This window comes from Schistocerca piceifrons, chromosome 3, assembly GCF_021461385.2.
Source record: "Schistocerca piceifrons isolate TAMUIC-IGC-003096 chromosome 3, iqSchPice1.1, whole genome shotgun sequence".
Taxonomy (NCBI): domain Eukaryota; kingdom Metazoa; phylum Arthropoda; class Insecta; order Orthoptera; family Acrididae; genus Schistocerca; species Schistocerca piceifrons.
The window spans coordinates 648038477-648110565 of record NC_060140.1 but is presented as its reverse complement, the minus strand read 5'-3'; the positions used below and the strand labels follow the sequence as shown (position 1 = coordinate 648110565).

The 72089-nt window shown below is 41.8% G+C and overlaps 1 protein-coding gene across 1 annotated transcript; it reads right to left on the bottom strand.

Annotated features, from left to right (window-relative positions):
- Positions 1-21261: 21261 nt before the first annotated feature.
- Positions 21262-45147, bottom strand: LOC124788928 (trypsin-3-like). The gene is made up of 2 exons (XM_047256212.1): positions 44743-45147; positions 21262-21633 (listed from the first exon to the last, which is right to left on the bottom strand). Exons 1-2 carry the CDS (start codon positions 45145-45147, stop codon positions 21262-21264), a joined length of 777 nt encoding a protein of 258 aa, XP_047112168.1.
- Between the last annotated feature and the right edge of the window lie 26942 nt (positions 45148-72089).

The window sequence follows — 72089 nt, the reverse complement described above, 5'->3', positions numbered from 1 at the left end:
TTCAAATACAGAGATACGTAAACAGGCAGAAGACGGCACTGCGGTCAGCAACGCCCATATAAGACGACAAGTGTCTGGCGCAGTTATTAGATCGGTTACTGCTGCTACAATTGCAGTTTATCAAGATTTAAGTGAGTCTGAACGTGGTGTTATAGTCGGCGCATGAGCGCTGGGACACAGCATCTCGGAGGTAACGATGAAGTGGGGATTTTCCTGTGCGACCATTTCACGAGTGTACCGCGAATATGAGAAATACAGTAGGGGGCGTCGCTTGAAATTTTCTCACGGGGCGGCGAAATACCTGGAGACGCAGCATGTGTTACCGTGTCCTGTGCAGAATTACCTAGGGTGTGCTCGCGCAGCAAAAACACACTCTCGAATAGCTTTTCACAACGTTTCGTCTTTACAGCCTTCCACAGACTCGGCAGGAGATGTCGGTAAATATTCTCCCGCGACGTTTTTCCCCTTACGAGCATAAACGTTTAGCACCAGACAATGCCACACCCAAAAAGCACTCTCCGACACCCTCCCCGAGGATGATTTCCACTGCTTACATTGCTCCTTTCTTTCGGTGGCATTGTGGTACACGAAGCGCTCGTCCATGTCATCAAGCGGCTGAAGATAGGTTGCTCCAACACACTGCAAGAATTCCTCTGTGCCTTGGTTCGTCGTGTTTTTTTTATTTTTTACTTTTTTATTGGATCCAAGCAGTAGCGGAACCCAGCGGTTGGCGACATATATCATGTTCAAAATGTCTGTAATTTATAGGTACGTGCATGACTGATAACCTAGTCTTCGAACACCCTACTACTCTTCACAGAGCGATGGTCTGCCACTTCAGACTTGTTCGTCTACACTGGATGCGTTCGCGTCACCTAAGCAATGTGTCATATGATAGTCCACTGCTGCTGCACACTTCCATCACCTCAACATGGTGTGCTACAGCGCGGTTACTCTCCAAATGTAGAAATACTCCATTTTATCAATGGACTGTACTATTTTGCTTTGGCTCCTCTTCTGGTGCCCTCCACTACTGTGGCCCTGAGATTTCAGAGTGTACCAGGACTCCAGACATGTACCTTCGAACCAACAAAACAGTAAGTACGCAGCTTTATTTTTTCTAGGTGGTAATTAAAACGCATGACTACCGCTTGTACATCTGCGCGGATACTCAGCTAACGCCACAATGATCTCATCGAGGTTTGTAACTGTTCCCGTGGTGAATGCTTTAGGCAGGACGCGGCATAATTTCAAATAGCGTGTGAAGATAAAACTCAACATCACAGTCGGAGGTCGCTGAACAGAATAAACAACAAGTGTGCTAGGTGTTCATGCTGACTACACGTACCGGAAAAGTGGACGACAAGCAAACATCACAAAGAGTGAGAAACAAAGACGATGCACTAACGTACTGACGGCAAATACATAGAAAAGAAGCCCGAATACCAGACGGACGTGCCGCGACAGTACGGCCGTATTTATTTTGGCTGCAGCAACAAGTGTTGTCAATAGCATTCACGTGAGGAATTTTTGGTGGCGCTATCTTGGCAGCTGCAACACTCCACATGTACTGCCATCGCCTATTGGACTCTTAAGTCCTTTTCTTCCAGAGGGCATTCAGATTCGTCTGGCCTGTTATCAGAGTGAACCTCGTGGCATGCACTGTTGCTTTAAACTGTCTTCCCCCTAACGATATCACAGAAGGCCATGGTGAATCGATTCAGCCATCTGTTTTATAATAACAGTGATGTTGCATAAATCTATATTTATTTCTATACATCCACAGTAGCAAAAACATGTTTCTATTACAGTTCATTAACACGGACGGCAGTTTACAAGCTAATATTATCCAATTCCACACTTGCTTTACATGGTGGACTGGAACGGAAAAGTGAAAATAAATAATAGTCAATAATATTTATTAAAGAGCTACAAAACTTTATGCTTAACTTTTGGTAACAGTACGATGCATGCCATTTCATGTCCTAAACAGAATACAATGAAATCTAAATAAATTGTTTTTTAGAAATGCATGATATTGTCACTGTGACTGAAAGCAATTACGCAAACACTCGTTTGGGTAGCCTAGACCTTCTTAAATAGCTACTACTAAGTCGGAATGTAGTCTTCTGAACATAACTCAGGAAACTGCCGTAACTGCAGGAACTGTACTCAGCTGGCTACAGTCACTGAAATGACAACAGTGTCCGCTGCTCGTGTCGCTTTTTGTGCCTATTGCTGGAACAATCCCCACCATAGCTACGCAGCACTCTCTTTGGCGGCTGACGATACTATTGGCTGACGAATACGACGCGCTGATGGATGTCGCGTGGAAGCTGAACGTGGACCGGCCACTGTGATCGTGCGGTTCTAGGCGCTTCAGTCCGGAACCGCGCTGCTGCAGGTTCGAATCATGCCTCGGGCACGGACTGTATGATGTCCTTAGGTTAGTTAGGTTTGTGTAGTTCTAAGTCTAGGGAACTGATGACCTCAGATGTTAAGTCCCATAGTGCCCAGAGCCATTGGAACCATTTGAGCAGAACGTGGTCTGGAATAGCGAGTGCCATGTACAGGTCAGTGTTTGTGCCTGTGTAGCGGCAGCTTCTTGTGTTTTGTTTATTAGCTCTTCATCCTGGTACACAACAGTTTCAGTGAGCCCAATGACACATTCATCCATTATTATTGCAGAATGCAGATGTAGGTATGCTACGAGTCGGTTTCAAGAAACGGCGAGAAGCCGTAAGGAACGAGTGGTCAGTGGAGAAACAACCAAGTGTAATCCAAAACGGTAAATCAAAGAATGATCAGCACCGTGCAAACAAAGGCGTAGTAGCAAACGCAGAGAAAAACGAAGGACAAGTGAGTAACTGTATGAAAAAAAAACAATGTTAGTGATGAGAAAACTTCGGAAACATCAATTCAACTAGACGAGAAAAGTGTGCACACTTCCTAGATCACGCCTCAGAGGGTTGAGCCGTGGCGCGGCAGTTCAGCTTACCTTTGCACGAATATCCATTTTCCCTCATATACCGATAGTAGTCGCCTCTTTGGTTGCGACCAGAGGGTATGACGGAAGGGAGCGGATTCTCAGTAGTGTTCGCTTGGTGAGCGACCAGCAGAGAAAAATAATAGTGGATGACGTTCGATGAGACGGCGTGAGAAGTAGAGCACTCCTACTGGTAGTTACGCACTTGATACGGCCTTTAGTGGCGAAGGGATGGAGAACGCCTGTATTGCCCTGGTGTTTTTAAGCGCGTCGTGGAGAGAAGGTTCGTTGTCCTGGGAGATAGCGGACTGAAACTTCAACCGCATGCCTAGAGAGGAGTCATGGGTGTTGTTATACGGCAGTGCAATGGTGAACTCTCGCCTGGATCATGAACATCCTGTGTATCTGGATTTTTTTGTCCGCTTGTTGCGGTGACTTCCTCTTTCAACGTGAGCTCTGACAATTTTCCTAGCGAAAATGTTATTCCTCTGGGCGAACCTACCAGCCTTATCGCACTCTTCTTGTCTGCCAACACGAGGGTTTTTTTTTTTTTTTTTTTTTTTACAAAAAGGAGGAAACGAGTCCGGGATTATTTTGAGTGTAGTTATTCGGTCTGTGATAAAATTTGGCCTGATTCTTGTGAGCGTGGCCAAGTTTGGTGACTCTGATAGTCACAGTGGTTAAATAATTACCCGATTGTGTAAGACACTGATTGGAGCCGTTGCTAAATTCAAATGGAAGTTTTGAGGCGATTCCTTCGTCACACGATAGTTGCTAAAGTCAAAGTAGTTAAATTTTGTTCATTTGTGAAACTCTGAACAGGTTCATGTTAAACTGTATTCGTTCATCTGTCCTGAGCCTGTGCTTATATTTCTTTCATGTATTCCATGCAGTTTAATAACTACGCATGTAAATCCTAGAGCTTGTATGATGGCTGACAAGCGTTATGTATGTCACTGCTTAGTGGTCCGTTGTAACAGCTACGTGGAATTATTCCGTCACCTGATGCCAGTAGCTGTGCCCGCCGGTTCTGGACGTGACGCCTGAGTCTGTTATTACTGTAATTCTAGAGGCGAGACGCATCCTTATTGGTGCGTGAAACGTAATTCTTTAAGTTGCTCAGAAAGTAGTTCATTTAATAGATTGCTGTGTTTAGAATGGACGGTAGTCAGTCACATTTTAGAAGGAATCTGCCCAGAAGATACTTTTGTATTGTGTTTTTCAGAAAACTTGAAAGATTCAGATAACATGGGGTCAAATATTGAAACCGTTAGATTCAGTGACGAGAAATGTATCGATAGGCTGGATACGTGCGGGGCACTGAAGGCGTTCAAGTTCCACAACCGCGGAAGACAAGGATGGCAGGCATTGAGCAAAGACTCTGTAGGTGTAACAGATCTGTAAGTGGTAAAACGTTGCCCGCAGGTGGTATACTGAGAATTAGGCTTGGCACCTAGGGTTTTATTTGGCCTATGAAATCTATTGCCGTGAAAGAGTTGTCCATATCCGGCTTGTTAGGGTGTGATTTTTTGCAGAAGATAAGGTGCATCCTTAAAACAGGGAGAAGAGATTTTCATTTAGATTTCAGCATAGAAAATATTTAGGTTATGTAAGCGTCGGTCAACTAGGCGAATAAATAGTGTGAAGGGAGAAGAGTCATTATTCAAGATTAGGCACCTGGAGAAAGCGGAGGCGCTGTCGAAGGTGTTGGGGCAATTTCCAGGAGGTTCTAACGGACAGTTTTGGAATAACAAAATAAATTAAAATATAAAATCCAGCTGATTGATGAGGTTCCAGTACGGCACCCGCTGTGCAGGTTATCGTCGCCCAATTAAGAAAAATAATCGATCAGCAATTGACCGAAGGAGTCATTAGGCCGTCTCTTTCGCCATAAGTGTTCTCCATCTTCTTGGTTAAGATGTAAGGGTTATCGACCTGCTCTAGATTATACTAAAGGGTCGTCATGGAATCTTCTTTACATTCGCCAGGTCGAAATATTATACCATCCGGGGCCTAAATAGGGCATATCACCACCCGCTTTCGGCAGAAGAATCGAAGGCGGCAACAGTCTTCAGTACGGATTGGAATCTGTTCGAGTACAATCGGGTTCTTATCAGGTTAGCACCGGGTGCTGCAGTGCTGTCTAAATTGTTGGATTCTGTCCTGAGTGATCTGAAATTTAATCGTGTTTATGATCATTTGGACAACATTGTTATTTATAGTCATTCCTTTGACGAATATCTCGATCATATTCAATAAGTCTTGAGGCGCTTTCGTGACGCAGGCTCAAGTGTGAAACCTGCGAAAGCGGATTTGGCTCGTAGGGAGATATCCTTCCTGGGGCACATTCTTCCAGCTGAAGGTATCAAGGTAGCTGCTGAGCGTACCTGGGCAACCCCTATCTTATCGTCCCTGAGGACAAAGAGGCAATAGCAAGGCTCATCGGTATGATAAATTTCTTTAGAAAAGTCACACCTGATTTCGCCCGGATAGCTGAACCGTTGAGTTAATTAAGACGAAATGGAGTGTTATTTAAATGCACAGAGAGTCAAGAGCTGGCGTTTGAAGCGCTGAAAATCTCCCTAGCCAGTGCGTCAGTTTTGGCGGTCCCCGACTTTGAAAGGGGATTTGTTTTTGCCGACCGACGCCTCGAATTTAGGGTAGCAGTCGTATTGTTGCAGGAAAAGGAGGGCAAAAGACGATTTGTAGCTTACTCCTCGAGATCGTTGTCAGTAGCCGAGAGGAAATTATACTCTGTATATGAGCTCGGGGACGGCTTGCCTTTCTGTTTGCTCTGGGAAAGTTTAGGGTCTACTTGGAACATAAGGAGTTTAAATTAAAAATGGATAATCATGCGCTTATCTGGGTGTTTGCGCGTCCTATAAAAACAAGGAGAATCATACGATGATTGGTGAGAATTTCAAAGTTTAAATTTCAGGTAGAACATTTAAAGGCGTAGAAAATACAGTCATTGACACGCGTAGTCGCATGTTCGAAGGAGAAGAGGTATACTAAGACCCCAAGATGTTGAGTATAATAAACGTGCTAGAAGACAAACGAGTGTCTCGACGATTTTGAGAGAAATTCTGGAGCTTTTCGGGAATTTGCAAGAAAATCAGGAAAATGATTGGGGGTTGATTCAAACTAAGTGACTTATGAACTGGATATCAAATACACCAAGATAACGAGGATATGTTAGCGAGCGGAGCTCTTGCTGCCGGCGTCCCAGAATTTTCGTAGTTCCAATGTGGAGGACATTTTGGAGCACATAAGACCTTAAGCAAAATAAAGGGACGTCTGACTTGGCCCAGCTCGTATAGTAATGTCAGAAAGTTGGTCAATAGGTGTCTAGGGTGGAAGGTTGCGTAGGCAAATCAATATTTTCGCACCGAAGAAGACATCTCAAATAGTGTCGAACATCTGCTAAATAAAATTTTCATTGACTATGCCTCTGCCTCGTTCCAGATAAGGAAATGGATATGTGTTGGTTATTGTTGATGCCTTCACCAGGTTTGCTTAGCTGGTAGAGACGAGGTGTTCTACGGCTGCTGCAACCATAGAACATCTAAGTGACATATTTGCTACCTTTGGGGCTCCTAAAACTCTAGTAAGTGACAATGTGCCAGCATTTCTGTCTAGGGAGTTCAATTTTTTTTCTGTAGGGCAATCTCACATAATATCACCATACCATATACCCACCGCCGTCCTTTGCACAAAGAGTGAATCGGCTCATGCAGCCAGTCTCGATTATAGGAAACTCGCAAACGAGACGGGGTGAGACTCTTAACTGAGGCAACTATGCGTTCAGCACTGTAGTACAAGGGAGTCATGGCACAAAGCCTGCTAAATTGATGTTCATCTTTCCTGTCAGTTCACCACTATCCAATTTGTGGTCAATAAATGATCTGTCACCGGAGGATAATAAAACCGATATCATCCGAAGCAACTGGGAAAATGCGAGGAAAGACATTCGTGTGGCGCACCGTAGGGAGATAGGCCAGTACAATAAGGGCAGGCATCCGGTTACCGTGAAGATGGGCGAGGAGGTGTATATAAAAAGTTTTGACCCCAGAGTAAAGGGCAACAAAAAATAACTCTCAAAAAGTTACCCCGTTCTTGGGTACCTATGACGCGATTAAACAGTTATCCTCAGTGATCTATCTGATCCAAGACCGCACTTCCAGTAAGAAAATATGAGCTCTCTTGAGCCAGCTCAAGGTGTCACAGAATCTGGGTGATGGAAAGCTGTTGGTTGAACAGTCCCTTCGTTTTTAATCACTTTGGTTTACTTTAAGGGGAGGAGGATTGAACCGTGGTGTGGCAGTTCAATTTACCTTTGAGCAAATGTCCTCTTTGCCTCATATATCGATAGTAGTCAACTCTTTGGTTGCGAGCAGAGAGTATGATGGAGGGGAGCAGACGCTCAGTAGTGCTCGCTTGGTGAGCGACCAGCAGAGAAAAACAAGGCTAGATGACGTCCGTTGAGACGGCGTGAGCAATGGTGCACGTCTAGTGGTAGTTGTGCACTTGATACGGCCATTAGTGGCGAAGGGATGGAGAACGCCTGTTTTGCCGTGGTGTTTTTAAGCGCGTCACGTAGAAAAGTTTCGTTGGCCTGGAGGATAGCGGACTGAAACTTCTACCGCACGCCTTGGTAGGAGCCATGGCTGTTGAGATACGGCACTGCAATGGTGAATTCTCCCCTTGATCATAAACATCCTGTGTACCTGGGCTGATTTGTCGGCTTGTTGCGAAGAGTTCCTCGTTTAACGGTGAGAAACTGCTGTTCCTCTGGGAGAAACCAGCCAGCCTCATCGCACTATTCTTGTCGGTCACAGTGAGGTTTCGTTTTTCCAGAAAAGAACGTTGAGTGTAGTTATCCGGCCTGCGATAAAATTTGCCCTGGTTCTTGTGAAGTAATTAAAGAGCACTGAGCACGGCCAAGTTTGGTGATTCTGTTTGTCTCAGTGGTTAAATAATCATCTAATTGTTTAAGACACTGGTTGTGGAACTCTGAACATGTTCCTTTTAAACTGTTTCTATTCATTTGTCCTGAACCTGTGCTTCTATTTCTTTCATATGTTGCAGGTAGCTTAATGATTGTGCATGTAGATCCTAGAGCTTGGGCCGGCCGGTGTGGCCGTGCGGTTCTAGGCGCTTCAGTCTGGAACCGCGTGACCGCTATGGTCGCAGGTTCGAATCCTGCCTCGGGCATGGATGTGTGTGATGTCCTTAGGTTAGTTAGGTTTAAGTGGTACTAAGTTCTAGGGGACTGATGATCTCAGAAGTGAAGTCCCATAGTGCTCAGAGCCATTTGAACCATTTTGAACCTAGAGCTTGGGCTGATGGCTGACAAGCAATATATATGTCATTGCTTAGTGGTCCATTGTATTCGCTACGTGTAATTATACCGTTACCTGATGCCAGTAGCTATGCCCGCCGGTTCAAGGCGTGATGCCTGAGTCTTAAGCTGTATAAGCTTTTAACTAGTTTTTAACTTCGTTAGTTTCTTGCAGTTTTACTGCGGTTACTAGTAAATTTTGTCACCGTAACTACTTTATGGCTTGCAGCCGCAGTAATTTTCTACAGTTTGGAGTTAACTGATCGCTTCAAGGCTTACATGAAAAGTTGCGAGTGAGTGTTCTGTAATGTTTGTTAAAGTCCACCGTGGACATGATCAATGAAAGATGTATTTGAGGTCCTGCTTATCCTCTGGGAAATTCAATCTGTAATAAATGTGTTTCAAGGTATTATGTGTTTCTTAGCTAAGCCAGCACCTCGCCACTTCAACATTTAGCACCTGGCTACCGCCCCCTTTTTAAGGTTTTGTCAACTGACGCGAAGTCCACGTCACCTGCATTGCAGTTGTCAAACCAAAGCAGTCTGGATTGTTGAGGCTGGTGATTCCATCTCGATTTCCATGCCTGACTCCGGTGAGGTTACTAAACACCCGCTTCCTAATAGTAACAGCTCTGAAGGATCAAATTAGCGCCCTTGTATATAGTGCTTCTTCCTGTCACATGTGTTGAGGTATCATGCCAAATAGAAAAATGTTTCACAGCGCCTTTTCCAATGCATTGTGCTGCTGTTGGCACTCATTTGGTGCTGTTGACGTTGTCACCGTAGATTTTTCAGCTGCTCTTCAGCACTGGGATCTGCCAAGGAATATGTGAAATGCCCGCCAGCTTGCCGACTAGCAAGTGTCCTTCAGTCTCTGTGGGGTGCAAAGTTGTCCTCTGCTGTCAGCAGATATAGAGCGGTAGCTACCAGTGTTCAAACCTCTCCGTCTCTGTATGCATGTCCCGCACTTCTCGCGACATATTCATCCATTTGCGGAGTCATTTATCTGCAGGATGTGTTGTCTTCACAGTGTTACTCGGGACGAAACATGTATTATGTTGCCTAATACGTGAACCTAAACTGCATTCCTTTTAATGATACCATATAAATACCTCGAATGCGACCAATTTAAAACAAATATAACATACTGGCTGTTTATAAGTCACTTATACAAAATTAACCTTTAACTGTGATATGGCACTGAATGCAGAATATTTTCAAGTTTTATTTACAAATGTTCAATGTGGCTTTCCTTTCCTAACGCAACAAATGTCCCATCTGTAATCAATTTCCCCAAATCCTATAAAGCAAGTCTTGATGTACGGTAGCAAATGTTTGAGTTTTCTGCCGTCGGAGCTCGTCCACGTTTCCCAGATGCGGAGCAACAAACACTCTGTCTTTAATGTAATCCCAAACGCAGGTGTCGATTGGGGTCAAATCAGGTGATCGTGGTGTCCACGATATTGTTCCACCACGTCCAATCCAAGTCGGCACATTCCTACGGAGATACGTGACAACTTCGCGATGATAATTTGGTGGCACGTCATCTTGCTGCAAAATAAATTCTGTGCCCATATCCTGTTATAATTGAGACATTGGATAATGTTCAATATGTCCAGATACAACATTCCAGTTGCAGTGTACCCGAAAGAAAAGAAAGGACCGCAAATCTCGTTACAGCTTACAGTGCAAAAAACATTTACCTTAGGTGAGTCCTGTACACGTTCATTTATATGAGGGGTGGCTTGTGATATTCAATCCTGAATTGTCTCTGAACTGTAGTAGCAGATTTGGATTCATGAGATCATAAACAACACCGTGCACACTGCACCTTTATACAACTCCATGATGACTGTTGGAATAAGTCGTTAGCACATGCCACCTAGCGGCAACGTCGGGAATTAACAGCTCTACTCGGGAGTAAAATTTAAAGATATACTGCATTCAGTGCCGTATCAAACATTTCTGTAAGTTATCCACATTTTTCACAATTAAAAGTTACTTTTGTACAACTAATTTATAACTATCATGTGTATCAACAGGAGTGACAGTTAAATTTTGGTGTCAGTTTGAACGTGTAGTGTATTCCATGATATGCTTACTAGTCAGTATGTTGAGAATGCAAAGAAACCGAATCTGCAACTGAGATGCACCATTCAGAAGTGAAGATATGAAAAACTGTGATCTGTAATTGATTCTTTTCACAACATATACACCCACCCATCACTGCCAGCATTGCCCATATGGTTGTGATCTTCAAATGGCACCTCATCAAACACTATGACCTTAGAGTCTTTACCTCGCCTCCGAACTGTGTCCTTTACCAGCTGCTCGTGGTCTAGTGGTTATCGTTGCAGCTCTTGGTCCTGGGCCTCGAGTTCGATATCCGGCTGAGTTGGATATTTTCTCTGTTGTTATCGTCATTTCATCTCATCATCAACGACGCACAAGTCGACAAAATGGCGTTTAATAGAAAGACTTACACCAGCTGCCAAAATGCGATATGATCATTTCACTTTTACCACCTGTTTCTACACAATTGTAAGTCATTTATATGGCAGTATTTTGAAGTTCACAAACTTTTGAAAACTTCAGAGGTTGTCTGTTTCATATCACAGTTGGTGACGTTATAACACTACGGGGAATTCAACGTGAAGCTGACTATAGTGTTCCAAAACCTTCTTTTCAGACGATCCTGTAGGATGCGTTATGGCACTGAATGACATTAAATGTTTAGTTCCTTATTTACATACGATGAGTCTCGTTTGACAGTTCGCCTTTTGAAGTATACCGGCAATAAATTTTATACACTTTTTTGTATAAAATTATGAGGTATAACTTAGATGATTTACATCTATTTTCGTAGATCTTTACTTTATGTGTCCCAATACAATTTTTTGGAGTGTCTGTAGCTACATACAAATATCATATTAGTCTATGCTTCTATACACTGTGCAAATATATAATTTGTGTTGAGAATTCTTCTGTTTTTTTATTTATTACCTGGCATTGTGAGGTGCAGAAAATTATCCTTTCTCTCTTAGGAAGTCAATAGAATTTTCTAAATGTTGCTTGTGTTTGAGTTCTATTTGTTCGTTAAGAATATTATCTGGAAATATGTCTGTGTGGATATAAATTTCGAGTTCCATCAAAATATTCATTACGGTTCCTTTAGGTATGCGATGTAGAATTTTCATTGCATTTTCTATTTGTTCTGTTTTGTGTTTACAGTCGTGTAAATGTACATAAATGTGGTCTGATTAGAGTAAGGTGGGGTAAGTGCACTTTCCAAGCTAGTGCACAGTTGGTTAATAACTTCCATGAAATATTTCGTCCACAGCTGCCACCACGTTATCGTATAGTGAACTGTATACATTCCATTCTGCCTTAACTAGAGTGTGCTAGTGTCATGCCTAGCATTTCCCGAAGCATTCCTACGTATGCATTCCATTACAGTTAAGATTGCTGAGCTCAAGTGTATTTATCTAATCTGTCATCATCACGGGATTGTTTACAGTTTTTCAGTTTGAGAGGGTAACTAAACAGTCTTGATATGTAGTTTTCTTTGTGCTAAAGAGTGAGACCTTGCTGTGCACTTCTCCCATAAAACTGAGTAGTGGAGTAAGTCTACTTGCCCAATTACTGGATTTTCATGGGGAAAGTGCACAGCAGGACCGAAACGTCGAACAACAAAATGAAGAGTAGCTAATGAATATAGTTCTCAAGTAAATGAATACTGTCCTTTTAACTACTTTAAACGTTTTCAGTTAAAGATACTCATTTGATTTTGGAAGACATGTTCGATCCTGAAGCTCTTCAACGTTGGATAGCAGAACACAAAAAGACCATTTCACAAGTCACGCAACATACCATGGGGAGACCTTAGCATCAGCTCAAGGCATAAAATCATTTCAGGACTTACTTTTAGTAGCCAAAGGGTCAAAAGTAATAACTTCAGATCAAACGCATAAGAGGCTTATAGTCTGACAAAACGAAAAAGAAGCAACTGAAAAATTGTAACAAGTTCGAAAAGCTTAGACAGTGATAAGAAATGAGACTAATAAGACGACCAGTAAGAAGCCTGCTGGTTCTCAGAAAAGAAAATTTAAAAAGATACAAATATGGAAAGTTCGTAGGAATCAGACGATGATGCGTACTGTATCAGAGATTCCTATAAGGGCTGCTTCAAAGACCTTTTGGAGGAGGCACAAGAGGAGGAAGAGGAAGCTGTAACATTGGAAGCTGTGGAGAAAGAAGTAGAACAAGGAAATGACTCTGCTTTAAAGCTCTACAGGACTTAGCTACAGCTGACCGTGCAGTAGTGAAGTATGCTGACAAAACCTAGATAAGATACGTGTGGGGAAGGTGCTCTAGTTTAATGTAGGTGAACCCATTTACAAGTTTTGGAAAGAAACTTCAGTGATCAATGGCCAAACCATATTCCAGACCTCTCCTAGAGATGACATCTGCTCAGTAGAAAAAAGTGATCTTGTAAATGTTCTTCCACCTCACAGCATAAGAAGAACAGGGGTCGTGACCTTTAACAGCGAATTCTTTAATTATTATTTGTAGTAATGTGTGTTTCAGTACATTTTGTTGTCATTTCTAGTTTTTTCATGATTGTAGTGCTTACAGTGAGGAGATACGCTACCACTTATGATTTTCCCCTCTATTGTAAGCTGTATCATGTGTAAATATGTACGTTTTCACCCTTTATTTTTTCTTTATCCTCATGAAAAAAGACTGATTTTCTATGATATATCATATTTGTTTCGTATTTCCATGAGATCCACAAGCATCGTGACACATCAGGGCGTAAAAGTTGATAACAAAAAATTTTAACCGAGCAGTGGAGCTTCAGCCATAAAAATAAATGTCAGAATATGTACTATTGGGCGCTTCCCGCAGTATTACTCCCAACTAAAAAAAAGAACTTTCACTAGATATTTTTGAAAAAGTTTTATATTATCAAGAGTAAATTCATAGCAAAACTATCCATTGAATATATATCTTAAGAAAGGACAGACTCATTACCACAATTCAGGAAAATAAATTGGTATAACTCTATTAATAAAAGTTGTACACTCATTTGGAGTAGATCTTTATGAATTTATCTGTGCACTTACCCCACTTTACCTTGCTTTCACAATTTCACATGTGTTCTTTATATCCAATTGAGAAGTTACTACCTATTTATTCAGTGTAAAATTGGTTACAAAAATCGCTCAAGACTTCATAAATTTCATTATTCGAAAAATTTGAGATTTTTGTTAAGTGACAGTATTCTCGTTTGTAAAGTGTTACTAGTGATTGTTGGTGCAGAGCGCCATTTTCACCTTCGTGTTTCTAAAGATTTTATCGAGTTTTTCCGAATTTTGGTGAATGCATGTTGTTGTTACATGTTTTTTGTAACTATTTCTTTCCTTAACAGCGTTGTTTTTGTATTGATGTTTTGTGCTTTTGGTTGTACACATTGAATGTATTATCTTAATACTATTGCTGGGTTAAAAGCATTCTGCTGTGCTATATATAATTATGTTTCTATATTTTCTTTCTGTGTTGTGTCAGTGGCAAATGGGAAGTTGGCGATTTGGTTGGTCATTGATTAAAAGAATGCAAGTTAATGTGATTTTAGGTGACAGGAGTGACTATTATTAATAATAATTTCTGTCATGGTAGGTTTTCTAGCCATCTCAAATCTCAGGTGGTTGTTATTATTGCTTATTGTTAGCTCCAAAAAGTTTATTAACTTGTTCTGTTCTACTTCTATTGTTAATTTTATTTTTGGATGTAAGCTGTATAATTTTGGGAGGGATCATGTCCATGTCATTTTCTTTACCAATTACAAGGAACAAAGTGTCATCAACGTGTCTGTGGTTGTATATAATTTTATCTAAAGTGGGCTATTTTGAACTGGAAAATCCTTCTTCTAGTGTATTAATACATTTATCAGCAATTGCACTTGCTAAGCAATTGCCCATTGCTACTCTGTGCAACTTTTGGTAAATTTTGTGTTAAAATTGGAAATAGTTTTGTGGTAGAGTGAGTTCCAGTAACTCAATCATTTCATACACTCCAATTGTAGATACGTTCCCTTGGCTTGTAACGCTTTTGTTTAATATCTCATCTGTTTCTGTGACTGGTATATCTCTGTAGAAGTTGGTTATATTGAACGATATAAATTTTCCTCCTTTATGAAACTGTGTTTTTTATATTGTGAGCTAATATGCTAGAATTTTTATTGTTTATTTCTGTTGAAGGAATTTAACTTGATTATTAATGTACTAAAAGTTTTACTTAAGGTGGGCTATCAATGAATTTCAATATAAATCGTACTGTGATCAATTTGATATGTATTTTGGGTTTTGCTCTTGAGAATTTGGTTCAGGGGTTCATAACAATTCTTGATTTCTTATTTTGATATGAGAAGGTTACTTTACAATTTTGCAACCTTTGTTTGTCCTTTGCTTTGCTCCTGTTAGCTGGTTTTGGTGTATAGTTTTGATATTGTTATTTTTGAAGAAGTCTAGCACCTTTTCCACATAACTGTTGAATTTCAGAACAACCACAGTATTAAGCTCATTTGAATTCACTGTTACTGCAATATGCGTCCTCAACTTACTGTTCCTATTTTCAAGAGTACACGCAATGGATACAATGTAACTGGATGAGGGTATATGGTGTGATTTGTCGTAAACATTATAAGATGACAACAACTGACAACTAAACTGGCGTAGAAATGCATGGCAGGAAGTTTTCTAATGTAGCGACAACAATATATCCGCGTTGGTTACTGTAGATTCATATGAGAATAGACAGTGCCCAAAACTACTTGTCAAAATAAAATATTCATAAAAAGCCTGGATGAATAATGGCTGTCTTTAGATTTAAAGAGGCTGTGGGTCCCACCCAGAAGAAAACTTAAAAAAAAGTATCTTGTCTTGTGAGTCCCAGCGAGGTTTCTGGCGTTACCTTTTGGATTCCTGGCGCCACTAGCTCGATCTGTCGTGTGATGTCCCTCTGGTCTGAGGCTACTAAGATCTTTGCTCGAGATTGTTGATGTGGTTGCGGTGGTGGTAACGGAGCGAGGAGGACGGTGTGAGTGTTTCGCCCGGCGAGTCAGACGAGCTCTTGCGCAAGCGTCTTCGGCATGGAGTCCAGCGAGTGGTTGCTGGGCATATTTGTGGGCCGATTTGAATCAGTGGCTGATTCCGATTGCCATTTTTATGCGTAGCCTGCCCAGCCAGCTCTGGAACGTGGCACACCGATGGAAACGTTGAAGTCAGTTTCGCTGTGCTGAATACTGGGCCTGCTTTGTAACCGGCAAGTTTCAGCTTCGATTCGTGAATTTCACTTAAGTGTTGGATTTTGAGGCCTTAACTGTTATTTTCTTATTGATATCTATAGGTCTACTGCGATCACTGCGATTTCTTAGCTGATCTGTTTCACTACCAGCCAGGCCCTTAAATTTTGGCTGTTGTTTGGTTATCTTGAGTCGATATTGGCCTTGGTTGTTTGTTAACAGGATATCTTAAACTGTGTAAGCCCATTGTGTTCCCTGAGCGAGAGCAATAATGTGTTTCTCCTATGCTGTGGCAGAACTCCCTCCCCCAGTCGTCAAGCAGTACCTAGATTTCTGGATTTTAGCCGACCTTCTACTTAACTGAAGCTGTTACTATTGAAATCCTGCCTGTTGGTATTTTGTATTTTTACTTAACTGAAGCTGTTATCATTGTAGGTCTACCTGTTTTCTGTTTTTCAATTCTACTTAACTGAAGCTTTTATCATTGAAGGTCTGCCTGTTTTCTATTTGCCGATTTTACTTAACTGAAGCTGAGATTATTGAAGGCCTGCCTGTTCCCTTTTAATTAAGAGCCATTTCACAATTTGAGTTTTCTGAAACACTTATTAATCAAAGCCTATCTGGTTTTATTGCCTATTAGTGAGGTCAGATATCTTACTCTATTTGTCTTGCAATCAACTGAAATTGTGACTGTCAAAGACCTACCTGTTTCAGAGGTATTTATGTCAATAAGGTAGTAACAGGAAATGACACATGATGCTACATGGGCCCTAACCTTTTGCCTTACATCCCTTTATCCATAATTGTACGTTCCCTATTGTTCCTCTCTTAAATTTTAAACACATTTTCGACAAAGTATCCTCTCAGGATCATTGATAAAACATCATTATTTGACCCAACGTAAACAAATCACTGAACTCTTTTACTTTTCTGCATTATTCACTCTGACCTAATTTATAGTATACATGCACATTAATTGATGCATGTCTCATGTCTGCACGAACTGTGAGTTGTGATTCGTAAATTATGACATTATTTGTGTGCATATGTGCTGCAAGTAACCATCACATTTCGTTTCCTTTTAATGTTTATTAACTATTTCACCCTATGCAATTCAGAGTTACTGACAGCTTCGAAATCTTCCTATTTTTTTCTGATGATGCTTTAGAAATTACAAACATGTTACTATTTACTTTAAAGCTATTAATATACATGTGACTTTAAAATTTTTCATAGAGAAAAAAGGTTTATATTTTTTCATAATATTGGATGATAAAGCTGTATGACACAGATATAAATTATATTGATTGGCGACTCCATGTTGTCTTGTGCACTACGACCAGATAACAGGTACACTTGAAAAAAGAGACAGCATTGGTCGTATATTTTTTACTATTGCAAAATCGATTTTCTGTCACTGAGTGACCATCACTATGTGATTGCCGTAAGTTTAGTGACAACAGTGCATCCCAATCACTGAAGATGGTCACTCAGTGACAGAAAATCGATTTTGCAATAGTAAAAAATATACGACCAATGCTGTCTCTTTTTTCAAGTATACAGATATAAATGTAAAGTCCATCTAGAGGACACTTGTTGAAATACAGAAGCTGCACTGGGGAGAAATTGTTTTGGAGGAGAAAGGTTCAATGAATTGTTACATGACTCTATAGACAACATGCACACAATAGAGCAAGGGGACTGAAATTTGTTGATAAGTGTTAAATGGGGGAAGGGTGGGCTTATCATTGCAAATCAAAGTAAATGAAGTATTACAACAGAAAATGGGCTACATTCAGAGAATGGAAAGAAAATTAGGAGGTGGTTGGGAACCTCTGAAGGAAAAAACGGAGAAGGGGTGGAGTATATTAGATAAGAAACTGACCTGGTAGTGGGAGATAGTTAAAAATTACATTGGAAAACTCTTTCAGATGTCGAGGGAAGTAAAGACAGAGATGTGGGCTAAGTAGGATAACAGAAAACCCCACAGGACGTGTTGAGACCGTCGAGAATTAAGTGGTCCTGTTGGAGCTATTATATTGCTTTTACACTGAAATGGAAGACGAAACAAGAATTAGGAGTGATCTGTTGTGGGGAATGTTGCCTAATCAAGAAATGAACATATGACGGTTGTTATAAAACCTATGATGTGTTCGGCTGTTCAATATGAACTGTGTGACTTACTTGGACAGTTGAAATACTAATAGACTGCAATTGGAACATTCTTTCAGATTTAGTGGGAGACTTTTAGCTTTGCATCTAGAGAAATGTATGGGATAAATTTCATTTGTTGTAATTTTGAATAGATCTGAGGTTGGAACACTGCAAAAAATTGGATGTTTCAATTATTATCACAATGAGCATTACAAACTATTACAAAAATAGATTTCCGTGTATTGGAAGGAAAAGTAAATATGTGTTCTCAATGCAGTTAAGTAATGTGTTCTGGGTTTCCAATCCTGAATCGTACAACGCCTTTGTACATATAATTCAATCTGACAGTATATAAGGAACGTATATTCTCGCTATACAGCTAGGAAGTTACTAGCTGAATTGGCGTACATCACAGTGACGGGAATCGAACTTTCAATCGCTAACGTGAAACACAAGACACTGAATATCTGCATCACAATTGTCACTCGCACTCAACACCGCCATTTAAAGACCGCTGCCTACAAACTGTGGCTTGAAGAATGCAGAATTTGGCTGACGGTTGATGATCGTCGTAGAAAATTATGGAAGCGAACGTGTGCCACTCTATGGCTCGGGAATGCAATCCCGTGGGTTCAACAGGAAGATGTGTCTGTCGTGTTATGAGCCGCTACAGTGTACTAGCGTAGGAGGCCTCTCTGCTTCGTCTAGGATAATTCGAGGGTTGTGCAGCATTGGGATAGGAACTTTCAACACACTGTACAGGTTTACAGTCAACTGTTCAATTACGGGTTTGGTTTTCAAAGCGATATTTCACAAAAACCCCGTACTCACCTTGTGGTCACCATTCTCTAGGAGGCGGGAGTCGAATGAAGGGACGGGTTCGGCCTTCAAGGATATGTATTTCACAAAAACCCCATACTCACCTTGTGGACACTATTTTCCAGGAGGTGGGAGTTTAATGAATAGAATGGCCCGCACTATCTGCCAACAAGAACCTGACTGAGCGGCTGAAACTTCGAGTATGTCGTCGTGAAGCAATGGGTATAACTCAAGAGGGTGACCGTCGAAGAGTGGGACAGATCTGGGCATTAAAGTAGGTCTTGATCACCTTGTGTACAGTGTAGATCCAACCATGTTTCAACGGACGGTACTGAGCAACACTGAACTGAATATCTTACCAGAAATCAGATTCTGAAGATCTGGGCATTAAAGTAGGTCTTGATCACCTTGTGTACAGTGTAGATCCAACCATGTTTCAACGGACGGTACTGAGCAACACTGAACTGAATATCTTACCAGAAATCAGATTCTGAAGTCACAAATTGCCTCCTCTTTTTTTTGTATTTCGCAGTGAAGCTACTACTTTAGTTTCGTAAGATTTACTCTTTCATTCCTTACGCCACCTGCATCTAATCTCAGACAAGTTAACGTTGTGCTTGAAAGGTGCTCTGCTGAGGTGCTGTTTACATTTTATACATTTCCATTTTTCCCACATTCGTGCATAAAATGGAGACAATCCTGTAGAACACCCAAACCACACGATTAATCACTCACGCCGAGGAAAGCCGAAAGGTTCCAGGTACCTTTGGAGTTACGCAGATGAAATGAAATGTCTTTTGAGCAGTTTGTGTAATACATTTTGGAACGACAGAACTCTAAATGTTGTTTTATGGATTAGATTTGTAAGACGAAAGAATTGTTTTGTATGAAATATGAAATGTATAGACTAGCAAGTCCACAAATGTCAATAAGTACTTTCTGTGATAATAAAGGAAGGCGCAACCATCACATTTTTCTACGCCCAGTAAGGAGATGCCTCACTGTTTCGTATCGTCTCTTACTCTTTAGCTTTCGCTATGTAAGCATCTATATAGATTGCTCTTACGAACCACAAATGTGCTTACGTTTATATAGAGTAACACCTTCCACATTTATTTCTTCAACAACCTGAGCGTATCACTATATATTCTCTTGTAATTAAGCAGCTTTGTTTGCAGCTATTTGTGAAAGAAATGCAAAACTACTGAATTTCACAATTATATAAATGAACTAGTAGATAGGGTCGGAAGTTCCATTCGGCTTTTCGCGGATGATGCTGTAGTATAAAGAGAACTGGCAGCATTAGAAAACTGCAGCGAAATGCAGATAGATCTGCAACGGATAGGCACCTGGTGCAGGGATTGGCAACTGACCCTTAACATAGACAAATGTAATGTATTGCGAATATATAGAAAGAAGGATCCTTTATTGTATGATTATACGGTAGCGGAACAAACACTGGTAGCAGTTACTTCTGTAAAATATCTGGGAGTATGCGTACAGAACGATTTGAAGTGGAATGATCATACACAATTAATTGTTGGTAAGGCGGGTGCCAGGTTGACATTCATTGGGAGAGTCCTTAGAAAATGTAGTCCATCAACAAAGGAGGCGGCTTACAAAACACTCGTTCGACCTATACTTGAGTATTGCTCATCGGTGTGGGATCCGTACCAGGTCGGGTTGACAGAGGAGATAGAGAAGATCCAAAGAAGAGCGGCGCGTTTCATCACAGGGTTATTTGGTAAGGGTTATAGCGTTACGGAGATATTTAGCAAACTCAAGTGGCAGACTCTTCAAGAGAGGCGCTCTGCATCTCGGTGTAGCTTGCTGTCCAGGTTTCGAGAGTGTACGTTTCTGGATGAGGTATCGAATATATTGCTTCCCCCTACTTATACCTCCCGAAGAGATCACGAATGTAAAATTAGAGAGATTCGAGCGCGCACGGAGGCTTTCGGGCAGTCGTTCTTCCCGCGACTGGAACAGGAAAGTGACGTAATGACAGTGGCACGTGAAGCACCCTCCGCCACACACCGTTAGGTTGCTTGCGGAGTAGAAATGTAGATGTAGACATGGAGCCCGTCCGCCTCTGACATGATCGAAATACTGATTAGCAAATTATCAGATCTTTTTTTGTGCATCAATTAATCTGCAGTCTATCAGAATCGAAGTCCGACCTTCAATTAACCTTGCAACATAACGCAACTGACCGATCGCATTGTGCACTCGCCTTTTCAGAATGACGTTGGGTCACGTCTGTAACCTTGCGTTTCTTTCCAACACCAGTCTGGAGTAATAGAAAGTCACAACAGGAACTAACAAGTACTACTCGGCTAATTTCAATTAACATTACTGAGTTGATGTTCTGCTGGGAAGTGGTGGGTGATTACAACTATATTCTTTACATTCTCTACCTTCCTTCCACATTCGGAAGCAGGCAAGGTAGGGGTTACAACTCAAAACCTAATAGCGACATTGATATGTAGGTGTGATGTGGAGACAGGTTTTACTAACAGTTTTATTTATTTCTTTATGCCAGAAAATTAATCCCTGGGGCATCCACAATAATGCATTTCCCAGAGAAGTTTCACAAGCCTTCATTGCTATCTCATACCCTGAAAACTTCAGGTGCCCTAGCGGCAGGGTCGAGTGTAACTCACTACACGCCTGTTGTTTCGCTGATCCAGGAGCGCAGAGCAGCGACGTTGGCGTAGACGCCCGGGTAATCGGCCAGAGCGCATTCGTGGCCCCAGGAAACGACGCCGTACTGCGTGGACCCCTCCACCAGGGGTCCGCCGCTGTCCCCAGAGCACGCGTCCCTGCCGCCCTCTGGATCGCCGGCGCAGATCATGCGCTCCGTGATGTCGAGACCGAGGTTTGCGTAACTGGCGGCGCACGAGGCTCTGTCCACGATGGAAGTTGTGACGGCCTGCAGGTGTTCGGCGGCCGGCCCGTCGTACCAGAGCGCGCCCCAGCCTGTGGCGGTCACCAGCGTGCCGGCTGCCGGCTCCGAGGTCGCTAGGCTCACAGGCTGCCAACATACAGGAAGTAAACATTCTGACTCAGATATCTGTGTTTAAGACCGATTACCTTCGTGTTTCCAGTGGATTTCATCTGAACGATCGGAATATACATAAACGAGGGGGAATCAAATGAAGAAACTTAAAAACATGATAAACAGAACGAATTTTCACTCCGGAGCGGATTGCGCGATGATTTGAAACCTACTTGCAGATTAAAACTATGTGGCGGACGGAGACTCGAACCTTGGACCTTCGCCTTTTTTTACCAGGCCGGCTCCTGTCCCAGTTGTTCATGCACAAAAAATATCTTCGATCTGAAAATAATTCTAAACTACAAAGTTATTAGGAATACTCCGATCATTTGCACTTTCATAGATTTCAAGAAGCCGTACGGTTCTGTTGACCGATAACGCTTGTTCAACATTTTAGAAGAACGAAGACTCGACCACGCAACACTACGACTAATCAAACAGACATTGGCTGGCACAGTATCGAAAATTAAATTCATGGGTGACATCTCTGATCCCTTCGTGATCAAAATTGTAGTACGCCAAGGTGTACTGTTGTTCAACCTATTGCTGGACAAAGTAATGACGTAATGGGAAAAAGAACTGAAAATCCAAGGACACTGGAAACCAACACGACTAGGAAAATCCCAGGACAAAGAAATTTCAAACATAACTTTCACAGAAGAACCTGGCCATATTCTCGGATAACGAAGATACAGCAACTAAACAAACAGAAATATTAAAGAATTTGCAGAAGTAGTTGGTCTGCAAATCTCCTTCCGGAAGTCTGAATTCTATGCTCAAAATTAAACATACAAAAATTAGGCACAAAATACGACAAGATAAACAGAGTTACACATTTCAAATATTTAGGTCAACTTCTCGAACCAACAGGAGGAAAAAAGGCCTCACGGAAGACTCGACTGCAAAAAATGAAGAGAGCTTACAGCAGAACACTACACATATAACGAGGATGTCATGTCCATACAAACAAAGGTCAGATACTACAACACAGTAAACAAACCTGAAATACTGCATGCAAGCTGGACTCTAACACTCCATACGAAAAGTCACATGGGTAGGCTAATGAAGGAAGAACGCAGAATCATGAGAAAAATTCTCGACCCAAAGCTGACAGAAAAGGCATACAGATTACACTTTGGGGAAAACACAGAGAAGATGTCAAACCAAGTAGCAGATATCAGAAATAGAAGGTTAAAGTTCAACAGGCACATCAGAAGCCTACCTCCAACAAGACTCACCAAGAGAATTCTGACATACGTGCGAGTGGTCTAGTCAACAGTGCCTTGGATCACACAAGTCAAACTTGACCGATAAAGAGCACAAGTCGATCCAACAGAAACTGAAGACAGAAATATTTACAAGAAAAGATGTACAAGTGGAAGGTTAAATCAGAGAATGAAGTCCCAAAGAAACCAGGGACAAAGTGGACTGAAGATAGAAAAAGAAAAAAAATGGCTCTGAGTAGTATGGGACTTAACTTCTGAGGTCATCAGTCCCCTAGAACTTAGAACTATTTAAACATATCTAACCTAAGGACAGCACACACATCCATGCCCGAGGCAGGAGTCGAACCTGTGACGGTAGCGGTCACGCAGCTCCAGACTGTAGCGCCTAGAACCGCTCGGCCACACCGGACGGCATAGAAAGACTCCACAGAGAAAAACTGAGAAAATCGTGAAAGATCAGAAAGAATTCTCAAATGAGGCAGAATATTATACGTGATCGTAAAGTGTCTTGACACATATAATAATAATAATAATAATATACACGTGTATATATTTGTAGATGATGTATTTATTATTTTTGCAGAACATTTTATTCTCTTCACTCAGAACTGTTTCCTTAAATTGCTAACCGCGATGACGACAGCGCATCGTTCTGGGACGCATCGTGTTCATAGAAGCTCCAGTATGCCATAAAATTAGCCGAAAACTTCAGTAGGTGAAGAATCCGAGGAATGAAGTCCACGCAAGTGTGGAAAGCGGAATCACAAACTACATTCTTTATCGTCCAAGCACGATTTACGACCCGCTGTCATAGCTTTACTTCTGCCAGTAGCTCATCTCCGACCACGCAAACTTCCCAGAAGTTCTTCCGCATAGCTTGCAGGACTAGCGCTCCTCGAAGAAAGGATATGGAACAACATGACTTAATAACAGCCTGAGGGATTGTTTCCAGAATAAATTTTCACTCTGTAGTGGAGTGTATCTGATTTGAAACTTCCTGGCAGATAAAAACTTTGTGCCGTAACTATACTCGAACCTGAGACCTTTGCCTTTCGTGGGCACGTGCTCTACCTATGGAACCATCCAAGCTGCCAATTTTCCTCAGAGCCTTACTTCCAACAGTGCATCATCTCCTACCTTTCAAACTTCATGGAAGTTCAAAATGGTTCAAATGGCTCTGAGCACTATGGGACTTAACATCTATGGTCATCAGTCCCCTAGAACTTAGAACTACTTAAACCTAACTAACCTAAGGACATCACACAACACCCAGCCATCACGAGGCAGAGAAAATTCCTGACCCCGCTGGGAATCGAACCCGGGAACCCGGGCGTGGGAAGCGAGAACGCTACCTTACGACCACGAGATGCAGGCATGGAAGTTCACCTTCATTCCTTGCAGGCCTACAGTTTATGTCCTCTTTCCCAGGAGTACGAGTCCCGCAAGGTATTCAGCAGAATATCTGTGAAGTTCGGTAGGTATGAGATGAGATACTGGCGGCTCTAAAGCTGTGAGGATGGGTCGGGAGTCGCCCTCGGGTACCTCAGTCGGTAGAGCACTTGTCTGCAACAGGCAAAGGTTCAAGTCATGGTCCAGCAAACGTAATAAACATTTGATTTCCCGCCATATCTTTCAATTAACTGCCGTACAGTTACCAGTGCTTTATTGAACGCCAAACGCGTGATAGCATACCACGGAGAAGTGAAATTCTGTCATAATGCCAGTTTACAATTGCTGCACTGCTTGCGACTTGTTCCAGTAAGAACAGGCTTTCTCCATTTTTTGAGCAGTGAGGTACGAATCCATCGGCGAATGATAGTTCAATATGGTGAGGCATGTTTTTCACTGCAGCGAGCCTAATCGTGGAGTATGAAGGTCAGAAACTGTATGACGGGTGGCAGACGGTCCCCGCCCACGTCAGACACACTGTGCTGAGACACAACAATTTGCTAGAGCATCTGAAACCACTGTGATGGAAATGCCCTTAAACATGGCTGACGTCACATTTTCATGAACTGCTTACTTTTTCAAAATGTCTGCAAGAGTCGTGTTGCGACATATCAATCCACAACTGGAAGTGCGATGCCTTGATGTCCACAAAGAACTTCTGCGGTGCTTAGAAGGGGAAGGTGATGTTGACAGTCATTACAGGGATGAAAGATGAGTGCACTACCACCGACCCTAAACCGAGAGAGCTAGCAAGTAATAGCCCCACTCTTCATCTCCAAAACCCAAAAAATTCTGGATGCAACAATTTGCTAACTCTCTTTAGGAATGAACGAGCCATTACTTTTGAATGTCACACGCCTAGGAGAATCATCATCACCACTGTATCATAATGCGATTTGCTGAAGAATCATGTTCGACATGCAATCAGATCGAATTGTTGTGGATGTCTGACTTTAGATGTCATTTTGCAGCGTGACAATACTCGACCTCATACTGCCCGTGCAACAGTTGCAATCATTACAGATCTTCACTTTGATATTCTTCCTCATCCACCATACTCGCCAGACCATGTCCTAAATGATTGCCACGTGTTTGGACCTCTCAAACAGGCTTATGGGAGGAAAGAAATTTCGCCCGATGAAGAGCGCAACAGGCAGTCCACGAGTGGTTGCGCACACCGCTACAGGAATTTCTTTCCTGAGGAATCCGTGTATTTCCTGTGCACTGGAGGAAGTGTGTTGAACATCAGGAAAAGACCGGGTCGAGAAATACTACCACTGGGTTCCATTTTCGTTCATTAAATCACATGTGAAAGTATTTTAAGATTTTTCTTTATCTCAACGTCGAACTGTAGAAGAAACGTCACATGGAGGCCCTCAATATTTCACAAATACACAAAATTATCGAAATCAGGATATGCATGGCCAATAGAATTCATAGTGCGAGCTCTGAGCTCACAAATGTACCTATACAAAACAAGTATTCGCATCCGTAATTCCTACAGACTTGTATAACAGCGACTGCCTGTCGGGAGACAGGTCTAGGTCTGTGTGTGCCGCTAGGTAGATCTTTATCTTAATTCCTTGAAATCGCGATAAGAATATGTGTTTTGATTCGGTGCAAACTAACAAAATTAGAAGACCGAAATGCCTATTGGAAATTTAATTGGCTTAGCCATCGTGCTAAACTCAACGATTTTTAACACTTTCACTTAAAATATACTGTCCGCAATTTGAGCTGTTATACACTTTATCAATGAAACAGTAAAAAAAAAAAACGGTAGAATGAAGAAACGAACCGAACCCGTTTTGAGCGTCGACTTAACTGAAATTACACTTTGCCTCCCTGCAGCAGGACAAATGCGTCTCCATACTGTTTTGGAAGTCTTTGCCAGATTCCAATTAAATATTTGATTGTCAGTTATTTCACATATTTTCTTATTTTTTTGGCTTTGTCGTAGGAACTCAAACAGCCATCAACTTACGTATTCTTGAACCAATATTCATAAGGTAATCTAAATGCACAGATTTATAGCTACCACACGCCACGTGTAATCTCTTTCCTATAAACACACGCACACTAAGGCCCATATATAACACATATGTACACATTTTATACCATGATTATCATCGTCAACTTAAAAAGTAAACTACACTTCTATCACATCAACCAGCGTTCAACACGTAGGTTGATGCGCAGTAGCCTTTTTCCAAAGCGTTCAGTCATCTCTTTGTCGTTTCTGCAACCCTTTTCTTCTCTTTCCCGGTCGATGTATTCTAGCCTGGCTCAGCATACGATATTTTTCTGACTGATGTCCCTTATAAAATTGTCTTTAACTGTCTTCATGCCCTAGTACTGTATATAGTCAATCAATACATCCTTCCCCCAAGTTAATACCTTCTTTATGTCAGTCTTCACTCTCAACCACGCCAAGACTTTTTCTTTCGTTATCAGTCTACCCCCGATACTTTCATTGTTCTCCTATTGCACCCTACTTCTAACGCAGCAATTACTTCCTTTTCTGCTATTATTATTATTCGCATCTCAGTTTTCTATAGCACTACACTCCACATAAAAGTCTTACTTCAGTTCTAATATTTTATGAAGCAAACAACTTTCTTTTCTTGTTGAATGATAATTTTGAGTGTTGTTTTTTACTAATAACAAAATGTTATCTTGCAAGTGTTTTTGTTTGTACATATTAAATGACGCTGGCCTGCTTTTCTTGTTGTCCACATCTCAAAAGCCTAAACAAGCCCCAAATAAATCTATACATACAGGTTGAGTCTTTCACAGAAAACACGTTAACGATACTTTTAAGAATATTGACAGTTGCTTCCATTTCCGCAGGTATGTGTGAATTGATTACAATGATAGTGTCATCTGCAAAAGTAACTAATTTTGCTTGTTGTTTATTAAACTGAAACTCATTTACATATATGAGGAACAACAGTGGACTTAAGATTGAGCCTTGGGAAACCCCAAATGTGATTTCTCCCCCATCGGAATTATGTACCAAGAGTACATTTAGTGAATTATTAAACACAGCTTTTTGCATTCTTTTGGTTAGGTATGAGATTATCCATTGGTTGCCAATATCCTCAGTCCCATGAAACATCCATTTATCTAGGAGAATACCATCACTCACACATCAAATGCTTCAGGTAAGTAGTAGAAAATACCAGGCACCACTGTTTTATTCTTTAATGCCTGCAAAATTCGGTGAGTAACATGAAATTTTACCATCATTAAATAATAATACAGCACCAGTTGATATTTTCTGCAATGGATCTAAGGCATTGACTGCATGAATCTCAGTATTCCCCTAGACAAATTGAATTTTTTTGGGACTGATGGTACAGCCAGCCAATGGATAATGTCGTATCTAACCAAAACAATGCAGAAAGTCGTACTTAGTAATTCAACCAATGTAGTCTGGGGGCATAATTCTGTTTAGGACCACATAGGGTAGCCATGCAGTCTGAGGTGCATTGTCACAGTTTGTGCAGCTCCCCCAGTTTGAGGTTTGAGATCTCCCTTGGGCGTGGGTGTGTGTGTTGTCTTTATTGTAAGTTTAAGTTTGATTAAGTAGTGTGTAAGCTTAGGGACCGATGACCTGGCAGCTTGGTCCCATAGGATCTTACCACAAATTTCCAATTTTCTGTCTAGGAAGAAATCACATATAGGGTCCCCCAAGGCTCAATCTTAGGTCCACTATTGCTCCTCATATATGTAAACGATCTTCAGTTTAATAGACAACAAGCAGAATTAGTTCTTTTTGCGGATGACACTAGCATTGTAATCAATCCAAGCATGCATAGAGAAACTGAAGAAATTGTGAACAATGTTCTTAAAAGTATCATTCACTGGTTTTCTGTGAATGGTCTCACCCTCAGTTTTAAAAAGAGAGGGCATATTCATTCTACATGTCTAGGGGTACTACATCAATGATATGGTGAGAAAATAATAATTACAGGGAAAACTTCAAAATTCTTTGGTGTCTATACTGATGAGAATTTAAACTGGAAAAAGCACATTTTGTAACTGTTAAAACATTTTAGTTCAGCCACTTTTGTACTTAGAGTCATTACAAACCTGGGAGAGAGACAAGTCAGTAAGTTTATATATTTTGCACATTTCAAGTTAAGAATTTCATATGGAATAATGTTCTGGGGAAACTCATCTTTAAGAAAGGAAGTCTTCATTGCTGAAAAACGTGATATAAGAATAATATAGGGTGCTCACTCACAATCATCTTGTAGACATCTGTTTAACGAGTGGGGCATTCTGACTGCTGATACTGTCATGACGTTAGTTGTAAATAATCCACTGCAGTATAAAAGGAACACTGATGTCTATACTTGCAATACCAGAAGGAAAAATGACATAGCCCTGAGCAGGCATACAGACACTGTACATTTATGCTTGCAAGAGTGGCACTATTGCTGGTGACTGTCTTTCTCTACAAGGACCACAGCGCAATACTGTGCTGAGCTGCAAACCACACATACCCTATCACATATTCTGCATGTCAGCATTCCTGAAAACTGGTGCCATCACAGTAGGCAATGCGCCACCTGGTGCAACCGCGCCTACCACCTCACTGCCTCTATAAAACGTCCAGGAGGGTGTTGCCACCACTCAGTGTCACAATGAGTGTTGCAGTTTGCTCTTCAGTAAAATGTTTGATGATGTTCTTTTGAACAGCCATCAGCCATCATCCTGACAACCACTCACCATTTCATTGCAACCCTGCCAATGTAGAGGCCATCCACCCCAGGCCTCTGTACCAGTAGTGGAGTAGGCAGGTTCTGGGACACTTTTTATATCAAATTTATATGTTAATTAATTGAACTGGTCAATTAAACCACCATTCTCGCTCCTCATCTCCTCTCCTTAACCTTTTGCTCTGCTAAGTGGTTCTTCACTCATCCTCATCCCATTGGTCCCTTATCCTATTGTTCTGCCAAGTTCCCTCTTCCCTCTCAGCCTTAACCTATTATTATGCTAATTGATTTATGACACCTTTGAGTTGACTTGTGATCCCCTGGGAATAATCCATCCTTCTGAGGAAACCCCTCATCACTCAACTTCCCCTTTCTCCTCCTCAACCCCTCTGGGAAAAAGGACACTTTTGTTGTCAGCCACTCCCCAGTTCAGTTCCGAGTCCCTTCTCCTCATCCAAGGGAATTCCCCAAAGCTCCCCTCCCCAACGCCAGTTACTCCCTCCCTTGTCAATCTGGAAATTGGCAGGTAAAAGACTCAGTCTGCACTGAACTGCTGGAAAGGAAGGATCTCACAAAACTAAATTCAAAAAATAAAAAATAATACTATATTGTTAAACTCAGTCTGTGTGTTCTTTATTTAATCAGTTAGCAGAAGGCAGGGCTCCCCCCCCCCCCCCCACTCTCCTCTCCCACTTGGGTACATCTGCAGCTACATCTACACCAATACTCCACAATCCACCTTAAGGCGCATGGCGGAGGGTACGCTGTACCACTGCCAGTCATTTCCTTTCTAGTTCAACTCGCAAACAGACTGAAGGAAAAACGTCTACCTATACACCTCTGTTTGCGCCATAATTTCTCGTATCTTATCTTCATGATCGTTACGCGAAATGTATGTTGGCGGTGGTAGAATCCATCTGTACTCAGTTTCAAATGTCGATTCTCTAAATTTTCTCCATAGTGTTCCTCGAAAAGAACGTCACCTCCTCTTAAAGGATTCCAATATGAGTTCCTGAGGAATCTCCGTAACACTTGTATGTTGTTCAGATTTACCAGTTACAAATCTAGCTGTGTGCCTGTGAATTGCTTCGGTGTCTCTCTTTAATCCGACCTGGTATGGATCTCAAACACTTGGGTAGTTTTCAATAATAGGTAGCACTAGTGTCCTATTTGCGGCCTCCTTTACAGATGATCCACAAGTGTCTAGAATTTTCCTAATAAACTTAAGGCAAACATTCGCCTTTCCTATCACAATCCTTCCAAGCTCGTTCTATTCAGTATCGCTTTGGAATGTTACATCCAGATATTTAAATGACAGGACTGTGTCTAGCAGGATACTACTAATACTGTATCCGAAAATTACAAGTTCGTTTTTCCTACTCATACGAATTAACTTACATTTTTCTCCATTTAGAGCTAGCTGTCATTCATCACACCAACTAGACATTTTGTCTAAGGGATCTTATCCTCCTACAGTCACTCAACATACACACCTTATATATATCACAGCATCATCAGCAAACAAAAACAGATTGCTGCAAACCCTGCATGTCAAATCGTTTATGTATATAGAGAATCACAGCCATCCTATTACACTTCCTTAGGGCGCTCCTGATGATACTCTTGTCCCTGATGAATATTCGCCAGCGAGGAAAACATACTGACTTCTGTAACTAAAGAAGTCTTCGAACCACTCAGATATCTATGAACCTATTCCACTTACTCGTACCTTCTGTAACAGTTTACAATGCGGCACCATGTGAAATGCTTTTCGGAAACTATAAATATGGCATCTGCATATTGCCATAATTCTCAGTATATCATTTGAGAAAAGGGCGAGCTGAGTTTTGTATGAGAGATGCTTTCTAAACAATGCTGATTCGTGGATAAAAGCTTCTCAGTCTCAAGAAAATTTATTATATGCGAACTGAGAATATGTTGAAGAATTCTGAAGCAAACCAATATTAGGAAGATTGGTCTGTAAATTTGCGGGTCCATTCTTTTACCCTTCTTATACACAGGAGTCTATGACGTTCTTTTCCAGTCGCCTGGGACACTGTGGTGAGTGAGGGATTCACGATAAATGCAAGCAAGTAAGGGGCCAATGCCACCGAGTACTCTTTGAGAAACTGAATTGGGATTCCATGCGGACCTGGTCACTTGTTTGTTTTTAATTCCTTTGGTTGTTTCTCTATGCCAGGGAAGCTTATTACCATGTCGTCCATATGGGACTCTGTTTGATAGTCAAACGACAGTATGATGGCACGGTTCTACCATGTGAACAATTTCTTGAATGTGAAATTTGCTGTCTTCAACTACCACTCCAGATTGTTCAACAAGTGACTGGACGAAGGTCTTAGAACCAACTCAGCGATTTTAAATTTGACCAGAATTTTTTGGGCTCTCTGCTAGCTCTTTTCACGATGTATGGCGTTAGCAGAACTTGTATGCTTAATACATTGATATTTTCAGAGATGCACGAATCTCTACTAGCCCTGTCAGACGTATTGCGTGCACATTGGCTTTCTTTCCAGCTCTGAACTCTGTCTGCCTAATGGGCTCCATAATACACCTATACACTGAAGCTCCCAGTAACTAGTAAACCTCTCCTCCCACGTGGTGGTTGGACCCTGCTGAAAGAGCAGACACCTGTCCACCCACAGGGTGAATGGGTGAGGCCAGACAACCAGTCTCCACAATGCCCCTCCACCTCGAGTGACACAAACGTCTTACTACCCATCGTTAACGCTGCTATGAGGACAGATGCACTGTGTCAGGTGTACTAGGAGAAGCCTCAGTAGCAGAGCCCAAAGAAGAAAGAAGCGACACTTGAGGTGTTCCATGCAACACACCAAATACTCCACCACCGCGAAACCCCAAAGCAGTGGCCTGAAGGTGACTGCCCATAGCCAAACGTGCATTCAGCTCTTCACATTTGCACCCCCACCACCCACTTTCTATGATGTAACAACTGTAAGCTCCAAGGAATGGAATGAAGTGTGTTACATTAGCCGCTGTTTTGAGTTTCCCACATATATGTCTGCCAGGTGGGCACTGGGTGCACTATCATCAATATCTGCAGGCTAGGCACTGGTGGCGTGAGGTCGAGCACTGAGTGCCAGCAGCTCTGTTCACTGCAGACGACTAATGGCTAATGACGCACTCCGAGACTCTTAAGTCCCAGCACACACCACTAACATCGCTATGCGTTGGCATGCGTGTAGTGCCCATCCTCCATACTGACTGTAAGATGGCAGAGAAACTGCTGTTAGGGGCTACATAGCCCGCTAACGCTGGGAGTCACACACACTGATACAGGTCCAATTTTTTGCATGCCAAGCCACCCAAGGGTCACCCAACTGTTCTCGTGGCCTCCAAATAAAGCATCAGGTCACAGAAACCCTTTGACTATGAAATTTCAGTCTTGATTCCAGTCTGTCTGTCTGTCTGTCTTTCTCTCACTCTCTCAAGTGTGAACACCTGCATGAATCAACATGCCCAACCACACTGAGTGAGGTTTCCATCCCTCATCAGAATATTGTATTCCTAGTGGTTAATGCTGGAGACAAAGGAGGAGCTGGCAGAATTGCGATATTAAAACAGGTGGGAAATAGTCCATATGCCCTACCCTATCAAATCAATTTTTGACTATTTACCGGGTACAAGGAAGGGAAAAAAGCTCTTGAAGCTGTAAGTCACATAGGATGCTTAAACTCTCCACCACATTACGATACTTCTTCTTTGTAATAACACATATTTTTCAGACATATACATATTGCAAATCAGTTAATCAAATTTCTGCCACATGTAGATCGTAGAGCCAAATATATCTGATGCCTTGTATGCACCGAGTTTGAGAACGCAAGCACCCTCCTCAATGCGCTGTAAAACCCAACTCCACCACAACTGTTCCACCTTACGTTAAACATACCTGGTGAAAACAACTTTCCAATCGGACACAACCTCCCGACTGCAGGAGTGCCCGGCGCGGTCTAGAGACCCGCAAGTACATCAGCCATGCTGGCAGTTGGGCGCCCATTTCCTGGTATCCACACCCCAGTTGTACCAGATGCTTAGAAGCTGGAGAGACTGTCACCATGACCACAGTCAACCGATCAATTTTCGTGGGGGAAATAATAATCGAGCGCAAACACCTTCAATATTGAATCTTCACACACATACGTTTCTGTTGCCACTTAGCATAATGGTTAGTTCGCTATTCGGCCACCCAGGAGATGCCACAAGCGCCGCCACCAATTTTGTTCCCACGGTTGAGGACGAGAGCTAACAGTTTGGAGTATTCCATGTATCTGTTGGTTGAACAAGATTAAACCACGACTTCCAGTCGACTAAAGCCTCGTGGCCACTTCTACAGCTGGCTGTGGCGCACTGCGAGACAAGCAGGTGCGACTTGGACATACAGCTGTAACTGCAACTGCACCCCTAACATAGAGGCCCCAGTTTAAAAATCCACTTTACCCAATCCAAAATGGGTATGTTTTTGTCCATACATCTTGAATTTCTCACGTAAAATGTAGATTCACCCTTTTTATACGAGTTATTTTCGAAGTCGGAAGAAATCAGAGCATACCCATGTTATCACATTGCTAAAGTATCGTTACTTTTTGTGAAAATTTTGTACAACAGTATGTCATATGCTACATTTCCTCTAAATATCCTCTCATCAGGTAAAAAAATCTGTTCTTATCAACTTAATAACTGTTACGTCCTGCACCACAGGACCTGTTATTTACTCATGACGGAGTGCTAATAGCACAGGAAGTCTCCTCACTTTCGAACTCTCCTAACGTTGACAAATGCCTCATCACCAATGAAACATCTTAAAGTAGCAGCATAGAGGAGTTGGAAATATCAGGTTAATGTTGTGTATCACTTTATAAATTCGGTAATACTGCTGATTTCATTATGATCGGCACCTCTTCCTATGTAGGTGGGAGACTGATATTTCATTAAAAGGTTTCGCTGCAACTCAAAAACGCGTGATTACCATTCCACGTCGCGAATCATATCCATGGTACTCTCGCACTCCCTTCTAGCCGCCCAGCAGCGCGTCATTGACATCAAATTGACTGACAATTTAATTGATCATGACAGCCTCTTTGCATAGTGGGTAACATTTTTCATGTAGTTTGATTACGCTCCAGACACTTCCGTGGTGTCTCCGAGGGCTTCCCAACAGGGTAGGTAGTCGTTTCCTCCGATACTAAAATGGGTGGCAATCGTCGTCAAATAGCTAAAGATATCTAATGCTAATTATGTTCTGTGTGTTGGTTGCTTTGTCATGCTGATGGAAGTACACTGAAGAGCCAGAATACATCGTCACCTGTTCATATCATGTTTGCTCATCCTTGGATCGAAATACATCACTGATTCGGCATATCAGGTATCCGACAGTTTGTTGGTAGGTTTGTGGAGGAATGTGGTATTAGATGTCTAAACAAAGATCATGTAATTCGTTTAAATAATGGGCTGCTGATTTGTGAATGCAGTGGTGGCGCCGGATAGCGACCCAGATGGATTCCATAGGATTTACTTCAGGTGAATTAAGTCGCTGAGGCATCAGCGTGAGTTCATTACAGTGCCCTCAGACCACTATAGCATGGTTCTGGCTCCGAGAAACGGACAATTATACTGCCAGGGATAACATCGCCATCGGGGAAAACATCAAGCTTTAAGGGATACAGGTGGTTCGCAGCTGTCAGTTGTCTTTGATTACCACCACAGGTCACATCCACGTGCAGGAGAATGTCTCCCATAACATAATACTGCTGTCAGCGGCCTGTGTCCATGGCGCACTGCACTTTTCTCATCTCGATGACGGCGTTTGTGGAGATGACCATCTACCTAGCGTAGCAAAATTGTGTTGAAGAGCCAACACATTTCAATTGAGTGACGGTCGAATCCCGATTATCCTGAGCCCACTGCAACCGTAACTGACGATGTCGCTGGGTCAACATGTGAACACGTAGGGGCAGTCTGCTGCAGGGCTCCAAGTTTAACAACGTAACTTGAACGGCGTGCTTTGAAACACTTGTGCTTGCACCAGCATTGTGCTCTTTCGGCAGAGGTGCCACAGATCACCAACCATCCTGCATTCTGAGCAGTCAATCCTCTGAACCTCGTATTCTGTGAAGAGTCGTGGACGTCCAACCATTTAGCGCCTAGTGGCTGTTTCACTGTCCTTCTTCCTCTTTCCACAGATACTCACGACAGCAGAATGCGAACATTCCACCAGCTTCGCCATTTACAGGATACTCGTTCACATGCTCTGCGTGCTAGTAATCTACCCTTTATCAAAGAAGCTTATCTCAATGAATTTCCCCATTTGCATTGCATATCTTTGCTTGGGTGATTACCTGTCTGTGTCTGCTCCACTTGTATATGTCTGTTAAAAATTCACGTGCTGGCAACGCCACCAGGCCACATCCAACATCGCGGTGGACAGTGGTCATAATGCTTTGGCTTATAACGAATCCTGCTGCACCCTGATGGTCAATGGAGCAGCAGCATGTTTCACTCTCTTCTCCACCCCCGCTACACCTCCGCCGCCGTCTCCACCACCGCAGCCAGGTAGCATGCGAACAGCTGCCACCACTGCCACTAGATCGCGAACCTCCGCCTGCACATTGGGGCTGTACTACTCTCAGACGACAAGCCACCACTCACCATGCCCGACAGATGTTAATGACTCCAGAGTCGCAAAAGTTGTCCTATATTTTTCAGAAGGACTGGATACTTAAATGGCACTGGGGTAAATATCAAGATTTTGAACAATACGCTTCCCCTCCTCCCACATGCAAACCGGAACTTTCTGAGACGTGTTTCCGAAACATGCCAGAAAGGCTGACCCAGATAACAATAGCAAAATAACTGTCTGCTGACCACCCCATCCCAAACGCGTATGAGACTAACGACCTGGGTTTTCCTCAGAATAAGCCCTGTAGAACAGTTCCTACTGGCTCCTGCAAAATTAGTGGGCGGATACTTCGAGAACTCAAATGGGAACACCCAGAGGGAAGGCGATGTTCTTTACAAGGAACACTACTGAGAAAATTTAGAGAACCGACATTTGAAACTGAGTGCAGGAGTCTACTGCCGCCACATTTCACATAAGGACCACTAACATAAGATACGAGAAATTAACATTCATACAGAGGCATAGAGATAGACTTTTTTCCCTCGCTCTGTTTGTAAGTGGAACAGGAAAGGAAAAGTCTTGTAATGGTACCAAAAAACACTTCGCCACAAATCGTGCAATGGCTTGCGAAGTATGCATGTAAAGATACTGGTTACACATGCCTAATATCATGTACGGCCCCCGTGAGCACACAGAAGTGCAGCAACAGGACGTAGCGTAGACTCCGATTAATGTCTGAAGTAGTGCTGGAGGGAAATGACACCATGAATCCTGCAGGGTTGTCATAAACCCATAAGCGTATGAGGGGATGGAGATGTCTTCCGAACAGCACGTTGCAAGGCCTCACAGATTTGCTCAATAATGTTGACATCTGGGGTGTTTAGTGCCCTTCGGAAGTGTTTAAACTCAGAAGGGTGTTACTGGAGATACTCTGTAGCAATTCTGGACGTGTGGGATATCGGACTGTCCTGTTGGAATTTCCCAAATCCGTCGGAATGCACAATGGACATGAATGGATTCAGTTCATCAACAGGATGCTTACATATGTGTCACCTATCAGAGTCGTATCTAGACGTACCAGGGGTCCCATATCACTCCAACTGCACACACCCCACACCATTACCGAGCCTCCACCAGCTTGAACAATCCCCTGCTGACATGCAGGGTCCATGAATCCATGAGGTTGTCTCGATACCCGTGCACGTCCATCCGTTCGATATGATTTAAAACGAGACTCGAGGGACCAGACGATATGTTTCCAGTCATCAACAGTCCAATGTCGGTACTGACGGGCCCAGGCTAGGCGTGAAGCTTTTTGTGGTGCAGTCGTCATGGTACACGATAGGGCATTTAGCTCCAAAGCCTATATCGATTATGTTTCGTTGAATGGTTCGCACGCTCACACTTTTTGATGCCCAGCATTGAAATCTGCAGCAATTTGCGGAAGGGTTGCACTTCGGACACGTTGAAAGATTCCCTTGAGTCATCGTTGGTCCCGTTCTTGCAGAATCTTTTTCCAGCCGAAGCGACGTCTGAGATCTGATATTCACGGCACACTCGTGATATGGTCGTACGGGAAAATCCTCACTTCATCGCTATCTCGGAGATGCTTTGTCCCATCGCTCAGACGCCGACTATAACACCACGTTCAAACTCACTTAAATCTTGATTACCTGTCATTGTAGCAGCAGTAACCGATCTAACAATTGTGCTAGACACTTGTTGTCTTATATAGGCGTTGCCGACCGCAACACCGTATTCTGCCTTTTTACCTATCTCTGTATTTGAATACGTATCCCTATACCAGTTGCTTTGGCGCTTCAGTGTAGATGTAGATGTAAATTTAATCTACCCATTGAGACGTCAGTCCATCGATTTATAGACACAAAAACTCATAGAAGAATGTTGTCTCTTATTTATCTAGAAAACAAAAGACATAACCTCAGTTACTGACTGTTTCTCGGTAAAAATCTTCGTATTAGCCCCCATTTTTCTCATTGCAGTCAGTTCGGAAGACGTATGTGAGAGGTCGTAATGTGTTTTCCCATAAAACTTAGAAGAAGCGATGTAGAGCTCACCTCTCGACTGCCCTTTCGTCACAGTATCTATTACATGCCATATTATCAAACCAAATGTCTCTGAGCACTATGGGACTTAACTGCTGTGGTCATCAGTCCCCTAGAACTTAGAACTACTTAAACCTAACTAACCTAAGGACATCACACACATCCATGCCCGAGGCAGGATTCGAACCTGCGACCGTAGTGGTCGCGCGGTTACAGACTGTAGCGCCTAGAACCGCTCGGCCACAACGGCCGGCGCCATATTATCACGAATCTCGAAATCCCTTTACATTCCGACAGCAGTTAGAGGGCTGTCTAGCCCTCCACCCGTCACTGAATTGGTATAGACCTATCACAACGAGAAATGTAGCACACTAACGTATAGTTGACGTTAAAAATTGCTGTTCTGACGAGGCAGATTTCTGGAACATCGCAGTAGCTGCCAGTTCTTACAGTTCTTTTTCCTATAGCTTATATTTGTTTTCTTAACATTTCGAACATCTATTCACCACCTCATCGGAAATCCACCTTCCTCGCAGCGATTGTGTAACAGACTTTCCCCACTTCTGTTAGAATGTGATAAGGAGATCCTTGATAATGCTCGTATGTTGGAAAAAACTATAAGAAGCAGTATCAGAAAATATAACTCTTAGATCTTTCAGTGTAGCAGTACAGGGGTCGATGTAGGCCAGAAATAGCATCCTTCGTCAAGTAGTTGGAATGTAGAATGTAGAAAAAGTGATAACTCTATATGTCATTGTAGCAGCTGAACTTTTAAACTCCACCTCATTTAAAATGTGGTAGCAGGAAAGCATCTAAAGCCCTGTGATCAAAACATAAAGGCTGGAAATGGCTGACGTTAAAAATTATTATTCTGATGAAGCAGCTGTTTAGAATACCGCAGGAGCTTCCAGTTCTTGCAGTTCTTTTTCTATAGCTTCTGATTATTTGCTCCGAATTTCAAACATGTAGTCACCATCTCATCGGTAATCTGCCTTCTTGATAGTGTCACTACCGCAGGCTCTTCCCCCTTCTGTAGGAATTTGACAGGAAGGTCCCTCCGCTAAAAAAGGACTAGGTTTCAGAGCTGTGGTTTATAACTGTGGAAATGGACTGTTCAAGTTTGATCCTGTCTGAATGTTAGCGACATGGAAGTACATTTCAAAAATCAGTATGGGATGTATACGAGGCAAGACTATAGTTTTATTGAACAATTTGTTAATTAGGGAAGTAAGTACCCTACACAGCATTATTGTACTTAAATACCTTGACAGTCGTTTGGGACCTATGTAACATGCATCTAATTCCAATGCAGCGTAGTATTGTAACACGGAAAATGCAGATTAAGATACCTTCTGCACCATCCAAAATGTTTGCCGTTTAATAACCGTTGACAACGTGCTCTCTTGCGCTGTACTTTTGATTCTGAAGCTGTAATATAGGAACTATATTTAAAACGAAACCGTTGTACTAGTGTATTTATTTTTGACTGTATATAATTAATCGTAATTATAATGAAAATTTTGTAAATTTCTGGGTAAAAGCCAAGAGAATTTTAGTGAAACGTATCGATAGCAACGAGGAAATGGTACTAGCTGTGCCGTTGTTTATCTCTGTCACGTTGCGAGCAGAGAGGAAGCAAAGCAGTTGCGCGCTCCCGCCGCCATGGAGTGTAGCCATGCTCGCGCCAATGTAGACGCGCCTCATTTGTTAACCCGCGAATATTGAGAGCACGGTAGGAGTGGACAGGCGGAGGAAGCTACTGTTGCCTGTCCCATAACTATCCGTAGCTCTGCGGACTACTCGGGGTTCTCATCGAACAGCAGCAGCAACAACGGCACCTCAGCATTGTCGTCGGCTACATTCATCCTGGTCCGCACAGCTACAACAACGTAAGTCTGTTAAGTACAAAATCATAAACTCACGTTGGCGGTGCCCAGCAACATTTCTTTCACAAAGTATGAATAACTTGCAATAGTTAGAACTTGTAGGGCACCTGTGTTGTCATTGTCCTCAGACATTATTTTTCTTTCCTTTCCATACAATCACCGAGTGTCGTAAGAATATCAAAAATAACTATTTACGCCGGCCGGGGTGGCCGAGCGGTTCTAGGCGCTACAGTCTGGAACCGCGCGACTGCTACGGTCGCAGGTTCGAATCCTGCCTCGGGCATGGATGTGTGTGATGTCCTTAGGTTAGTTAGGTTTAAGTAGCTCTAAGTTCTAGGGGACTGATGACCTTAGAAGTTAAGTCCCATAGTGCTCAGAGCCATTTGAACCATTTTTAGTAACTACTTACTGCCAGTTAGAGTGTTTATTAGAGACCAGTTTCTGCCTGGATTTTCTTCCACATCAACTGTTCATTCTTGTATTGCATAGCAAAGGCTACTTGAAGTAACGTATAATTTCACTGGCAAAACTAATTACTAGGGATACATCACAAATTAAGAGTGCGCAGTTTCATTTCTTCTGTATTTAGCTTAGCGAGTGACTTCTGCTGGCTTCGTATGTATTTTATTGTTGTGATTTTAAAAGTGAAACCAACTGCTCATTTGCGTAAAGTAAATTCAGTTCAATCTTTCAATAATCAAAAGTAAATTGCTTGCCTTTTTCTAAATTTTTCGTCGCGTTACTCTGAGGTTACTGAAAGTTATTTGTTTACATAACGAAGTTTAAGTTAAGCCAGTCATTTATTTAACCAGTAATTTCATTTAACGTTACTTTCAAAATTTTGTACTTCAGAGGAAGCAATTGCAAACTCAGTGCTTTCCGATTCATTTATTTTCTCGTGAACTGTTGTGCTGCGCAGTAGTGTGACGACCTTCTGTTGCCACGCCAGTGATTAATTGCTGAAATATCTTTGCCATTACCTTCCTCAAGATTCTGGAGATTCTTTGCCCTAGCGGGCTGGCGACCGTTTATTATCCCTTTTTAGCTAATCAGTGTTTTCCTTGTGTTATCAGTGATTTTTGTAGTATGAAAAGGAAATGAGCGTACGGCATTGTGGGCCGGGAGTCCCCCATTCGGGGAAGTTCGGCCGCCGAGGGCAAGTACTTATTGCATTCGACGCCACATTGGGCGACTTGCGCGTCAGAGATGAGGATGAAATGATGATGAGGACAACACAACACCCAGTCCCTGATTGGAGAAAATCTCCTGCCCCAGCCGGAAATCGAACCCGGGCCCCTTGGCGATTTTTGTAGTAAATAATACGTGAGTGAGCTGAAGTAGAATGTAAATGTCTGGTTTGGATTCGTTTGGTGGAATCTTAAGGGAAGCAATCAAACACTAAGAACTGACAAGTTGGTGAGCTAAAGCAGAAGAATTTGTCAGGCTCAGATTCATCTGCATGGATTTTTAAGGGGGAGAAGATACACCCACTTAGATGTGACGCTGTAGGAGACGAGTGGCCCCAAATCCCTTGCGTATGTCTCCTAGAGACTGTTGCACTACAATTCGGTTCGAGATAAGAGGTACTAAGGTGACTGGTGTTGCCGGAGGAGACATTGAGATTGATTTGGTCTCGCTTGTACTTGGTGAACTGGATAGTTGGCTAAGCGTATAAGTACTGGGTTCGCTTCTAAATAAGTAACTAGCACTACGCATATGTGTGTTACCCATGTGGATTTACTCTGCTCTAGATGGAATAGTGTCATTGTCGGTTCACTATAAAACAGAAAAGGAGGGTAAAAATATGAGCAAAGCTGTGATTAAGTCCTGAATCTCCCCTACTTTTGCAGTAGCTCTGACTTATGCATAGAGGTGAGGCTGTTGCACCGTTGTATGTAAACGATTCAATGGATAGAGTATCGGAAGCTCTGTGATACTATTAGTTTTGTGTTACGGAGGTGTGCTCCGTTTGAAAAAGTGATGTATTCCTCATGAAACTCTATAGTATCAACGAAGGCTCTGACAACATAACACTGCTGTATGTCTAGCTCAGTAATCACAGGAAAACGAGAAACGGGATTAGGACACGTACAGTGGGATAATTATCCACAATCATTTGATATAGATGCATTCTAGGTCTTATGCTTCTGAATTTCTTTGTGTAGTTCACGTATACTCCACATGGTTGGGACTTTCCTCCTGGACGTTAGCGTGTTATTTTTCTCGTGTGATAGTTCCATACCTAAACAGTGACACGTGGAGGACTAGACAGGCTTCTTACTAATGGAAATTTGCTGTCAGAACGTGATGAGATTTACAGAAAAAAAATAGTAGATATCTGTGACTTGATGGGAGAGATCCCTTACTTGTCGAAATCAGGTAGATTCAACTGCTATATATCGAAGACTGGAAGATTCGTGACCATATGGCAACTAAGAGATACTGTGATGAAAGGGCAGTTGAGAGCTGAGCTCTATGCCGCTCCTTGTAAGTGTTATGGCTAAACATTTTACAACCTCTCACATACATCTTGCGAACTGACTGCAATGAGAAAATTAGGGGCTAATACGATGATATATTATTGAGAGACAATCAGTAGCAGGGATTCCGTCTTTTGATTTCTCGATAAATAAGAGACAACATTCTTCTGTGAGTTTTGTGTGCCTATAAATTGATGGACTGATAGCTTAATAGGTAGACTAAATTTACATCTACATCTACACAGATGAGCCAAAACATTATGACCGCCTGTTAATAGCTTGTTTGTCCATCCTTGGAACAAAATACATCACTGATTCTACGTATCAGGGAGCCGACAGTTTGTTGGTAGTTTGTGGAGGTATGTGGTATTAGATGTTTACGCATAGGTCATGGAATTCGCATAATAACGAGCCGCTGATTTGCGTGTGCGATGATGGCGCCCGTTAGCGACACAAATGGGTTCCATGGGATTTACATCAGGCGAATTTGCAGCCCAGACATCAACGTAAATTCTCAATAAAACTCCTAAAATCACTGCAGCACGGTTGTGGCTTCGAGACACGGACAGTTATACTGTTGAAAGATAACATCAGCCATAGGGGAAGACACCAAGCATGAAGAGATGCAGGTGGTTCGCAGCTGTCAGAGTTTCTTCGATTACTAACGCAGTTCCATGTATGTGCATGAGAATATCTCCCACAGCTTAATAGTGCTCCCACTAGCCTGCGTCCCTGGGCGCTGCACATTTCGAGCCGCCGTTTAGCTCGACGGCGGCGTTTGTGGAGATGTGATTCACCAGAAGGGCCGACACTTTTCCATTGATCGACGACCGAATGCCGATAGTCCTGTGCCCACTGCAGTCGTAATTGTCGATGTCGTTGGTCAACATGTGAACACATAGGAGTGGTCTGCTGCGGAGCTCCAAGTTCAATAATGTACGATGTGCCCCGAAACACTTGTGCGTGCACCAGCATTGTGGTTCAAATGGCTCTGAGCACTATGGGACTCAACTTCTAAGGTCATTAGTCCCCTAGAACTTAGAACTAATTGAACCTAACTAACCTAAGGACATCACACACATCGATGCCCGAGGCAGGATTCGAACCTGCGACCGTAGCGGTCTCGCGGTTCCAGACTGCAGCGCCTAGAACCGCACGCCCAGCATTGTGCTCTTTTGGCATGGATACCATAGATCACCATCTATCCTACGTTACAGACCAGACAAGCCTTCAAACCCCATGTTTGTGAAGAGTCGCTGAATATTGTCATCAAGAAAGCTGCAAAAATCTAGGAAATATTCCTTTCTGACTGAAGCTATTGATTCCAAAACAATATTTTGAGACACGTGACATGATTAAACATATTTTCTTAAAGTGTTAAAAAGACGAGTGAATGGAATACTGATAGCGGAAATCAGTTCCACTTTGCGCTTAACATGAAGACCAATGTGTGAAGAGATATGATAACGTGTGTGGTCATGTTACCGATGGCAATGCAGATAATAGATTAAGTGATCTGATATCAAGATAGATTGCAAAAGCACGGTTCTGACAAACAAAATATTTAAACCCAGAACGAATTTTCAGTCTGCAGCGTAGTTTATGCTGATTTGAAACATCCTAACATATTAACACTAATCAAAATATCCACGGGTGTACTGCCGGTCTACAGTGTCCAACGGGCACAATCTTTCGGCGATCATACATGTCGTCATCATCAGGTGAACTGACGGACTGAGTTCCTGTGAACGTGCCGGTACGGAGATCCGTACGCTATGGCTGCTCAGGGGGAACTGGGTTCGGTCGCGGCGGCGGCCGGTTTAAATACCCTCCGCCCGCGGCGCACTCCCTCCGCCGTCCGCGCCCCACGGCATGGTCGCGCGGTGGAACAGATTGCGACGGCGTCTGAGATGACGTCGGTGTGATGTCTCTGTCCGCCGTGGTCGTCACAACTATACGTTTCCTCGATTTACTCTTGATTAACCCAGTCGCTGGTTCCCAAGCCTTGCTAAGATTATAGCCACAGTCACGGTTTATGAAGTCGTCATTGGTGCGAATTTCGACGGCCTCTCTAACAACGCTGTCCCAGTATCTCGACGTCTGTACCAGAATCCTCGTGCGTTCACACTCCATAGCGTGATTTTCCGACAATCTGTTCCACCGCGTGACCGTGGCGCGGGGCACGGACGGCGGAGGGAGTGCGCCGCGGGCGGAGGGTATTTAAATCTGCCGCCGCCGCGACCGAACCCAGTCCCCCCTGAGAAGCCATAGCGTACGGATCTCCGTACCGGCACGTTCACAGGAGCTCAGTCCGTCAGTTCACCCGATGATGGCGACATGTATGGTCGCCGAAATATTGTGCCCGTTGGACACTGCAGACCGGCAGTACACCCGTGGATATTTTGATTATCAAATACACCGGAAAAAACTCAAGAATCATATTAAAATTGTTTGCCAGATGTGGACTCAAACCTGGGACCTTTGATGTCCCTGGGCAGTGCTGTGTATTTAAAGCAGGAATGCAGCTGAGCGCTGACGAAGAACTGCATTTTACGTTTATTATCTCTTACTGCACACGAGTGAAACATGTTACCTGGATTCTGTCGTTAAACGGAATTTCGGCCAAGATGTCGACAACACCGATGTCGTAGTCCGCCGTGTCTTCGCTGTAGCTGGAGTGGTAGATCACTGTGTAGGCGTCAAACACGCTGCCGCCGGTGCCGCGCGTCGAGCTGCCGACCCGGGCTCCGTACGAGGTGCTGCTGCCGGTGAGGCAGTGCGCCGCCGTCAGCACCCATCTGACGCTGAGGATGGAGCCGCCGCAGGCGTCCGAGCCGCCGTACACCACAGCGACCGTCCACGGGTACTGGGTGATGTCCACCGCCTCGCCGCCCACTATACGGCCGGCGGGGTCGGCTCTCACTCTTCGCGACTTCCAGAAAGGCGCAGCGCTGCAGACGGCAGCCAGCAGGCACAGGGCGAGTGTCGACTTGATCATCTCTCGTTCCAGCTCTGCTCACCTCCGGTTGTCAGTCGTTTTTTTATACCCACCTGTTTAATCAGTTATCGAGATCAGTACAGTGGCACCGCAAACAAAATACTTCAGATTACCAGTATACAGCTTTGGCCTTTAAAATTCACTGCGTCATCACAAATTGCTAATTGCTGCACGGATAAAAACACTTGTTTCTCCTTTTACTTCAGTTTTCCTGTATTTTTGATATTGCAGTTAGTCTAATATTTTTAGAAAACTGAATAAACTTGTGAGAAAAAGAATTATATGTACCAGTTTTGCATTGCTGCAAAGAGCGCTCCTGTTGCCTCAGTGAAGGGAAAACTTCATCATACGGGGCCAAGTACTAAACTTCATTTGAAAAGGCCGTCTTCATCACATAAATTGCACATTTCGCGATTACCAGCCTCAGACATTGTCATCTTCAGATCTGTTACAACTAAGTTCAGTTAGCTGAAGTAAAATCTGCAACAAGCCTATTGATACATAAGAAAAAATACGTGACTAGCAGTCGTGCATACCAGACATACAGACTACAAATATTCTGATGTAGCTATCAACGCAAAATCAATACGTCTACATGCATATAAAATGCTAGCGATGGCATGAATACGTCCAGTTATTTGCGTAAATACTGGACATATACTCTAATTCTCAGGTACATGTGTGATCTCCATCCGAACAGTCCTCGGAAGGCCCAACAGTACTGACTGACCACGGTGTCGTCCCTAGCCCATAGAAATCACTAGTTGTGGATGTGGAGCACACCTCTCCCCTGCCCATTGTCAGCTTCGGTCGCTGCAGCCTGTACTTCCTAATCAGGTAGCTCCTCAATTTGCCTCACAAGGCCTGAGTGCACTTCGCTTGCCAACAGCGCTCGGCAAACCTGGATGGTCACCCATCCAAGTCTTACCCAAGCCACACAGCACTCAATTTCGGTAATCTGACGGGAACCGGTGTTACCACTGCGGCAAAGCCATTGGATGTACGTACGTAAACAGTGTCGTAATTTCACTAGTTAAAATATAGTATATGTAGTCATCATTTAAAATTGACCAGTTACCCGTGCACCCAAGCATTAGTGCCATCTATTAGCCTCATGTACTTCCATGAATACTGACGTATCCAGGCCATCACCAACATTTACTATATACCTAGATATATAGATTTGACGTAGACACCTAAATCAGAATATGTGTGCTGTGTATGGCTGGTATGCATGGTATTATTTTCCTTACGTATCACTACGTCTGTTGTAGATTTTGCTTCAGCTAATCGAATTCAGTTGGTTAGACCACTGTTTTATATTTGTAACGGATCTGAAGATGGTAATGGCCGAAACTGGTTCAAAAATGGTTCAAATGGCTCTGAGCACGATGGGAGGTCAACAGTCCCCCAGAACTTAGAACTACTTAAACCTGACTAACCTAAGGACATCAGACACATCCATGCCCGAGGCAGGATTCGAACTTGCGACCGTAGCGGTCGCGCGGTTTCTGACAGTAGCGCCTAGAACCGCTCGGCCACTACGGCCGGCCCCCGAAAACTGGTACTTGTGAATATAGATTTAATGTAATGAAGATGGATCTCTAGAAAAAAAAATGCCGTTACTTAATCACGGACTAATTTACAGACTTAATGTCTTCATTTGACAAGTATTAGCCATCCACGTGACAGACGAGCACATAACGGCGGAGGCATACGATATCAGCGTATTTCATTGGCGCCAGAGTGTGAATACCCGACACATGCTATCTCATCCCAGACATTATATCGATTTCTGGAAAACTGTCGCATCCACTTGACTGCTGACATGGATCACTGTCAAATGGCTCTGAGCACTATGGGACTTAACAGCTGTGGTCGTAAGTCCCCTAGAACTTAGAACTACTTAAACCTAACTAACCTAAGGACATCACACACTTCCATGCCCGAAGCAGGATTCGAACCTGCGACCGTAGCGGTCGTGCGGTTCCAGACTGTAGCGCCTTTAACCGCTCGGCCACTCCGGCCGGCTGGATCACTGTCAACTATCGTGTTTTGCAATAGCGGGTGGGTGGACCAGAATGAAAAAAACTCACTTGCCAATTCAGAGTTGGATAACAACAATCTTTGATCACTCATGGTACTGAGAACCATCTTCTCGCTATAGCTTACCGAAGCCACCGTCCCACACGGGTAATTCTCTTCACAGTACATCTGAGATTAGGATGGGTGCAGGAGCACCAAAACTGGACGCTGCAATTATGGAAAAATGCGTGCATGACGGTACACGTTTTTACACACTGATGGTGGGAAATGCTAGCGCCGAAAACTGGATGAGACGATTCATTGCACTTACCAGAAGGGCACTGTACGGGTAAGTGGTAAATATATCAGGAATATCGGTACTTTGTGAAAATAATATCGAAATTCGGGAGTCAAATAGAGCAGTGATACGTAAAATATGACTCTAAGCAAGTGGATGTCACTTAGCCTCTCCTGCTCAGTCCCGTCTCTGACCTCCAAGTTGGTGAGCCCAGCGAACCTGAGCAACTGTGCGGAGGATTGGGCACCCTGCCTCAGTGGAAAACAGTCTGGGCAAACGAGAGCAGGAGCACTGAACAACTACTGATGGGATTTAAGGCAATAAGTCCACGGATATGTTATACATGAGTAGAGGGAAAATAATTTAACTACAGTCTCCTAAATGCGCATGCACCTGCTGAGGAGAAGATAGCAGAACAGAAGCAGATGTCGTATGAAGAACGGGCTGCTAAGGTAGTGCAGGAGTGGGTCTTCTCTCCTAACATTGATAAATACAGCCTTCATAATAGTAACTGTGGATTTCGCCTGATAAATTTTTGCAGCAGCACTCAACACGACAGTTTCTAGCATGTGGTTCCAGCATAAGAATATACATAAAATGATTGGGTATCACCAGACGACGGTACTAGGAACCAAACCGACAGTATATTAAAAGATACCAGGTATGGCTCTGATGCACTAGACTGCCGTAGTGCCAGAGGTACTACTATGGACTCCGATCATTACCTCCTCACAGCAAAAAGAGATGTACCGTGGCAGCTTTTTGCTAGTTGTCAACCTGCGTTGAAAGCGTGGCTTGCCGTGGGTGGAGCTGAGAGGGGAGCAGATTTGGTTCTCACACTGGCACAACTGACGCTGGCTACTGGGCCAAGTGACCTTCGTACTTGCTTAACGTAGTGTGCAGTACGTTACACACACCCTGTATGAATCTGGAGAAGTACTAGTAAATAGCAATTGATATTTTTCATACTTAATATACCAGATTCTATGGATAATATGACCATACCGTTAAAATTTCAAATCAATAACAATACTTTCGGACATATGGATTTTTACCTAAAACACATAGTACCCGTGCTGGCATTGTGAAACCGAGTTAGAGACCGTAATGTATTCGTCTATAGTATCTATTGAAACTGCAACAAGAGGATAGGTTCATATAATCCAATTTTCTGGAACTTTCATTAGTTTCATTACCACAAATTCCTGACGTATTTAAAAGTGCTTTGCAAAATTATTATTTCATTGTATTTTGGCTGCGTGTTTTGGAGAGACTGAGAGAGTGAATGGTGGACATACGTACAGTGAAAATATGATATTTTATCAAAACTATGTAAATCTATGCGTGTGAAAGTTGTTGTGCAGTAGGAAAATTTGTGTGTCCTAGTGAGTTATAATTCGTAAAATGTAGCCAGAAGGGTCGCTGAGTATTAAATTTATTAGTAATTTATACTACGAAAAGGAATTATACTTTTTTTCATTAGATTATATTTAACTTCGGAACTACGAGATTTCTAGTCTAAATTATAGGTGGCAATCTGATTGCCTGACGTTAGAAATACCTCGAGTACAGAAGTGCTCGAGATGATCTGATAGGCTGTCTAAAATATTAGCTAATAGGAATTCAGCATTTCCCGCGCATTTGAATGGGGCTTTGTGCCTCAGCTCTACCAGTCGAGAGAATCGCTTGGAAGCCACCTTCTGTTAAACACCTACCAACTTTGTACCAAAATCGGGAAATTCGCGTGACTCATCGGTTCCCGTGTCGTTGACGAAAAACGACTATAACATTGAGTATTTTTTGAAAGTTTGAGCTTTGTGAGTGAATAGTTTAGGAGAGATTCGCGTGTGAACATTTCATGTCGTCCATAAACTACTCGTGGCGTATTTCGTGCAGTTTGTGACATTATGGCTAGCACTACTTTACAGGAAGCCTACTGAACGACTGAATGTGTTAATTCGCAAGTAGTCGTGGGTCAGTGACAGTTTACGGCGTTCAAAATATCGAGTCGGACTAAATATCTTCCGGCTGCTTTCAGGTGTGAACTTGTAACAGAGATAGTCAGTAACATTCCATAACTGATGTTGGGATATTAAATGCGGACTTGATAGCCATTTTCCATGTTTTAAAGACAATAAACGAATTAAAACGAAATTTTAGATATTTTTTCAGATTAGTCATGCAAGAATCGCGAACGTTAGATAGTTTAACTTTCAGCTACTGCCCATGGACTGGAGTTCTGTGGTGTTTGCGTGGTAGGTATTTAGTCGAATTTTCGTCAGCGCTGCTTTTCAGAATGAGATTTTCACTCTGCAGCGGAGTGTGCGCTGATATGAAACTTCCTGGCAGATTAAAACTGTGTGCCCGACCGAGACTCGAACTCGTGACCTTTGCCTTTCGCGGGCAAGTGCTCTACCATCTGAGCTACCGAAGCACGACTCACGCACGGTACTCACAGCTTTACTTCTGCCAGTACCTCGTCTCCTACCTTCCAAACTTTACAGAAGCTCTCCTGCGAACCTTGCAGAACTAGCATTCCTGAAAGAAAGGATATTGCGGAGACATGGCTTAGCCACAGCCTGGGGGAGGTTTCCAGAATGAGATTTTCATATCAGCGCACACTCCGCACTCCGCTGTCGGAACGTCGATACTGTCAATGACGTCCTGAATGGTTGTTGTTTATTTTGCCCAAAACTATTAAAAGATCCACCATTATTTCTCCCACAATTCTTTTCCCATCTCATGGTCCTATTTCCTGCATGGTTTATTGTCCCAAATTGGACCCTGTGTGGAACAAATCTCAGCTTAAAGAATTTTGTCCCTGTGGTCCCCTTGCATTAATTTCTCCTCTCCGATCTCTGTGTTCCTCCATTGGCCTTTGATCACTCCTGTTCCCATTTCCCATGCACCTCTCTTGTACCTGACATCACCACTAAATCTTTTTCTGTTATCCCTCCAAGTTTCATTTTGAATTCTATCTTTGTTTTCTCTCCAGTTACCATTCTGATTTCCTTCTCTGCTTGAATTATGATGGTTATTACCCCAACTCACATTATTTCTTCTCTCTCCATAATTCCTCTGATTATTCCCTGAATTATTACCCACTGAGTTTGACTTATGGCACATTGCTGGGTCCATCCTCTCAATAAATTCCAAGAAATTTTCTGTAGATCTGTTGGACAATGTATCAGTTCCCACTGTACATTTTCGAGTAATCTTCTCCTTAGAGTAAACACCTCAGTCAAAATTCCCAAAGACCTATCCAAATGTACCATTTTTCTTAATTCCTCCTGACAAAATTCTCTCATAGCTTGCCTACCTCCTCTGTAAACTGACCCATCCAAAAACTCATTCTGTAATCTGCATTGTTTTGCTGGGCTCCAATACCTATTTAGAAACATCTGTTCAAATATACTATATGATTTAAATTGTTCACTACATTGATTTGCCCATGTCTGAGCAGAACCCTCAAACAATCTTTTTACCAGTTTAATTTTGCTGTTGTCACTCATACCATCACTAAATCAATCCTTGCATACTGCCAGAAAATCTAGAGCACAGTACTTGCTTTCCCCTGAAAAATTCTTACCACTGGGTACTTGTACCACAGGCCACCCCATACTTCCATTAGCCCTACATAATTCTATATTACTTAATCTACTGTTAACTTTGTCAATTTCTACATTACTCTTCATAGTAACAGCAGCCACATTTTCAGTTTCCTTCCTTAGTTCGCTAGCTGCCCCTGCCAGTTGACCTAATAATAAATTTCTCATTTTATCACAACTAGCAACAATTTTCTGACCAACATCAATCAGAGCTTGCCTTGTCACATCATTCCTTGTCTCACACAACTGCCTGCCTGAATCAATTCAACCCCTTAATTCAACAGGAAATGCATCAATCTTAGCATTCAAATTTCCTTCTACCTCTTCAAATTTTTCTGACAAATCCTCCAATCGATCATTTAATTCTCTGATTTTTGCCCCTAGAGAATTTTTCCATATCCTTGATACCAGTTTTTAATTCAGTCTTTAAATCTCCCATATCAGTTTTTAATTCAGTTCTATATTCCCCCATTTTGCTCATTAATGATCTAAACATAGCCACTAAATTAGCTTCTTCTTCTTCTTCTCGCTGTCCATGTCAGCTCTGAGGCTCACTCCCACACACTGTAGACTCAGCATCACCAGCTGACTTCATCACCATATCATTAAATTTGGACTCCATAGCTAAACTAGCTGTGAGACAGAGAACTGAGAAATTACTGCACCTGCTACCAACACTTAGCTTTGTTGAGACTGCTGCTGCTTGACAGCTGCTGCCTGATGCTGTAGGCTGCTGTGTGGTGAGGTGCGGTATGGCCTGGAATGATTTGCAAGTTGGTGGCAGAAGCACGCCCAGCTCCGGAGTGCGGCGGAGAAGTGGGATCGTCGATGTTTGGCGGCCAGCACCGCTTCAACTCTCACTTTGGTGGTCGTCAGACTCAGACTACTGCTCAGTGATCGTCAATGCATTTCTCCCAATCTTCTTCGCTCTTAAACGCAATCCTGCACTGCCTACTGATCCTGTTAAGACAATCCAAGTTCAGAAACCCCATATTATGACTGTACTGGGCACTATAAATTACAGTTTGAATAGTTTGGCTTGAACCACCACATGCTATATATATATATATATATATATATATATATATATATATATATATATATATATATATATATATATACACTCAGCTTAATTGAGCAGCCCAGAGAGGTGGCTGGTCTCAATGTTTGGCTACATTTTTTCGTCACAGCGTGACAGCTCACACCTGTCGTAAACTCAGTTTTTAAGCAAAAATAAAAATATTAAAAACACAGAGCAGGCAGGAATTGTCGTGAAATTTAAAAATATTGAGTCACTGAACAAGTAGTTTATTTTGCTTCAATATATTCATTAAACCCTTAGAATGCAATCTGATGGGCTCTTACATAAGGGTGGCCACTAATAACTGATACTACAACACTTCACTATAAAATTCATATGTTACCATCATGACACATGACACTTTGTTCACAGTTCACAGAATACACTCTTGTCTGCTGTCCTAAGTCACTATATTGTGCTCCACTTGATCACTTCCGAATGTCGCTACATACATACTTGTCTCCAGACGTGGCTACCAACCCACTACTACTTCCAGATACATGGCACATCTGGCTCTTAGCGTCACTCAGAACCAACTCTTTGTCACCAAAATGGTCATCCTATCCACCCTCGAAACGACTGTCTAACTCAAAACATTTTTTGACAAAAATTACAATTCTAAAACTAAACACAAAAACATATATGATATATTGAAATATATGGAAATTTTCTGGGTAATAACAATATAAAGTCCAATTTTTTGTATCTGCCTCCGTTTGTTCACAAATAATGTTCCTGTGGCGTGATTTTGCTTTTCCCGAATTTTTTTATACTAAACATAAATAAACAAATAAAAATACATACTTAAGTACTTGTCTACCTCTTTAAACTTTAGAATGCTGCTGCTAGTTTCGTCTCTTTAAATTTATTTATTACCAAAAACACAGTTTCTCTCAGTCAAATCCCATATTCCAACCTCTCATTCAAAATTGGTACACATTTTGCTAAATCGGCTATGATTGCTCGATACAGCTCTACTAGCCGCATCCGTAGACACTTTGTTTATATTAATCAGCCAAAGTATTGCCGAAATATTTGCTTTTGAACTTTCATAAATTTACAATTTTTGAGAGAACAATAGTCTTTATACTATTATATATTTTTGTGGCGCGTCTAGCTAATTTAGCTTTACATATTTTTCTGAACATGAGTGCTAACTCGCATCTCTGCGTCATTCTGTTACCTTTTTATCAATTTTTTCTGGAATATAAATTCCTGCAAGCACACAAACAACCATACGTGCCCCTGCCAAGTGCTTGGCTTTTTCCAAGGCTGTGTAAACACTAGCCACTCAACGAGGCCCCGTAGCAACCGCCAGCAATGTGCTCCGCGGCAGGAAACTGCCGCTCTAATCTCCCGCCACAGCTTGTATGCTCACAGAGGCATGGTGCTCATTCTGCATGATGTCAGAATCATTAATATCTATGAGCCCTCCAGGTCAGGACGATGCCGTGAACAGTCAACTTTCATAGCAAATGGAGTCACACCCCTCTTTATAGGACACCAGGATGACCTAATCTTTGGTGAGGATTTTAACTCCACTCAGGTGCAGAAGGACCAATTGCCACACTACGTTCCATGTCTGGCACTCTCCACCATCATAACCAACCTTCAACTCATGCACACATTGAAATATGTACATGGTGATATCGCAAGTTTCACACACTATACCAGCTACTCCTCCACCCATATAGACCATGTCTATCTCTTGCACACAATTGTCAGGACAAATGGGCTGCTGAAATATGGCCTGTTGCTTTTTCAGATCATGTGGTCTATATATGCACAGTCATCTTGTCCACCAGATGGTATGGCATGGGTGTGGCCCCTGGAAATTTAATGTATCACACCTACATCCACCTGAATGCTGACACCTCACCTGTAGGTGAGGGGCTTACTTGGCTGCACTGTCATGGTGGCCGCTATGCTCCAAGCTGGCTCTTAGGAAGTCACTGATTTGTCATGGCAGGGAGATTGCCACCTGGAGGCAGCACTTACTAGATATTTACTACTGCATTTTGCATGATTGTTCAACAATGCCGCTCTCACTTGCCCATCAACAAGCAATGAACTGCACAAACGCACAGATCTCAGCACTTACAAGGCAGCACCTTAAAGGGACAATTGTTTGTACATGCATCACAAATAGAATGGACCACAAAGAGCCATTGATGCATCACACCATCACAGAATGCAGCTGACAGTAACGGACGCTGATTCAAACTGTAAATATAGCCGGTGGTCACTGTGTTGCAACACAACGTGTGATTGGAAATGCTCTGCACACTCACTGTTGTCAACTGTTCACAGACCACCATCATCCCCAGTTGCAACTGAGTAAATCTCTTTCCTTACATTTGGCACACTTTGAGGATCGCGCAGATGGCATTAATTAAGGATGTGGCTGAGGACTACGTCACTGCAATTGTACTGGCTGGTGCACCTCACAAGTGACCAGGACCTGACAGCTTCCTGTTAGAGTTTTACAGGACCTACCATCAATTACTGATGACTAGGTGCCCAGACGTATGCTGCAATTTGATGTCCCCTGAAGCACAGCTTACTGGTGTCTTCCTTGAAGGATGGTGGAATCTCTGTCAGTGACTATTAGATTAGATTAGATTAGATTAGATTAGATTAATACTTGTTCCACAGATCATGAATACGACACTTTGTAATGATGTGGAACATATCAGGTTAATAAAAGATGTCTGTACAAGATATTACATTACACAAAATATTTCATGACGCTAATGTTTAAGTTGTTGTTTTTTCCCCTTAATTTATATCTAAAAATTCAGCCAATGAGTAGAAGGAGTTGTCATCTAGAAATTCTTTTAATTTATTTTTAAATGTTAGTTGGCTATCTGTCAGGCTTTTGATGCTGCTTGGTAGGTGACCAAAGACTTTTGTGGCAGCATAGTTTATCCCTTTCTGTGCCAGTCAGATTTAACCCTGCATAGTGAAGGTCATCGTTTCTCCTGGTGTTATAGCTATGCACACCGCTATTACTTTTCAACTGGGTTGGATTATTAACAACAAATTTCATAAGTGAATATATATACTGTGAGGTTACTGTGAGGATCCCTAGATCCTTAAATAGATGTCTGCAGGATGACTGTGGGTGGGCTCCAGCAATTATTCTGATTACACGTTTTTGAGCAATGAATACTTTTCTACTCAGCGATGAATTACCCGAGAATATGATGCCATACGAAAGCAGTGAATGAAAGTAGGCATAGTAAGCTAATTTACTGAGATTTTCAATAACCCTAATAGCATATGTAGCTGAACTCAGACATTTCAGCAGACCATCAATGTGTTGCTTCCAGTTTAACCTCTCATCAATGGACACACCTAAAAATTTTGAAAATTCTACCTTAGCTACAGACTTCTGTTCAAAGTCTATATTTATTACTGGAGTTGTGCCATTTACTGTACGGAACTGTATATACTGTGTTTTATCCAAATTTAAAGAGAGTCCATTTGCTGAGAACCACTTAATAATCTTGTGAAAAACATCATTTACAATTACATCACTTAGTTCTTGGTTTTTGAATGTTATTACTATACTTGTATCATCAGCAAAAAGAACTAACTTTGGATCTTCATCAATGTGGAATGGTAAGCCATTAATGTATATCAAGAACAGTAAAGGACCTAAGACCAAACCCTGTGGGACCCCGTACTTGATAGCCCCCAGTTTGAGGAATCAGCTGTTGTTTTAACATTACATGAACCACTTATTTCAACTTTCTGCATTCTTCCAGTGAAGTATGAATTAAACCATTTGTGTACTGCCCCCCTCAAACCATAATGATTTAGCTTATCTAAAAGAATTCCATGATTTACACAATCGAAGGCCTTTGAGAGATCACAAAAAACACCAATGGGCGATGTCCGGTTATTCAGAGCATTTATTTGATCAGTGAAAGCGTATATAGCATTTTCTGTTGAAAAACCTTTCTGAAAACCAAACTGATATTTTGTTAGTACTTTATTTTTACAAATATGGGAGGCTACTCTTGAATACATTACTTTCTCAAAAATTTTTGATAGAGCTGTCAGCAGAGAGATTGGGCAGTAGTTGTTGACATCCGACTTATCCCCCTTTTTATGCAATGGTTTTACAATGGCATAACTGTGATATAAAGATCTTTACCCAGCTTTCTACAGCGCATTTCAGGAGGGGTCACCCAGTACATGGGATTCTTTAGGACTACATTATGTCAGTACCACGACATGATCATGTTTGTGTGGATGTGGCATATCACAGGGATCCTGGCCTCCCTTCATTTCAGTCAGGCCTTCAATAGAGTTGATCACTCCTATCTGATAGCGGTGATGCAGAATATGGGATTCCCAGATAGCTTTGTAGAGTTTGTATTATGTCCAGGGTGCAAAATCTAGGATCCTGTACAATGGTCATCTTACATTGCCCATCCTGGTACAATGATCGGTGCAGTAAGGATCTCCTCTTTCTGTGATCCTATACATTCTCACCATGGAACCTTTACTTTGCAGCTTCACTGGGATGCCTCTTGGTGGATACATTTTTTGTTGCACAGCCTCCGCAGACGACCTGGTCCTCCTGTGCAATGGCAGTGATGTCCAGGCAGCACTGGAGTGGATGGAGTCCTATGGCACTGCTTTGGGCAGCATCCTTAATGTTCACAAATCTCGCACATTGCTTATGGGTCATGGACTGCCGAGTGAATGCTTTGCTCCCCTGTCGATCTGTGACATGATACAATGTGTGGCTACTAATTTTACAACCGACTTGTGCTAGTCAGTGGCTCTTAACAGCAGTCACTTATTACACTGGATCTGAGCAGAGATCTGTGACGATCGACTCCAAACCCTGGACATGCTGCAACAGACTCACCCATTTTGCTACTGTTTATCTCATGTCACGAATCACTCACATTGCCCAGACATTGCCCATCCTGCCATCAATGACCAGATGCATGTTAGCTGAATTGGGTTCCTTTGCGAGCCAAGGCCTGTTATTTAAAGTCAGCTATGAGACCCTCACCCTATCAAAGGACAAAGGAGGCCTCAATCTCTGTCACGTCCACTATCGAGCAACAGCACTGTTTGTAAGCAAGCATGTCATGATGTGGCAACAGACTCTGACAAGTCTCACTTGAATATTGGTGAGGTCCCTTAAGCCAAGCTCACTTATTGCCCCAGTACCACTCAAAGACATCCCAGGCCCATTTTTCTACTTGAGATATTTCTTTCAGGACTGTGCTTCTCCTTCCATGTCTACCAACAGCCAACATAGTGTGTGCCTCGATGCAATTGCAGTTTCTGTTAAATGTGATTGAAGAAAAACACCCCCTCGTCTGGTGGAATGCCATGTGGCAGCCAGTGCATGCCCCTACTCTTGCGTTAGGCATCCAATCCACTTGGTATGTTGCAGTTAATGGGAAGCATGTCAGTCATGTCTCCACCAGATCAACCTGGCACCATCAACATTATATGCTATGTACGGCGTGTAAGACGATGGTCATTGACTTGAGTGCGGTGTGTTGAGCAATGTTTGGCTTTTGGTCCACCAGATGCTGGAATTCATTACACACACAACTCCTGACAGCATCACCCCACCAATGATTTCTTCCTGGACGTGGTTTATTTTTCATGTGAAAAGACCTACTCAGTGATCTAGATTAGTGGGCATGTAGTCCACTACCTGTCAGGTAGTGGTGACAAATCAGCTCTCAGTTTCTGGCTATACCTGAACAACTGACATGCTGGAGTAGTCAAGAATCAAAAGTACTACCAATATTTCTCAAACTTTCTCTGGACTGCTTCCCACAATCCCTCTCGCAGGTGGATCATCCACGGAAAGAGCAGCTGACATATGACCATTCTTCCATTCTACAGATACAATACCCTCAATGGTTATTCATACACACTTATGAGAAGACATGCGTGTGTTGCCACCACACGGGATTTTCTGTCCCACTAATGTTGAAGGCAATCGCCAGTCTTTGTGAGGATGTGCTGGTGTGACAGATATGGATTCAATCCTGATAAAGAAGACAGTAAATAAAATAAGAAAATCAAAAGTAAATAATAAAAAGCACCTTTCTTCTATCCTCCTTTCCTTGTTTTTTTTGGGGAGTCTTCTTGATAGGGGTCAATGCCTGAAGTAGTGGAGGTTTTCTTTTGGAATCCTACATACATTTATTTTTTAATCCGTATTTTTTCATCACTGGTCTCATTATTTTATTTATCTGATATTTGAGAGGTAATATAATGAGAAAAACGTGTATTTGCATGAAGTTTCAGTTTGTTTTCCATGTCTGTACGACAAATACCATCCTGCAACACAGTGGCAGCTCGTGAGTATACATTCTGGGTGTTCACACAGGTTAAGATTCAAATAAATTTGAGAGTGTGAAATTAATAGCCTCTTCTATACAACAGATATGCTTATCAAAATGTTTATACAACTACAGCCATTGCCAGTAATAATAACATGAAGAAAAAGGAGATGCATAACTTATCTGACAAAAGAAAGAATCGTTTTTATGTAGTTTTGTTGTTTTGTGCATAATTAACTACAGTTTAGGGGGCTAACGAAATAATGTGTAACCTTCCACAACTCTGTTTCACATTTTTGTCTAAGTGGGAGTTTTCATGCTTTTCCATTTTTTGGGACAAATGTACAAGATCCCTAACAGATGTATTAGTTCAGGAATTTACCTCCAGGCTGAAAATCAGATATTCTTACACTGAATCCACATGACAACTTGTGCTAACTGTGTACTTCCTTGTTAAATGTTCACTTGTAGTCACGCTTATTCAATTTTGCCCCTTAATCAAACAAGCTGTTCTCGGAGGTCATAGTTCCTTTATGGCTAACTTTTCCTGGTAATTTGCTTTTCTTTTCCCAGAATGAGATTTTCACTCTGCAGTGGAATGTGTGCTGACATGAAGCTTCCTGGCAGATTAAAGCTGTGTGCCAGACCGAGACTTGGAACTCGAGACCTTTGCCTTTCACAGGTAAGTGCTCTACCGACTGATCTACCCAAGCATGACTTACGATCCCAGCTCATAGCTTTACTTCTGTCAGCATTTAAAATTGATTCAACATAGTTCTTGTTTACACTGCACCAAATGCCAATTCCTGCACAGTAAACTACCAACTCCAAACACAAAGTGTCATTTGTGGAAATGAGTAGAATCAAGTATTAATGTCTACCAACAAGGTCACTTAACTAGAATACAAATGAGGCACTGAGATCCATAAGGACCTAAAGCACACTGCCATCGATCACACAATTAATTGATTATTAGAGAAACCAGTGATACAGCTTTTTGTGAATTTTCATATATACAATGTGGGCCTACCGCACAGATGAAGCTTACTCACCATAAGAACAACATATTTCAGAAGCATAAATAAATGCTACAATCTCACAATCAATAGTATTGTATCTTATTGTATTGTATTTATTGGTCCAATAAATCTTACAGGTACAGTACAGCACATCAGATATTGGACAGGTCAAAGTATATCTTACAATTAAAACACTTTAGAAACTAGAAAATTATGTTCACAAAATTTTACAGCACTTCATATACTGGGCAAGTCAATGTGTAAGTTATAATTAAACCACAGTAGAAACTTGAAGTTTACAACTGAATACATGTATAAGCCAATATTAACGATTAAAGTATTTGCATGATCCTCACTTAAGCTCTAAGGATTTTTGAGGAACTCTTCTACACTATGAACTGACATGTACACTAGAGAATTACATTCACAGAATTTTACTTCATATACTGGGCAAGTCGGTGTACAACTTATACTTGAACCCCATTAGAAACTTGAGAATTACATCTGAATGTATTTATAGGCCAATATTAATGGTTACAGTATTTGCATTATCATCACTTAGACTCTCGAGGAACTCTTCCACACTATAAAAGCAATGTGTCAACAGATATTCTTTTAATGCTGCTTTAAAATTTTTTACATCAGTCTTTACTTTAATTTCTCTTGGCAATTTATTGTAGATAATTTTTCCATGGTGTAATGTTCCTTTTTGGCACAAACTGGTTTTTGTATGGAGTACATGAAAGTCAGTTTTCTGTCTTGTATTATGATGATGAACATTTTCATTTTTGGGGAGGATACTAGGATTTGTTATTGTATATTTCTTTATAAACATTGCACTTTCAAATAGGAAAATACATGGAAGGGGAAGAATTCCCATCCTTTTAAATAATGGTCTACATGGTTTATTCCTTTTTATTCCAGCCATGATTCTCACTATTCTTTTTTGCATCCTGAAGAGTTTTAGGCAGGATGGCGAGTTATCCCAAAAAGTGATCCCATATTTTAGGACAGAATGTATATTAGAATAGTAAACTGTCATTAGACAGTCCTTATGACAGCAGTTTTCTAGCACTCTCATTAAATAACACATGGTACTTAGCTTCTTTAATATGTTGTCAATGTGAGTTTCCCATCTAAGATTATCCTGTAGCCAGACCCCCACAAATTTTGTATTAGGCACACTTGCAATATCCATGTCTGACATCAGAATTCTTATATCCTCTTCAATGTTTCTCTTGACATTATGAAAATTTAATGCTACTGTTTTGCTTTTATTTATTATTAGTTTGTTTTGGTTGAACCAGTTTACAACATTTGTTAATGCCTCACACAGTCTTGTCTGTAATATCTCTGCAGTCTTCCCACTGACTAATATGCTTGTGTCATCTGCAAACTGGATAGTGCTATGGTACTGGTTGGTTGATGTTAGGTCATTTATATATATCAAAAATAGGATGGGGCCCAGTACCAAGCCCTGCGGTACTCCATATTTTACTGCTTTATAATCAGAATAGTGTCTTGTTGATTTATTTTCTTTGTGAAAATGTATTTCTACTACTTGCTTCCGGTCAGTAAGATATGATCTAAGCCAGCTGTTAAGCATACCTCTGATACCAATTCTTTCAAGCTTCTGCAGCAATAGAGTGTGGTCTATGATGTCAAAAGCCTTAGACAGATCGAGGCATATGCCAGTTACTTTTTGTCCACTATCAATTTTTTCGAGTACTTCACCCAGAAATTCATATATTGCTGTTTCTGTTGATCAGCCTTTCCGGAAGCCATGTTGGGTTGTGGATAATATTTTGCACTTTTCTAGAAAATCTGGCAACCTCTTATGAAAAATTTTTTCTAGTATTTTCGAAAATGTAGATAGCAAGGCAATAGGTCTATAATTGGCTATGTCTTCTTTCTTACCCTTTTTGAACAGTGGTTTTAAGTTTCACTGTCTTTAAGCAGGAAGGAAAGACTCCATTTGTTAATGAACCGTTGAAAATGTGGGCTAATGGTGTTGCAATGAGGTCCCCCACATTTTTAATGACATAATCTGGAATCTCATCCACACCTATTGAAAATTTTGTTTTTAACTCTCTAATTGATAGTATAATTTCCTTAGGGTTGGTTGGAGTAAGAAATAGGGAGTTGCAGTTTCTATTTTGATTGGATGGTGTTGTAGCAGGATTTTTATTTAAAGATTTTATGTCAGATAGTAATTTTTCACTAATATTTGCAAAGTATGTATTAAAAGCATTGGCTAATTCTTCTGGATTTGTAATTTTTTTGCCATCTTGGATTACCTGGAGATTTACATTTTGGGAGGTCTTGTTTCCTACTTGTTCTCTGACTATCTTCCACATGGCTTTCATTTTGTTCCTGGCCATTTTTATATGGTGATCATTTGTTGTTTTTTTAGATTCTTTTATGACTTTGTGAAGCACTCTCTTATAATTCTTGAAATGCACCAGAAATTCTTCTGTAACATTTTGTGTTTTTGAGATTTCATAAAGTCTCCTCTTTTCAGCACATGATATTTTAATGCCTTTCGTCAGCCATGTAACATTTCTTTTTTTAGTTTTTAATGTTTGGTTTTTAACTGGAAAAGAAATATTGAAATAATGGGAGAATATTTCCATGAACATGTCAAACTTTTTACATGTGTCCTCGTAGTTGTCTATATCATTCCATGTTTCTTTTTTCAGTAAGTGCCTGAAGTGTTCTAGGTTGTGCTAGCTAAAATTTCTACCTTTTCTTGTCATTTGTTGTTCAGTATTTCCTGCAGTGTCTACTGGGAATTCAATAAACTGTGCATAATGATCACTGAAACCTGTATTCATATTTCCAGATTTGTATAAATATTTATCTGTATTTATTAGTACCTGATCTATAGCGCTGCTTGACGATTTGGTGACTCTGGTGGGGGATTTGATAGTTATATGTATGTTGTAGGTTTTTAATAAGGCCTCAAGGTTTAATCTGTCTTTTGAGTTCTTGTTGAAATCTATATTAAAGTCACCACATATGATGGTTGTTTTACTAACTATTTTTATACTGTTAAGTGCCTTCTCAAGATTTTCAATGAAAGTAGTTACGTTTCCATCTGGGCTTCTATATATGCAAATAACAATTATATTTAAATTTGTCAGTTCTTAGCAGAAATTTCGAAGTTTTGCTCTTCCCCTAACTGGTTAATGAACTTTAAATTTTCGTGTTTGACGTCCTCTCTAACATATATGCATGTTCCTCCATGCATGGAGGTTTTCCTACAAAAAAAAGATGAAAGCGTAAAGCCCTCTATCCTTGTGTGATGTAACATATTTTCGGATAACCAGTGCTCACTAACACATATAACAGACACTTCTTTTAGTTCATCTGAAAACAATATTTCTAGCTCACTAACTTTATTTGATAAGGATTGTACATTTTGGTGCAGGAGCGTAAATTTCGACGATGACTTATTTACTAGGTTGTTTTGGCCTACCTTATATTCGACAGCTGCACATGACATATCATTTTTAACACTTTTACAATTGAAGTTTTCTTTCCAGAGCGATGTTTTAGAAGATGAAATCAACATTTCTCTGGAATCACTTGCCATAAAAAACGTTGTGGTTCTTTCCTGTTTCGTGTTGGGCGAGTTGACTTGTAGTGTGATGGCGTTTCTGCTGTAATTTTTGGAGTTGTAATTTGAGGAACCGCAACCAGGCTAGATGGGGATCCTCTTCTTGCCACTTCAACACTTCATGAAGTCATTGGAGTAATATGCTCTTCATTTGAAATTGGTGATTCCATTGCTGCTGCAATTGGAGGCTGCACTAAGCCTGGCTGATTTCGGTTTAATTGTTCCATAATTGCATCGCACAGTGCTACTTTCCCTTTCATGTTTCTGTGCAATCCGTGGGTAGTGAAATCTTCTCTTTTTTGACTGTCTGCATTAATACATGTCACATTGCTGAAGAGCTTACATATTTTCTCGAACTTTCGGTTAGTTGCTTCGATTTCTGCGTTCACACACGATGTTTTGATGAGATCATGTCTCATAGGGATGCTTATTACGAAAACTTTCTTGTTCATAACTTTTGCCAATGTTTCCCTTAAAGATAGCAAAGCGAATTTTGCCTCGTTCTTGTAGACATCGTTTGCGCCAGCTAAAATAATGCAAGAGTTACAACTTCCATGGTTACTTTGTGTGTCAATATGCTGAGTAACTTGTCGCAGTAGAGCACCTGGCTTCACAAATCCAATAACACTTTCATTTATTAGTTTGTCGTTCATGATCTTTGCCAGTCCTTTTCCATGACTATCAGAAAATAAATAAGTAATGCCAGCATCTTGTTTTTTACGTTGACTGTTTTCGTTTGTTGTTTTCGGTTCCGAAACTTTCGTTTGTATATTTGCTTCACTTTGTCTGTTCGTTTTTCCTGATAGCGCACTGAATCTGTTTTTGCACACGATATTAGAATCAGTCAATGACTTTCTTTGAGAATTTGACAGTTTACTTTTCACTACCGATATGTTTGGAAGTTCGCGATTTCGAGGAAAGTTTGATCTGTTTTCATGCTTTTCCGCTACCATGCTAGAGTTGTTAGTTTGCACACGTTTTTGTTTACTTTCAGTTCCTTGCAACAGTTTCTCTTCAGATGGCTGTATTCCATGATTTACTACACTCGATTTTTGCACACTGTTTTTTTGTATTAAAGTTACACTGCTTCTTTGAGTTTTATCTTCCTGGATAGAGTTTTCTTCGGTCACTAATTCCCATTTTCCTGAGGCCGTGTCTTCTTGCTTCCCGTATTTTCCCGATTGAAGTTCTATTATATTCTGCTTTAGAGTACCGATTATGAATTGTAGACTTTTTATACGTTCATTTAGCTTTGATATCTCGTCCTTACAACTCATACACGATTTCTTTTTTCCATCGAATTTTACTTTTTTTTGCGGAGATACACGATTTACTTTAACACTAGCCGCCATCTTTCTGAAGTGCTTTAGGCCCTCATACTTCTCAGCACTTCAAGTGGATTACTGTATGACAAAATTAATAACTTAATATACCACAACTCAGTCAGAAATCCACAAAATAGATTTACTGTCAGCACAACTTTAACATATACTGATGTCCAATCCAGTTTTACTATACAGTAAGTGAATTAGCATATCTGAGGACTGTGCCATCATCTAGCAGGATTTATGCTGAGCGAATAGGGATAAAAGTCTGTCACACTGTCCTACCACACGGTTAAGGGCAAGGGCTAGTTGTACACATCATGAATCATACTTATTTTTTATCAAATACATATTTATTTGGCCTATACGGCAATTATGTCATGCAAGCTGCAAGTGTGCAAAAGCTCCTTAAAACATGCACAACTAAAGATGTGCTCGCGATATTGATGCCAAGTTCATGGAGTCTAGAGGAGCAGTAGCATGGTAGATTTAAGTGCTTTGTCTTACAGATTGGCAGCATTTATGTTACTTTTAACAAACATTCAAAGAAAAATAACCAATAAATCAGCAACGTGTCGAAAGTTAAGTTGTTCATGAGCTCTTGTGCTCTTACACAGCACATGCCACTGCTGCAACATATGATGTTGAGAACACGTCTGACAAGTGATTACATTACTCTTGTGGTCTGACACGTCGTGACTTACTATATTACTGATTGTGAATAATGTTATTTGCATCAATATTTATCAGCATTTGACTTGGGCTTTCCAAGCCTGTCCGTTGCCTTTGAAATTTTTATTACAAATAGTAAGTAGTCAAATAACATATGAAATTCACAACTACTTCATGAAAATGCATGTGGGTTTTTTTCATTACATTGTCTCTCAAAGGTAAATAAATAAAGTAAAGAGACCAGTGATGAAAAAATATAGATGAGAAATAAGTTGCTGGCCGGTGTGGCTGAGCGGTTCTAGGCACTTCAGTCTGGAACCGCGCAACCGCTTCAGTCACAGGTTCGAATCCAGCCTCGAGCATGGATGTGTGTGATGTCCTTAGGTTAGTTAGGTTTAAGTAGTTCTAAGTTCTAGGGGACTGATGACCTCAGATGTTGAGCCCCAAAGTGCTCAGAGCCATTTGAAGAAATAAGTTGTAGCATGATTTAAACCAGCACCTTGTCCACAACCATCTAGCCACATGTGAGCACTAACCACATGACCACAATGAGTTCTTGCAGGTGGTCTCTTCACACAGATACCTAAATAACAGGCGTGTAAAACTTCTCTTGTGATTTTCTTGGAATTGCCAGAGTAGTACTTTTACATTGTGTTGTTTTAATGGCCTCCTAAAGGTGTACAAAGTTTGAAATAAATCCATGATCCCAATGTTGTGGCCTTTTCTTGTAAGGTGTAATTGTCTAAAACCAGATAATTCTGTCAGATTGTTAACTTTTATTTAGTACCAATCAATTTACATTATTAGAATTCCAAACTTAGAATCTCAGTTGGGTTTTCCCATGTTAACTGTGAAGATATTTTAACATGAATCATAACAACTCATGCTCAAAAAGGACTATGAACAATCTATTTAATTATACCTTCATTTTTCAGGTACATTAATATTAACCTATATTATTAACTAAACAAAGCTGCAGCTGTTATTGTTTAACAATGAATTATTTGAGGAGATGCTGTGGTGATCCACTTAAAATCTTATTAGAATCAAAAATTATATGCTGCACATTTCTTTTTAATGATGTAGGGTAGTTCTCCCAGGCAATAATGGCATAACCGATGTAGAAACACATTCTCTTCCAATATAATTTGACACTTTCTCCAGATCTTCTTCTGAGAGCCTATATGATCTTTCAGTGGTAGTTAAGGGATTTAATTTACAAAGTAAGAAAGTTTTTTTTTAGTGCACTCAATTTATCTGGCCTTATAGATTACAAAAAAGAAAGAGCTGGTCCACAATGATGTGTAAATAAAAAGTTTACTTCTCTTTCTTCATCTCTGGATAGCAAAGAGGCCATCTACCTTTCGTTGTCACTGGCACCAGCTACAAGTCCTACATTTTGTTCATACGCATTCGGCACGTGGACAGACTTGAATTTTATGAACATCAAAATACCTAAAATCAGAAACAATTTATGCTTTAATATATAATATATTCTTTGCTATTTTGTTGTCATCGAATGAATGTCACATTAAAATCTAACATTTCATCCCCATCTGCCGAGGACATATTCAAGGGGGATCGTAGCTTCCTTGACTGATTCACATCCTGGCTTGCTACTCACTGCAGAAAAAGTCCACTTCTGTGCAGTGGCGTGATGTCACATTTTGAATGCCTGAGCACAACTGGCCTTTGTCGACTGCCATCATCCGCTGTTAGTATCACCACATGATAGAAGACTAGGTACACATCTTCTTCAGCACCCAAATCCAAACGTCATTTAATTTCAACTCCTCCTCCTTCCTACTGAAATTCCAGGGGTGTTTTACAATCTCTATGGCCTCTCTGCATAGCTTTTCATGGTATCTGCTTGTGGCTGTCAGTACTTGAGTCCTATCAAAATTAATGTGGTGACCTCCTGGCTGCAAAGTATGTTCTGCAACAGCTGATCTGTCAGTCTCCCCTCTTCTGCAATTTCTCTTGTACTGTTTTAGTCAATTTTTCATCATTCTTTTTGTAGTAGTCATGCACAACTCCGCACAGGTAAGGGGAATCCTATGAATTCCTGCTTTTTCCAGCAGTTGGTGAGCATCATTGGCTGATGTTACAAGATCTTGTATCTTCCAGATGGTTTTGAAGATTACTGCAATGTTCCACTTTTTCAGTAATTTTCCTATGCAGTCAGTAGCACCCTTAATAAAAAGCAGGAAAGCTTTCAATCTCACCAGCACTTGAGCATTTTTTTGATTCCTAGGAGGTGATCTTAATGTTCTTCTTACATCAGCAAATGAATAACCATTCTTGAGCAATGTACTGGTGAAATGTTTTAATCCTACGTCAAGCAGCTCTGTTTCGCAGATGTTCCTTGCCCTATACCCAAACATTCTTATAATGCCTTGCTTTTACTGTGGATGGTGGTTCAAATCCTGGTGTATGTAATGGACTTTGTGCATTTTTTTTAACCATGAAAACTAGCACACCAAGAAAGTTAAATCTTCCACCTACCTTATCCTCCATGGTAAATTGAATCTTCAAGTTGATCCCGTTGAGATATTTGTGAAAACGACCTGGTTCCTCTCTGCCATGCTGCCACAAAACAAATGTATCAGCCACATATCAGAACCAAATATTTGGTTACTTTCAGTTTCCAATGCCTGCTCTTTGAATTTTTTCATAAAGAAATTTGCTATAACTGGGCGTAAGGGCATCTGATAGCAATGCCGTTCATACAGCTCATCATTCCATTTGAAATACATGAGTCCGATTCAGCTGTTGCATCACTTCATTGACAGAAACCCTAGTGAATGCCAATACCATATCAAAACTAATATGTCCTCTGGTTGGACCACTTTGCCTTCATTTACTGATAAAATGTGCCGAATTCTTGATACATGAATCTGACTGGCCCACATATGGTCATAATAATGTTTTCAAGAACTTGAAAATTGAATGGGTGGGTGAACCAGTACCACTCACAATAGGCCTGACAAGAACACATTCTTCATGCAACTTCTGCACTCCATAAAGTCTTAGTGGTAGTGCAACTGAATTGAGGAGACTTTCATGAACACTCTGTACGACAGAGGACTACTTTACCAAATGTGTAAAAGTTCTAAGAACTTTCAGTGGGGACCTCACTCAATTTCCAATATGTTTGCAGATCTAACAAGTCATTATTCTTACTATGACAGTCAGTCACGTTCAAAATAACCAGGGCATTACCATTGTCAGTGGGGAGAATTATAACACTATTGTCCTCATTCAGGCATTTTATGGCAATCCTCTCACTCACAATTAAATTCCTTTTTGGAAACTTTGCACAGGAAAATGCTATTACAGCTTATACATGAATTTCTTCAGCTGTAACCATATTCACACTATGAATGCCTGCTTCTAAATGGTCTATTACTTCTTCATGCATTTTGACAGGACTCCAGTACTGACAGCCATAACTGAATACCATGAAAGGCTGTATAGAGAGGCCATAGAAATTGTAGAACCCACCAGGCATTTCAGTAGGAAGGAGGAGTGCATCAAAGTGAATGGCCTCTGGATTGCAGTGCTGAAGATGATGTGTACCAGTCTTCCACCAAGGTGCCATAGCAACAGCAGATGTCAGCAGTCAACAAAGGCCAATTGCACCCAGGCATTCAAAACATGTGATGTCATGCTACTGCTAGGAAGCAGAATTTTGCTGCAGTCAGTAGTGAGCCATGGTGTGAATCAGACATTCAAAGAAGCTACGGTCCCCGTTGAAATGACCTCTGCAGATGGGGACAAAACGTTGGTTTTTAATGTGAAATCCATTCAACCACAGCATAAAATCCCAAAACATTTTATTAATTGTGACATTTTTGGTTGTGAAGGTTTACATTTTATAATTTTTGCTTTGCCTTTGACTTCCTGATAACTATATATGCATGATATTTCTGTGTCCCTGTGATCGTTGTGGCTTTTTAAAAACTTTTTGCAAGCTCCTTTTTTATGCTGCAAGCTCATCATTTGTCATAAAGAAATGACTGACAGCATATATGCTTTACCTCATTCAGACAATGGGAATGAAGTTAATATTTGATCATGTTGTGCTTCCACAACTGATTAATACCATTGTTAAGAAAACCACTTCAACTATTATTTTATGTGCATTAGTTATTAAGCCACTGGTTTCTTTCTAAATGAACATCTTTGGATGGCAAGGTGGCAAAAATGTGACTCTCATGATTTAACATGCTTAATTTCCCAATAAAACATTGACCTGTTCATGTTGAAAAACAACTGCAATATTCCACTTCATGGGCTGTGCTTGGTACTTCTCTTCTTCCAGCATGTGCTTTTCAACATTTTATTAGGTTATTAAGCATTTTAAGTAATGGCACAGGCCGTTTACTGCCACTTTATCCCCTGAGTACATGTACTTAGAGTTATACTGCACAGAGTAAACTGCTCCTCTTCACCTCACCAGTACTTTGCTAATTTTCTGTCTTATTTGTACTGAAGTGAATTACTGTGTGGCACTGATGAAATCGACACCAACATCGATATGCATTCATCTTTCGACTCTAAGCATTATCTTTGGCTGTTCCACCATGTTCAGTTCAGTTGTGTGTGATCCTTGGATGTGTTCAGATTAATAAATGAACTATTGCTAAATGGGTGTGATTATTGGTGCAACCAACCCAGTAATCCTCCTCACTTGTGACCCCGAAGTTGTAATGTCTTCCATTTTTACCGTTTTACTGTGTCCGTGACCTCCGCGTCAATTATTTTTGCATGTACTACATCGACACAGCATTCGAACAATGACTTCAGCCCAGTGCCTACCGCCGGATTTTGTATTCAACATGCATTGTGTTGTGGGCGATGTACACCTACCAGGACTGCAACACGATGCCTCTCTCTCGATGATTCTGCCTATTTCGCCAGACGTTTTTGAGCCTGCAACAATGAGGTTAGGAATGCACATGACTCCGGCTATCAAACGCCTTTGTTCTCGCCACATGTGCCCTCCCTCATCGACTGTGCAGTTACCTCTTACAGATCTCCATGCAGTGTGGGACCAATGCCGATTTCTGCAAATGCTTCATCGGACAACCTGCTACCGCCAGGACAACGATTTGCCATGCCACAATCCGTGCAGTACTACGCAGATACCTGCCGCATGGTCGGAACTGCTTCTTTCACAGGTCTACCTCCTCAGCATCCGACCACGCCCGCGCCTGCCTCGGTTCAGCATCAGCACATACCTTCCTATTTTGATACCTTGGCCTGCAACAGGACAACCTACTACCACCAGGACAACGATTTGCCACACTGCAATCCATGCAGTACCACGTGGATACCTGCCACATGGCCGGAACTGCTTCTTTCACAGGTCTACCTCCTCATCATCTGACCACGCCCACGCCTGCCTCAGTTCAGCGTCAGCACACGCCCTCCTACTTCAATACTTCGGCCTGCAACAGGAACAATAACTTGTTATCTGTGCCTGACCTCCACCTCTGTCCCACTGCTATGCCTCAGTGTTTTGTGCCATGACATTCACCTTATCCACACACCGTTTTGAGTAGAGTGACTATGAACAGTGAACATTCACACATTCCATCCCACATTAGACATCATTTCGCACAGTGTGCTTCTGGACAGCCCGCACCTCCGCAGCCTCCCAGCAACACAGGTGGCCCCGGCTCTGAACATACGTTGAGCTTTCCGTGGACTAACACGCGTTCTCAAACTTTGAACTTTTTCTCACCTGTCGCCCCCACGCCGGCTCTAGTCAAGCTTCCATTACCATTCTCGGCACATCTCAGTGCCTCATCTGCATCTGTCTTCCACGATGTGTCAATCCAAACACACCTGCAATGTGTTGAGCTTCCGCAACCGCAGTCAACACATTACAGTGGCCTTCCGTGTTGTGATGGATCGCGCTCAGCCACAACGTGTCACCTTCACACTGCCACCTGAACAGTCGTCGTTGCCACATCCCCTGGAGGCACACTCTCCTGGAATACTACAGCAACAGCAGCTCAATTTAGGCAGTGCCCCAACGAACTCAACTCAACCTGTTCTTCTGAACATTCTACAACGCTTACCGATGCTGCCACCGTTTAATCCCAACAGAGCAACAACCTGGTTCAAAATTGTGGATGAAGTGTTTGACCATTACAAACTCGACGAGTCAACCAAGTTTCTGTGCCTCATCACCCACCTGCACAGCAAGTAGGACTTGAATGCTGACCTGGTCGACGCCCCGGACTCATCTACCCGGTACACTCTAGCCAAAAAGACAGTTCTACATCAGCTTGCACTCTCAACTGAGGCAGCAATATAGCAAGTGCTCCATGTCGAGCAACTAGGCAACAACAAACCTTCCCAGCTTTGGTGATGGCTACGTGCCCTGGTCAGCACCGATCTAGTCTCTGATACAGCTCTCCTCGCCATCTGGTCAGATAAACTATCTCCTCACATCCGCTTTGCTCTGGCTCAAAGATCTCCTGAACCTGTCGAGCAAAGAATGACAATTGCTAACAAGCTACACGATGCGTCACTGCTCTATTTCACCAGCCATTGCCTACCTGACAAGTCTCAGGTCCAGGCTCATCACCCTGCATCCAGACACGGCCGGGGCTGTACTGTGCCGACTGTTCTGCTCGCTCCGGGAAGCAGTAAACAAGCAACTGGGACATCACCGGCTCCGCCCACAATCATGCCCCCTCCTGCAACTGAAACTGCTGCAGCCACCAAACTTCTGCCACCGCCACTGGCAATGAACCTTCCACAGGAAAGGCAACCACACTACCCGTACTGTTACTTCCACACACGGTTTGGTGAGGCAGCACGGAACTGCAGACCACCCTGCTACTTCCCAAATGCCAATCGCAGGTATGTCCGGGTGTCACCTCCTGTACACAACATGACAGGCACCCCCCAGTGCTTCATTCTGTCCGGGAACGACTGGATAATTAC

What these genes read in the sequence shown, in the direction of transcription:
- LOC124788928 (XM_047256212.1), bottom strand. Translation starts at nt 45,147, where the DNA reads ATGATCAAGTCGACACTCGCCCTGTGCCTGCTGGCTGCCGTCTGCAGC. An exon ending in CGTTTAACGACAGAATCCAG is followed by an intron (nt 21,634 to 44,742) that starts GTAACATGTTTC and finishes GTATGTTGGCAG; the next exon opens with CCTGTGAGCCTAGCGACCTC.